The 62,694-nt window shown below is 47.8% G+C and overlaps 4 protein-coding genes across 8 annotated transcripts in view; 2 read left to right on the top strand and 2 right to left on the bottom strand.

The window, feature by feature from the left end:
- Guk1 (guanylate kinase 1) overlaps positions 1 to 9,590 on the bottom strand; it is a 9,760-nt gene extending 170 nt beyond the window's left edge. Inside the window, exons 1-8 of one of the 3 annotated variants that reach the window (XM_026379935.2) lie at positions 9,499 to 9,590; positions 2,539 to 2,652; positions 2,162 to 2,203; positions 1,569 to 1,665; positions 960 to 1,098; positions 807 to 891; positions 348 to 433; positions 1 to 177 (exon numbers count right to left, since the gene is read on the bottom strand). The exon at positions 1 to 177 is cut by the window's left edge and continues 170 nt beyond it. In XM_026379935.2, coding sequence (XP_026235720.1) covers positions 142 to 177; positions 348 to 433; positions 807 to 891; positions 960 to 1,098; positions 1,569 to 1,665; positions 2,162 to 2,203; positions 2,539 to 2,652; positions 9,499 to 9,559 — 660 coding nt within the window. In that variant the 5' untranslated portion in view covers positions 9,560 to 9,590 and the 3' untranslated portion in view covers positions 1 to 141. The remainder of the gene's footprint in view (positions 178 to 347; positions 434 to 806; positions 892 to 959; positions 1,099 to 1,568; positions 1,666 to 2,161; positions 2,204 to 2,538; positions 2,653 to 9,498) is intronic. The other 2 variants (XM_026379936.1, XM_026379937.1) reach the window with 2 other exon arrangements.
- Positions 9,591 to 37,042: 27,452 nt separating this feature from the next.
- On the top strand, positions 37,043 to 40,623 carry Mrpl55 (mitochondrial ribosomal protein L55). 2 transcript variants are annotated; one of them, XM_026379951.2, is made up of 5 exons: positions 37,043 to 37,183; positions 37,417 to 37,579; positions 38,885 to 38,953; positions 39,294 to 39,495; positions 40,395 to 40,623. In XM_026379951.2, the coding sequence occupies exons 3-5, from the start codon at positions 38,928 to 38,930 to the stop codon at positions 40,548 to 40,550; spliced, it is 384 nt and encodes a 127-aa protein (XP_026235736.1). In that variant the 5' UTR covers positions 37,043 to 37,183; positions 37,417 to 37,579; positions 38,885 to 38,927; the 3' UTR covers positions 40,551 to 40,623. The 2 variants fall into 2 exon arrangements, with proteins under 2 accessions (XP_026235736.1, XP_026235737.1); XM_026379952.2 differs by having other exon boundaries at positions 38,882 to 38,953.
- Positions 40,624 to 42,709: 2,086 nt separating this feature from the next.
- C1H1orf35 (chromosome 1 C1orf35 homolog) lies at positions 42,710 to 45,401 on the top strand. The gene is made up of 7 exons (XM_026379939.2): positions 42,710 to 43,195; positions 43,311 to 43,356; positions 43,439 to 43,521; positions 43,592 to 43,664; positions 43,800 to 43,882; positions 44,500 to 44,634; positions 44,802 to 45,401. Exons 1-7 carry the CDS (start codon positions 42,951 to 42,953, stop codon positions 44,926 to 44,928), a joined length of 792 nt encoding a protein of 263 aa, XP_026235724.2. The 5' UTR covers positions 42,710 to 42,950; the 3' UTR covers positions 44,929 to 45,401.
- A 985-nt stretch (positions 45,402 to 46,386) lies between these two features.
- Arf1 (ARF GTPase 1) lies at positions 46,387 to 61,061 on the bottom strand. Of its 2 annotated transcripts, XM_077802190.1 has the most exons (6): positions 60,957 to 61,029; positions 56,166 to 56,336; positions 48,056 to 48,239; positions 47,842 to 47,952; positions 47,505 to 47,629; positions 46,387 to 47,430 (listed from the first exon to the last, which is right to left on the bottom strand). In XM_077802190.1, exons 2-6 carry the CDS (start codon positions 56,313 to 56,315, stop codon positions 47,269 to 47,271), a joined length of 732 nt encoding a protein of 243 aa, XP_077658316.1. In that variant the 5' UTR covers positions 56,316 to 56,336; positions 60,957 to 61,029; the 3' UTR covers positions 46,387 to 47,268. The 2 variants fall into 2 exon arrangements, with proteins under 2 accessions (XP_077658316.1, XP_077658319.1); XM_077802193.1 differs by lacking the exon at positions 56,166 to 56,336 and having other exon boundaries at positions 60,957 to 61,061.
- Between the last annotated feature and the right edge of the window lie 1,633 nt (positions 61,062 to 62,694).

The following is a 62,694-nucleotide window of genomic DNA, read 5'->3' as shown; positions in this document are numbered from 1 at the left end:
AGGTGCAGAGCTGCCATGTGGCCAGCAAGGAGCAATTGTGCCCACCCCACGTTGGGAAGCCATCCTGGGTGCTGTGTGGATCCTCAGCAGCCCAGACAGATGCAGGGCATGGGAAGCGCCTGTGGGTTGGACAGCTGGTCCTCAGGAATGGCTTGTCCCCTGAGCTTTCTTGATTTCCTGCCCAGGAGGAAGAGAAAAAGGTCAGGGAAGGCTGGGATTGGGGAGGACTGGGCCTCCCATCTGCTGACACCCGGTCTTGTGCCAGTGTGGGTACACCAGGCCTCTCCAGAGTCCACACAGGACGCAGCCTGAGCAGGGGCTGCCCAGGACCAAGAAGGGAGGCCCACCTCAGACAGTGCCTGCTTCAGTGCTGCGTAGGCTTCATCCAGGTTATCATTGATGATCACCAGGTCGAACAGGCCTGGCTCCTTGCCTGGGGACGAGATGGGGTCAGGGACAGGCAGCACCAAACTCATCACCTAGCTGTGTTCCCTTGCTGCTATTCTGTGAGGCAGCCCCTGCATGTCCAGGCTATGGGAGGGACAGACCCTGAGGGCCAGGTGCCAAGCCACACTCTCCTCTCTGCAGAACCCCAGCAGGGGCTCAGTCCTGTCAAGCTCTTGAATCCAAGCTCAAGACACTGGTCAGGGCTAGCAGTGCAGGTGATGTGGTTGTCCCACGCCCTTGCAGAGACAGCAGAAGGGCCAAGCAACCCCCGCCTGCAGCAAACTGAGCACAAACCAGAGGGAAGAGGATCCAAGTGCAGATGGGGGTGTGAACCTTTAGGGGACCCCAGCTGCACTCACTGCTGTCCATGTCTGCCCGAGCGGCAGCCAGCCGCTTCGCCAGGCTCTCCTCTGTCTCTGTGTTACGCTGGCGCAGCCGCTGCTCCTAGAAAGCAGGCCCACGTGGGGTCAGAGCCTCCTGGGTACCCGCCCAGCCCTGCCCCAGGCACCCACCAGCACATCCAGTGAAGGAGGCTGCACAGAGATGTAGATGGGGTGAAGGTCTGTCTTCTTGATGTTGCGTACACCCTGCAGATCCACGTCCAGCACGCAGATGCGGTTCATGGCCTGCACGGCCCGCACGGCCGCCTTGCTAGGGTCAGAGATGGACGTAGCCAGAAGCTCAGTGGCACTGCTCTGCTCTACCAGGCCCCAGGCCTCCAAGATTTTCAGAGGAACTTGGCCCCTCCCTCCCAGCCTCCCCTGGGCAGCTGCAGGGCCTCACCTGTCCCCAGCACCCCCTGCACTTTCCAGAGCACCCCAAGCACACCCCTACCAGGCCCCTGCCAGCATAATCACTTGTCCTGCAGCCACATGGGGTTCCTCTTGGTGGGCACTGCCTGACCCCGGGCTTCTAGACAGCCTGTTTCTGTGCCTCCTCATGTGCTCCCTTACCCACTAGATGGCTCAAGGGCTCCATGCGAGCTGGGGAAGGGCACTCTGCAGCAGGCAGACTGGGTGGAAGGTGTCGGAGGGGAATACTGGAGAGCCCACTGCTGCCATGACATGGGGACCCTGACCCACGACCCCAGGGGTTTTGGGCCTACCCCATGCACAGCCCACCTTGTCCCATACAGGTTTCCTGAGAACTCAGCATGTTCAATGAAGTCCCCAGCAGCGATGTCATGCTGCATCACCTCCCTGGTCACAAAGTAGTAATCTGGAGAGGAGGAAGGCTGTCTAGAGGTGCCCACCATGCGGCCCAACCAGCATCCCCATCTCCTCGGAGCACTGACAGCCCTCCTTCCATCCCGCGTCCAGGTTGCTCTGTCCATGTGTCATGTGCCACTGCTTGCACTGTCCCCTCTGTGGGGACAGGAGACTGCCAAGTTCCACAGAGGAGGTGGGGACCCCTGGGCGACACATCAGCATGTAGCGTCTGGGAGATGCTGAAGGAGCACACTCCAGCACACCACACAACAGCAGGGCCAAGCTCAGGGCAGCCTGGGTCAGGTGCCCAGGACACTACTTCTGTAGCTTCCCCCAGGCTGACAAGAGGCACAGGACCTAATCACACCCACCACCCCTGAAGGCAGGGACCCTCTCACAGGTGGGAGACCACTGTGTGCACTGCAGCCAAGAGGCAGGGGATGAGGAGACCTCCCAACACCATGCCAGCTGCAGCCAGGGCCCATGGACTACCCAAGCCAACTCACCTCTGCCGTTCTCCTCACCAGGCCGCGGGTCCCTTGTGGTATCTACAAAAAAGACCCACCACCCACTGAGAGAGACCCTGGGGCCCACCAGCTCCACAAGTCTTCTCTGGCAGGTGTGCTCCGCCCAGGGGCCCGCCACAGGGCTGTGCACCAGACCTGAGGCCTGCACCACATAGGCAGGAGGCTGTGGCAGCCCAGCCCTGCCCTCTGGGGGCCATGGAGACCAGGAGGCTTGCTGCAGACTCAGACCCCAGGAAAGGGGCATAAGCAGAGCACCCCCAGGCTGTGTGTGCCTCTGGGGCCTCCAGAGTGGCTGCATGCTGGGACAACACCCCTAACCTCTGAAGCCCATATCTTCATGTCCCCAAAGTACTCACGGGACACACTGAAGCCAAAGATGCTGCCGTGCTCCTGGAGCAACCTCTTCAGCAGGGTGCTCTTCCCAGCCCCGGATGGCCCACTCAGTACCACGGGCCTGGGTCCCGACATGCCTGTGCAGGGGCAGGTGCAGGTGTGGGCAGCTGTGCCCTCACCCATGCCAGCACTGGACTACACAGGAGGCAGTGGGGTGAAGGCCTCCCTGTGCAATGTGCACCATGCACAGAAGAGTGCTAATCCAGCAAAGATGGCCACAAGAGCAAGGAGGCCAACAGGGCTCCAGCCTCACCCTTGTGTCTCCCCCAGCTAAGCCTGGGCCAGATGACACTGTCCACTCCAGTTCCATCCTTCTCAGGGCTGCCTCCAGGATCCCATCCTGAAACCCCTGCCCCACCCAGGGCTGCCTTACCCACTGCCACCCCTCTGGGACTCTGAGACCTCTACCCCATGTGGGAACCTAGCTTTGGCTCCTACAGGTGGTACTGCCTGCTGGGTGGCCGGGTCTGAGGTGGGAGTGTTCCTGTCCCCATAAGTGTGGTCTCATTAAGGTCTGCTCAAACTCTGTTCTGGGAACCTCCCACTAGTCCTGGTCTCTGATGCCAGAGTTTGGGAAGCACAGGCTGCTGGCAGGTGGGGCAGCCCTAAGCTGGATGTGGCTAAGGGCTCAACACCTGTGGCAGGAAGGCACTGAGCAGCCTGTGCCAAAGGGGAGCTCTGTGGGATCAGCTGAGCCCTACCCCACAGCTCAGCACAATCTTGCACCAGTTTCCTTCCTTATGGATCTGCTGGCACTGCCCTAGGACAGGGATCCTTCCCTAGGATCAACTGAATTCCAGCCCTGACCCCACAGTCTCCCAGCGTTTGACTGTCCCAATTCACCCTCCCACCAACCTGGCCCTGAGCAGGCCTCCTTTCCCTGGGGGATAGCCCCTCCTGTCTCCCTGGGACAGCACCCACCTGCCTGGGGTGCAGCCTCCTCTGTGGTCAGCCTGGGGCAAGACTGCAGTTGCTCTGCACTCAAGGCTGGGGGTTAATCTCTGACTAGCCTGCACCCTGCCCTTCTGACAGCTAAATCCCCTGGACACCCAATCCCACCCTTCTTAGAACTAGATCCCCTGGGTGCCCAACCCCACCCTTCTGAGAGCTAAATCCCCAAGCGCCAACCCTGCCCTTCTGAAAGCTAGATTCCAGGGGCCCTTACCCTAACAGGGAAGCCAGCCCCACCCCCATACCAAGGAGGAAGGAAAAGGAAGTTCCTTGCCCTGCCCTACCCTAGCCCATGTGAGCTGAGGGGTGCAAGACCAAGTCTGCCCAGGGCAGCACATGGGTGAGAGTAGGAGGGAGGAAAATCCAGGCAGGATTTTGGGGACTAAAGCTGCCACTCTGTGCTGGCCTCGGCAGAGGGAGACCCTGGAGGCTGTGTAGGAGCTGGAGGGGTTGCCTGGCAACCCAAGCACCTTAGCCCTGGGCTGTTAGCAGCACAGTGCCTGCAAGGACAAGCACCTGTGTGGGCAGGCCTGCTTCTTAATCTCCAATGTAGGCCACGAGGTTATCTCAGAGCACCATGCCGGCTCTTCACATACAGGGGCACACACCACAGGACACTGCCCACAGGTGCCCCTACAAGGTACACACACTCAAAACATGCACATCCACATGTACACACTGAAATGCATGCATTTGTATGTGTTCTTGAGAAGAAACACTCAGGACCACTTGTGAAATATGCAGGAAGGAAGGATAGGGGAGCCTGGCCCACATATCCAGCAGGTCAGTGACAGACTGCTCTGGCCTGCCTGTCCAAGGTGTCTTCTCACCTGTCACTCTGCTCTGTATGCCACCTTCTCTGGGGCATCCAGACAGAGCTCACGCCCCCCGGCCAGCCCCTGCTCACCCAGGCCTGCTGACAGCTGCACATCCTGGCTCCGCAGGGTGGCCCTCCCTTCTGCCTACACCAGGCACTCAGGTGGCCACAGGTTGGTGGCCTGCTGCTGCCTGTGGGGGCTCTGCATCCTGCTGACTTGGCACTTTCAGTTTCTCGTACCCCAGAGTGTCCCAGGACACAGGAGCCCAGTGACCCAGGCCAGCTTCTAGAGCTCCTGGCTCCCGTGAGCGAACATGGGTTCACGGCAGGGCTCACCTTGGGGCTGTCCAGACTCAGTGCATTCCCCAGCACTGTCCATGCAGTCTGTCTGGTTTGCCCCACTCAGCTGACTTGTCTACAAAGACTGAACGCCTAGAAGGTGACTAACAGGCCACGTATGACCGGGTGCGCCAAGAGCCTCAAGCTTCAGTATCACCCGACTTCTGTGCCAAATGACACAACTACCAGCACTCCAACAGTCTAGTCACCTGGTAGAAACCAGGAAGGACCACATAAAAGAACAGATGGCATGTGGATTCCTAGAAAACAGACACCTTCCCAAAATCCCTGATTTCCACTAACCTAGTCTATGATTCTGGAACCCTCAGGGGTGGAGAGATGGAGCTGTGAGGAAATCCTGCTTTTCCATTCTTTAGCTACTGAATAAAGCTTGTACTGCTGATGCTCAGCTTTGGTTTTGTTACTGGCTGCCCAAACCTGAAAGAGGAAAGGTCTCTACCTTGAAGGTCTCTCCCTCACAGGAAGGGAGCATTTCATCCCTAACAAGTACACGGACTCCTGCAAGCAATCACAGCACAGCTACTTTGGTTGCTGAAAAGAGAAACCCACCTGGAAGAATGATGAATACTACTGTACCAGGAGGAGGAACACTGCTGGAACAGGAGGAGTACTACTGTACCAGGAGGAGGAGTACTGATGGAACAGGAGGAAGAGGAGCACTGCTGTACCAGGAAGAGGAGCACTAGTGTACCAGGAAGAGGAGTACTAGTGTACCAGCCCCACTGTGCTTTCTTTTAAAGAGTAATTTACCTGCAGCCCTGCCTGGCTCAAGTCCATAGGATACATTCTCGGCTAACTACCTGCTATCTGAATGAGAAATGCGGCCCAAAATGTCAAGAAGAACACAAGTTACCCCGAGGGAGACTTCTGTGGCCCCCAGAACTCAGGAGATGAAGGATAATTCTCCCAACCATAAAATTGGTAAGAACAGGTTCCAATCAGAATCAGTCAGTATAGCCAAAGTGAACTAGAGTTGTCATGATAGCCTGATGTCATGACATGCCTGATGTCAACATGCTGTCAAAGGGCTGGGGTTGTGCTCATGGTAGAGTGCTCACCTAGCACGTGCGAGGCCCCCTTGATTCAATCCTTAGCACCTCGTAAAAATAAATAAAATAAAGGTATTGTGTCCAACTACAAAAAAAAAAAAAAAACACCCAAAAACATGCTGTCAAAAGTCAAAAGGTGGACCAGGGTGGGACTGCTGTCCCCTCTCTGAGAGGACCTACTCTCTCCCTTGAGAGTCTCCTTTTCCTTTCCCTTCAATAAGCTCATGCCTGCCACTTTGAGGGACATGTCTGGTATCTTCCTGGCACGACCCCAAGAACCAGGTAAGAAAGGACTGCTGGGACTGCCTCAGCTTAGCAGCAGGCCTTGCTCTAATAGAAGCACACTGTACAGGTGCCTATACCCCTGCATCACAACCAGCTCCATCCCTGCCATGGCCCTGCTGCGCTGCGCACCTCAGGCCCAGCTTGCCAGCCTCTTCAGGAGGATGCACCCCTCCTGTCCTACCTGGAGGAGAGGCAGGAAGATACAGATGGAAGACACCAGCTTGACCTGGCAGACCTGGCACATGTTCTAAGGGCTCCAGAGTCTCGCCAGGGCACAAGCCACACACTGAGTACCAGGAGTTCACAACCAGGAGTACCTGTCCCTCTTCCACAGGACCACATTGCCCTGGCCAGTCCCGCCAGAGGAACCACAGGCTGACAGCAGGTCCAGCTGAGCTGGTGTAGGCCCCTACTGGAACAGTGGGGTGTGTGCACCTGCGCTGGGGAAGCTGGCACAACCAACGTGGGACACAGCTGTAGCCCCAGGCACCTCCCCTAGGAAGGAAACTGCACAGCTGACTCTCACCCTAGCATCCATCAAGAGCATTGAGCCAAACCATAGGCCAGAGGCAACTTGTTTTGGGGAGACTGTGGAAAGTACTCTGAACCCTTTGCTCTTTGGTTCTTTCAGTTCCAAACCCTGGTCACGAGCCAAAACCCCCACATCTGTAAGAAGTGGCTGAGATACAAGAGAATTCCATAGGAGCTGAGGAGGGACTGTCACCCAGGAGCATTTGCTGGGAACTACTTGAATTGGGCTTCCCTTGCACCCTCAGCCCCACTCCTCTCCTCCCTACAGCCTACCTCTAGGACTGGATTCTGCCACAGCTGCCCCCTTCCCTTTGCCTTCCAGAAGACACCAAAAGAACAAAGATGTCAGCTCCCTCTAACCCTCTCCTGAGAAACAAGTGGCTTTGGGCACCCAGGTGACATGTCCCAGCTTGAGACCACCCAGCCCTATGGAGCTTCTTCTAAATAAGGTGACACCTAGACCAGGTGCAGTAATGCCTGCCTGTAATCCCAGCGAATTGGAGGGTTAGGTAGAAGCATCACAAGTTCAAGGACAGCCTCAGCAACTTAGCAAGGCCCTCAGCAACTTAGTGAGATCCTGTCTCAAAATTAAAATAAAATAAAAAATAAAAGGGCTGGGGATGTAGCTCAGTAGTAAAGTGCTCCTGGGTTAAATACCCATTACCTGCTCCCCCAAAAAACAAAATCAAAAACAAAACAACAACAACAACAAAAAAAAAAAAACCTAGCACCTGGAACAGCCTGATCATTTTCTGTCTTATCCTCCTACCCAAGTGGGACAGGATCTACCACTGCCTTCAGAGGAGGCTAAGGCAGGGCGGAGCACCCAGCCCTGTACAACTGCCATACCTTGCTGACACCGCCCTGTTTGAGATTCTCCCCACCAAGAAAAAGGAACAAGGGCAGAACAAGCATAGAGAGTAGAACCAAACAACAGTAGAGTGCAAGGACCCCACAGGGCTGGCCAGCAGCCCTCTTCTGCAGGGGGAGACCCAGCTCAGCACAGGCAGGGTCAGGGAGGAACCTGGAGCTGAGTAGAGAGGCACCTTCCTCCTCCACCTGCTTTCCTAGACTTACCCCCACTCCCTCCCTTTCCTTTCTGATGATGTGGGATCACTCTCCTCACATCCGCTCCTTCTACCTCTTTCTCAAATCATCTGAACATGCTTCCTGACTATTCTGCATGTGCCTGAACAGACAGCGGAAAGTGTGGGGTGGCTGGAGCAAAATGTAATACATTCAAGTTCACAACTTCAGGACGTGCTGGTCTTGTTTTTTCCAGCCAAAATCTAGTGCCAGGCCAAGGTTTCCAGAATCTCAAGGAAAGGCAGTGGCACCACTGGCCAGCATGGCAGGAAATTCTGCTATCAGTGACTGAGACAGGAAAGCCCCAAATAGCAAATCCCATCCTAACCTGTCCTTCCTGGGGACTGAAGAAGAAAGTTTTCCTGAGTTCCTCATAGTAAAACATGGTCTGGGAAATCTAAGAGTGACAGAAAACTCCAGAAAAGCCCACACTGTGGCAGGTAAAGCCCTCTGAAGACCCTGCAAGGGTGAACTTGAAGGAAACTGCGTTCCTTCTCTTCCCTTGACTCTACCCAAGAGTGGACAGCTATCACCTGGCTTCCATCCTCTCCTCAGGACAGGTACTACATGGCACCTTCACCTGCTCCAAGCATCACCTATAGGAACTCCTGCACTCCTCACTTGGAGAGCAGGCTATGTATGTTCTCAGTTCTCAGGCTGAGCCTAAACTTGAGTTTCTCCATTTTATGAAGCAGTAGTTTGCCATAAGCTACTCATTTTGAGTGCAAGTGCCAAGACAGAATGACTCCATGCCTTGTTTATACAAGTAAACCACCATCATCTGCCCAATACAACCTACTGTAAGGCACACATTGATAAATAACTTATATATGCCAATTTATCAAACTAAATTAAGGAGCACTTGGACGCATGGACAAACCAAATCACATCAGGAACATCAGACATGGGAGCTTATCCATCTCACCAGATGCAAACCCCTTCCTTGCTTGAGACTCATAAAAGTAGGAGCCTTGAGACTGAACGGAAACACCTTGACCCCATCCCCTGGGCACTCATCAACAGCCTTGCTCAGGAAATTCACTAGTGAGGAGCTTCCATTTCCTGTCCCCGTTGGGCTGCAGCAGAGAAGTCTGTCCTGCTGGGATGGCCACACATGGCCCCACTCTAAGCTGACACCGAAACTGCCATCCACCTGGACTCTGACAACTCTGCAGAACTGATTCGTTAAAATTCTTATCTGACCACCTACCTGCAGTGACTGAGCCTTGACTCATGTCTCAGCCTGGGCTCATGAGGCAGCACCCTGTAAGCCTGCACTGCCTTGACCCTTCCTCAGTCTTTCTCCTGTATACACCATTGTGTGATGTGATGTGTTAGACAGGAGGAATTAGGGCTGGATAAAAGACCTCGTATTTTCCTGGATTACGACTTTCAGCGAACCCATTCGATGAAGGCGTGTCGTTCAACAGATTCTGACATTGTGGAAAGACATAAACGTGTTTGGTCTGTTAGTGACAGAGCCCCCTCATGACAGCATCCTGTGCCCTGAAGGCTCCATCTCGGCTCAGACCGTGCTTGGGGACAGCTCCACACCGGCGGCTTCTGGAAGCCAGGAGGAGCCCGGCCCCGTCGCCACAGCCGCGCTCGGAACACTTCTAAGCGCCGGCCTACCCAAAACCCCGCAACAGCCCGCCAGCGAGCCTCGCTGGGGACCTCCGGGGCGGGCGCGGAGCGCGCGGACTGCCGGCGGCTGCAGCTCGGCGCCCGATCCCGCCACGCAAGGTTTTAAGGACCGGCGGGGACGCGACTGCCAGGCTCCCGAACACGGACAGTCGCCACCGCGGCCCGGAAAAGCTGCCGCCAGCAGCCCGCACCGCACTCACCGTCCAGAGGGGCCCGGCCCAGGACGGCCGCCGCCAGCCCGGCCAGCGGGCGCCGCAGCATCAGGGCCGCTGCGGCCGCGCCGCCCAGCCCGTGAGGCCTACGTCACAGCGCAGAGCCGGCCCTCGCGCGCTTACACGTGAAGCGTCACAGGGCCGCGCCGGCCCAGCCCACGCGGGCCTCCGGCCGCCCGCGCCAACCTCCTCCGTGACGTCACATCCCCGCGCCGGCTGCTCTCGCGCTTCGGAGGCCCACGGCACTGGTTGGTTTCTACGCAGTGTCCCCCTGCTGCCCGTGGAGGGCATGGGCTGGCTCTTCCAGGACGCAGCGTGGGCTCCGAACGGTTAGGGGTCGCGGGCGGAAGAGAGCAGCCCGCTGTCGAGGGAGGGCCGCGTGGCAGCACGGTCTCGGGTGGGACTGGCCGGTGCTTTCGGCGTGTAAGCCGGGCAGCCTCTGTTCTTACAGGGAAACTAGGTCCTTGTCACCGTTTCCGAACTGATAACGGGGACGAGGGATTGCGAAATAGGGAAGTTTTATTGTAAAGGAGAAACAGAGGACTTTTGTCTCGAGGCTGTGATTCTCCCAGCGAGGGAGGACTGAGGACTTTTAGAATAAAAATAGTACAAGGGCTTGGCCCCAGATATTATCAGTAGCTATGATTAGTGCCCCTTGGTGTCCTTGAGAGAGCTGTTGCTCCAGTTCTCAGGCTTAAGTTCTTTTACTCTTGTGGGCAGTGACACTTCTGGGCTATGAAGGACACAAATAGATTATCCTGGGACAGAAAAAATAAGACACTTGGCGGTGGAGGGGCAAGGTTTACCCTCAGAATGAGGTTGACCCCGGTTACAGTTCTACAGGATGTAAGGAAAGCTCCTCTGCTATTAGCAGGATTGTGGGTTCTGTAAAGTGGGGGCAAGGAGAAAGAAAATAACGAATAGATTAAATTAGGTTACTTTTTGTAAAGATTATTAAAAGGCTCAAGCGGTAGCGCGCTCGCCTGGCATGCGTGTGGCCCGGTTGGATCCTCAGCACCACATACCAACAAAGATGTTGTGTCCACCGAGAATTTAAAAATAAATATTAAAAATTCTCTCTCCTCTCTCACTCTCTCTTAAAAAAAAAAAAAAAAAGAGTCTGGCATGACATGTTTTCTACCACGCGGCCTGCGCAGTGGTTTCATTAATGAGGTTCTAGGCATAAAGTTAGTTAGACGAGATCGAAATAAAAACACAAGACTCAATTACCTTAATTCTATTGCTAGGTCCGAGACGGCTCCCCTCTCTGGTTCGCTCCTCTAGCCGCCCAGCAGGGCAGCAAGGATTACTCAGGGCTAGCAGGAGAGAGAGAGAGCGAGCACGCCGGGGAGTAGCCTTTTATTAGGGAACCAGAGATTCAGGGGAGAATTCCATCCAATGAAGGTTGAGGGGGGGCTGCACTCCAAGGTCAGGGTCAGCGATTGGGTCCCCGGGGTCAGTGGTCAGGCACACCCCCACACGGATGGGCTCTCTCATCAGGAGAGGGACGGGAAAAACTTCGACATGTGCCAAAGTGCCTCAGACCCTCAACGGGAGGCACCCGATCACGTGTGAGAATGGCTCCCAACATATTCCCCCTTTTTTGTCTTAAAAATGAGGCGGCGGTTCATTCTCTGGAGTTCCTGGATTCTTGATTGAAAGACTCGCCATCCTATAGTTACAATACAAAAGAGAATTAACAGCAAAGAGAATAATCCAATAATGTACCAAGCGGAGTGTTTAAGAATATTTCCAGGGTTGAATCCATTTAACTCCTTCAATATTTGATTAGCCAAAGAAGAAGGATCTGAAAAATCAGCTCTATTATTTTGAATGTCTTGGATATGGTGATGAAGTTCCAGAATATCCAAGCTATTATTACTATTTTGCCAAATACCCAATAAATGGTTTTTAACCTTCTCCCAATCCCAGAGAGAAGCATTGTACTTGGCAGCTGTAACACATACATACTTATAATTAGCATGGCATTTAAGCCTCTCCTTAAATTTTAAGGCTGAAAGTTCATTACCTATGTCTATAACAGTCGCCTCTAAGGCATTTAATTTAGTCTCAATCCTTTCATCAATATTTACTTGATTACGCAGAGCCTTGGAAGTATTTTGAGCTAAATTATTAAGAAATTTTGCATGCTGAATATTTTGAGACAACGTCAGAGACGCAGAGACAGTTGAGGCAATAAATGAGACCAGTGCTAAGACACCAACAATTATGACTCCAATAGCACGTTTAGGTCTTGTTAGCTGAGCATGAATTTGCTGCAAGACTTGTAAACCAGCATCAGCATACCATGGCTCTGAAATATTAGCAGGTAATAAAACAAAAGAGGGCTGATGAAGTATCAGCACTCCTTTTCCTCCATTATACCTAGTAATACAGTTGGTTAGGTTGCACTTATTACAAGTAATAACATATCTGTCATCTATCCATTTAACTTTTACATTACCAATAATTAAAACATAAGGAGATTGGACACAAGCTCTTAAGCCATAGCAAGATCCCTCTTTACAGTTCTTGCCGACAAATTTCGGTAAAGGCTTATCTGTAAAATGTAAATACTCTGAGGCAGCAATTAAGCGCCAAATATCTTTTTGAATACCTCCTTCACTATAAGTCAAAATATTACTGACAAATCCTGCAGGTGTCATAGCAGAATTTCTTCGTAATTGTCTTTTATCAATCTTTGGAGACCAATCTAAAATATACCCACTATCTTTAGACACCTTATGTTGTACAGGAAAGGCATTTACACAATCCATCCATTTAGGAAAGGTGCCGATCACAATTATAGAACTATTTGGACAGTGGGATATCTGTGGAGGTTTTGCAGAAATGACTGGCTTGTTATGGGAAAGTCCCATTTTAATTACTGATCTAATATTAGGTTTTAAGTCCCCATAAATAGAATTATTTGTCAGTCTAGGTTTACCAATCGCTGTCTTTTCTTCAAATGATACTTTCAGACAGCCAGCATGTTTATCATGTGACCAACACAAAGGTAATTGGGCACTGTAGCCAGAATAATTAAATCTAGTCACGTGATTGGGAGTAATATGAGTATCTGTAAATCCTCCCATCATGAATGAGTCATTAGTAAATACTGGAATAGATTCTCCAGTCCACACAGCTGGGTGTACCAGGGGTGGATCTGGGAAATATGTCCAATAAGTGTCTACTTGATTCCCTTTTACCTGACAGCCCAGTAGGGCAATTACTGTCGCTACCATCAAGACTGGGGTCCTGTTCTTTCCTAGGCGTCGAAGTATTTGGGAAGCCTGGGTTGTTAGTTTCTTTACGTCTTTCCACGAAATCAGCTTTTCGACTGGTTCAATCTGGTCTTTCTTCATCCTTTTCCAAAATCTCCTCCTTGTCTGATAGCACGTTCAGGCACCCAAATAGGACGGAAAGAGCCTTCTGGGAAGATACAAGCATGGCCTTTTCCCCACATTATTACCGGATCTGGTCCCTTCCATTGACCAGTCTGTAAGTCTTTCCACAGAACTCTGCCTAAAGGGCCTGTTACTGAAGGAGACATTTGTCTCTCAGCAGCAGTGTGACCTTCTGCATCACAGTTTAAAAAATTTAAAACAAACAAGGCATGATTAAGGCTATTTTGGGGAGTGACAACCCTATTCCCCCCTTTTAATTTTTGTAATTGAAGCTTAATAGATAAATGAGCTCGTTCCACAATGGCTTGACCTTGGGGGTTATAAGGAATTCCTGTTTTATGATTAATTTTAAACTCTTGACAGAATTGTTGAAAAGAAGAGCTTACGTAAGCTGGAGCATTATCTGTTTTAATCTGCATAGGGCACCCTAAAACGGAAAAAGCTGCTAAGCAATGAGAAATTACATGTTGAGCATTTTCCTTAGTACGTGCTGTGGCAAAAATAAATCTAGAATAAGTGTCCACTATGACATGCACATAACATTGCTTACCAAATTGAGGAATATGAGTTACATCCATCTGCCATATCTGATTTGGTTTTAATCCACGGGGATTTACCCCTGATGGCAGAGATGGAGTGTGAATAACACACTTTGGGCATTGGCTTACAATCTGACGAGCTTGTTCTCTGGTAATACTAAATTTTTTACGTAAGCTAGAAGCATTTTGATGGTGCAAGGAATGGGAAGCTAGTGCACAGTCATATGAAGACATCTGTTGACAAAAAGCTACTAACTTATCAATTTTGTCATTACCTGAAACTAGAGGTCCAGGAAGATTAGTATGGGCTCGAATGTGTCCTATGAAACATGGGTACTTTTGCATTAGCACTGTCTTTTGTAAATTATGAAATAATTCAAATAACTCCTGTGATGAAGTAAACCCAATCATTGAAGTTTCAATATTTTTGGTAACTCCGACTGCATATAAGCTGTCAGAATAAATATTAATAGGCTCATTTGAAAAGTAATCTAAGGCACAGATCAGAGCTTGAAGCTCTGCTCTTTGGGCAGAAGTATAAGAAGTTTGTATCACCTCTGTGTGAACACGACTGAAAAAACCTGCCTTACCTGCCGCAGTCTGACTGGGCACAATTCAGGAGCCACTTGTCAAAAGAAACAAACTTTATTTTTAAAACTACAAACGCCAAACAAAACAGCTCCTCAGGAAAAACCCTCAGAGCCCAACTGCCACCACTGGCTTCCAGAAGCCTCTCTCTACACAAACCACACCACCTCCCACAATCCTCCTGCTCTTGAGGCCGATTGGCTGGGTCGCGTGGGCGGAGCCAAAGAAGTCCCCCAATGAGCAGTTCCGTAGTCTGAAGGGCAGGGAAACAGCCCAATGAATATCACCGCAGAGGAGCCAATCAGCTAGATGTTGCTGGGGCCGCTGTGAGCCAATCATCAGCTGGCAGTCTGAAGGGCAGGGAAACAGCCCAATGAACATCACCACAGAGGAGCCAATCAGCTAGATGTTGCTGGGGCCACTGTGAGCCAATCATCAGCCGGCAGCTGGGAGTTTGCTGGCAGCTGGAAGTTTTCTGGGGCCCCTTTGGCTGTGGCTCTCAACACTTACCGGAGTTAGAACCATCTGTGAACACCGATAAAGCTCCCTCTATTGGGTGAGCTCTTAAAATTTTTGGAAAAATGAGTGATGTTAATGATGCAAATTGTACAATCTTATCACGAGGATAATGGCTATCTATCTGTCCAGGGAAATCAGCAAAAGCTATTTGCCAATAGTTAGAAGTTTGAAAAAGCCAGTTAGTTTGTTGAGCAGAAAATGGAATAATTATGATATCAGGCTCAGATCCAATTAATTGTAAAATCCTAGTTCTACCTTTAATTACTAATTGAGCTATAGAATCATGAAAAGGAATTAATGTTTTTTGAGGAGAGTGGGATAAATAAATCCACTCAATAACTCCTAATCTTTGCCATATGGCTCCTGTTGGGGTATGCTCAGTTGGAAATATTAATAAATACACTATTTCTTTAGGATCTATTCTAGTAAGCTGTGCATTTTTAATTGCAACTTCAACCTTTTTCAAGGCTGCCTTAGCTTCCAAAGTTAGCTGACGTGGAGAGGTTGGAGAAGGATTCTCTTGCAATATCTGAAATAAAGGACTTAACTCAGAAGTAGTTAGTTTTAAGGATGGCCTTAGCCAATTAATATCTCCCAATAATTTTTGAAAATCATTAAGGGTACGTAACTCCTTAACTCTTATCTGGAGATTTTGAGGACGGATTGTACGTCCTTGAATTATCTGACCTAAATATTGAAAAGGAGACACCTTTTGAATTTTTTGAGGAGCTATACATAAACCCATTGCTGTAAGTGAAGCCTCTAACTGAGTAAAAATTTCTGAAAGTGTCTCTGGATTAGCATGAGCCAATAATATATCATCCATAAAATGAATAATATATGCATCAGGAAAGCTATTCCTTATGGGATCTATTGCCTGATCAACATTTTTTTTTGACACAGTGTAGGACTATTACGCATTCCCTGAGGAAGAACCTTCCAGCAATATCTCTTAACAGGTTCCTTAAAATTAATTGTTGGGACAGTGAAAGCAAACCTTTCACAATCTTCAGGATGCAACCTTATAGAGAAAAAGCAGTCTTTTAAATCTATTACCATCAAGCTATAATCTAAGGGAATGGCTGTGGGGAGGGAAGTCCTGGCTGTAATGATCCCATAGGCTGAATTGCATGATTTATTGCCCTTAAATCCTGTAGTAATCTCCAATTTCCTGACTTTTTCCTAATAACAAAAATAGGTGTGTTCCAAGGACTAAGCGTTGGTTCAATATGACCAGCCTGAAATTGTTCCTCAACTAATCTATGAATTATTTTAAGTTTTTCCCCTGAGATGGGCCACTGAGAAATCCATATAGGCTCCTCTGTGAGCCACGTGATTTTTTCAGCTGTCTTAGGGATCGGGGAAGTGCTCAGGGCCCCTAGTAAAAATTTTGGTTTGGAGCATTTACTAATCTTTGTCGTGGAGACTGGCTTGTAAACAGATACTCTTCCTGAAAGGTCTCCCTATCATCTCTAGGAAAATACCTCTGATTAACTTCCTCAACTGACCTTATAGAATTTGGAGTAACTAATAATAATCCCATTTTGGTTAAAATATCTCTTCCCCATAGGTTAGCTGGTAAAGACTCTAACACATAAGGCTTAAATACTCCACTGTTCCCATCAGAATCTTCCCAACGGAGATAGTTGGCACTTTGAGCAGGCTGTGAAACCTGTCCTATTCCCTCTAGGTTAGCTGGAGCTACATGCAAAGGCCAGTTTCTAGGCCAAAACCGACTAGACAATACCGAAATATCGGCTCCTGTGTCGATTATTCCTAGAAAATTTTTATTATTACTTCTAAGTTTTAATAAAGGGCGTTCTTGTCTTACTGTGACCAATATACTCTGTCCAGCTGCTTAGAAACTGAATCTGCCGGCAGGTGCCTTTCAGAGACACAAGGCAATAATATTAATTGGGCAAAAGTATCCTTTGGGGTGAGTCTTAGGGGATAATTGGCTTTTACAGTAACATATAGCTGTTCTTTAAATCCTGAATCTATCACACCAGGTATTACCTCAATGGCTCCCTTCAAATTATTCCGTCCCAAAATTAAACCTACAGTATTATCAGGAAGCAGCCTGAAAATCCCAGTAGGAATTTGTTCTGGCCCCGTTTCAGGATTTAATTCAACTGTCCTTGAAGGTCCTAAGAAAACTGTCTGTGATTTCTGTCCCTGTCCCGGTAAAAATCGCGGACTGTTCTGGTCGGCGCCAGTGACGTCACACTGTGCGACCTTCCCCGGAATTCCCCATATTGTTGCTCGGCTCCCGCTAGGAGGGAATGATGGCGGCGAGAAGGCGGGCTCATCCGCGCCATCTGAATCCTCCACGTGGGGCTGCAAGTTTAAGTTCACATTTCTAACCTTTGGCTTGGCCCTTAGTGCCTTTGTTTTTAAATGGCTTAAGGGAAAGGGAATTAACTTAGCCTCAGGCTCATTCTCCATTTGAATAGACCTAACAGCTCCTTGAATGCCTTTTAAAAGGTCCTCAGGGGGCCACGAACTCTGGCCCATATATTTAAAAAGACAAACTTCTAGAGCTGTCCATGTTTTCTGTATATTTTGAATGCCTCCAGGTAATTCATTAGAAATACAAACTCTCTGTAACTTCCTTCCTAATTTCTCCCAAGTAAGTAAATTTGGAGATTCCTGTTCACAAAACCAAGGACAATATTCACCTACAATCTTTAAAAATTGTAATAACTGAATTTTCTTTATCTGTTTCCCTTTCTGATTAATTATACTGTCTAAAATAGTCAGGTACATTTCCTTATCAGAAGAAGTTGAATTTCCCATTTTAATTAATTTAACGTCTCTTTCCTTCAATAACTCCAGGTACTTTTGTGACCCAATGTCACTTCTTCCTTTATCTTTATCTTTTTCCTTTATTTCTTTATTTCCTTTTTCCTTGTCCTTATATCTTTTTTCCTTATCTTTATAGCGCGCTCCCACTCAATCTAACTAATCTAGAATGCCCCCCTCGTGGGCGCCAAATCTACCACGCGGCCTGCGCAGTGGTTTCATTAATGAGGTTCTAGGCATAAAGTTAGTTAGACGAGATCGAAATAAAAACACAAGACTCAATTACCTTAATTCTATTGCTAGGTCCGAGACGGCTCCCCTCTCTGGTTCGCTCCTCTAGCCGCCCAGCAGGGCAGCAAGGATTACTCAGGGCTAGCAGGAGAGAGAGAGAGCGAGCACGCCGGGGAGTAGCCTTTTATTAGGGAACCAGAGATTCAGGGGAGAATTCCATCCAATGAAGGTTGAGGGGGGGCTGCACTCCAAGGTCAGGGTCAGCGATTGGGTCCCCGGGGTCAGTGGTCAGGCACACCCCCACACGGATGGGCTCTCTCATCAGGAGAGGGACGGGAAAAACTTCGACATGTGCCAAAGTGCCTCAGACCCTCAACGGGAGGCACCCGATCACGTGTGAGAATGGCTCCCAACAATGTTTAAATGTGAATGTTAGAGAAGCACACCCAGGCAAGCATATAAAGCAGGGTTTATTTAAAAGGGGTACAACAGACTTATCCCAGGAAGGAGAAGGGGGCTATAGCTGGAAGAACCCAGGCGTTTGGCCCTTTTTATATGTCCTAGGCTTCCTTTGTTCTCCTGCCCTCTTCCCCTTACCTTTCTCCTTCCTGCCAAGGTGACTAGGCCCAGGAATGCTGGGTGGGATGACCAAAAGGTGGGAAACAGGTGGGCTGAAGGGGGAAGGGCAGGATAATGCAGCTCAAGACACATTAATTAACAATCTTATAGCTCCCTGTAGGAAGGGGCATTTCCTGGGACAGGTTACCTTAGAACAGGTTGGAGCAGGGGCAGGTTCTTGATAAGGGTGGAGGAAGGGCTCTGAAGGAATTAACATTTCAATCTCTGGGCAGCCTTCAACTTCCCAGGACTCACTCAAAATTGGCCTGACTCTATCTGACCTGACTTTATTTATCTCTCTATACTGACCTGCCTGTCTATTTCTGGCTTCAATATGATTCTTGAAATTCTAATAAGAAAGGCAGGTGGGATCAAGGAAAAATTAAGCTGTAAGTGAAAAATCAGCCTCTACCTCAGCAAAGCCTGTCCAAGGAAAGGGACATGACCTTTGTCCTTGGAAAGACCCACAGAGCACTCAGGCACATTCCCAACCTGCTAAGTTGTTTATCTACAAATGAGATCTGCTGTGCCAGGTGTCCTTGAAAGTCAGGCTAGGTGGGGACCCAGAGCAACCCTTTAGCAGCCACCAATCAGCATGAGACAGGGAAATACCTGGGATGCCAGATGACCCTCCCAGTAGTTTATGGTGTTGGGAAACCATGTAATTCAGCATGAACACCCATCTTGGCTTAAACCAATCAGTTCAAATGAATACCCCTTTTGTAGTAACCAATCACCCCTACCCAACCCGTTCCTGCCAGTGAATGTGCTAATTATGTTTTAGAGTTGTTATTTGATTTTCCCTCGGTGTGTGATGATTTGCTAAGAGTTGCTGTAACTTATGTGGGGGTCCCTGCCTTCTCCAAAGAATGTATAAAACTGCTGCAAACCCTGGGCTCCGGGGCCTCTCAGCGTCACCAGTTGCTGTGTGTGTGCTCGGAGGACTGAGCTAGTTCTCAATAAACACCTCTTTGCTGTTTACATCGATCTTGATCTCTGGTGGTCTTTTGGGGGTCCCGAATTTGAGCATAACATAAGAGCAGCTTGGAAAGAGCAGCCCAGAGTGAGGCTATCAACTTCGCCAGGTGTGCAGTTTGTCTTTTTGATTATGACATTGGGCAGTTGGGTCAACTTGCTATGACCCACACTTCAGACATGAGATTTGTCTCCAGAAATTTACATGCAGTGTTAAACCACCATGCAAAGAAAGACCACTGACTCCAATTTTAAATCAAATTAAAGCAAGCTTGTATTATGTACACAAAGAAAGCTGGCCAGGCTATCTTGCCAATGAGGGCTAGAGAGCAGCCCCCCAGCTTTCCAGGAACAAGGTTTTACAGCACAAAAAGTTGCAAAGGAGGGTGTCTTGAGAACTTACAGCTAACAGGATTTTGAATACAAAGGCAGATAGCAGGTTAGTGATCTACATGGCATGATATTTCAAGGTAGGGAGTAAATTCAGATCCCAACATCAGGATTTATGAGGCACCGATGAGGTTTCAGAGAGGGTTGTTATCTGGTCAGGGGGAGCCAGGATTTGTGAGGCACCACTAAGGTTTTAGAGAGGGTTAAGTAAAACAGAAATTAACTTTTCATGATTTTGTGATGAGATGGCTCCCAATCTTAGGGTTCATCATCATTGTCCAGCTCCAGTTTATAGGGCTTCAGGAAGTACCAGGTTTCTGTTCTCAGAGACTAAAGGTTTACTCAGGGTTTACTCCAGTTGAACTGAGCTGACTGGGCTGCGTAAAATAACCACACAAGAGACACAAATACTTTTTACTTTGGGGTCGCTGTGCTGGCTCCTCTGACCTTAAGGGTCCCCAGGAAGAGAGAAGAAGCTATTTAAATGAGGCAAGGGGTTAGGTTTCAGGGGCTGAGTCTATCTTCATGATGTCCACTGTCAGCAGGTTGACTGACATCTGGGCAGGCCACACCCAAGGACACAGTAAGAGAAGGGGACACACACAAGGCGCTTCCATGGAAGATTCTATCCTAAACAGGGCAAAGGGTTATATTACAAAGGAACAGGTGAGCATAGCTTCACCCATGGGGCTGTAGCAAGACACACCCAAGCATGAGACACCTACCCTCGACCCAAGAAAGGTGGGGAAAGCTCTGCCACATTTCTGCTACTGCATGCCTCAGCACCCAGCAGGGGAGTGTGACTAAGTCACGTGCAAGGTTGGTCTCCCACAAGGAAGGAGCATTCTTGTTCTTGTTTGGAAAGTTCTCAACCAGATCTTGGAGGAAACTAGAACATCCAGTCCAGACTACAGGCAGGCAATAGCAACCTGAAAATATTGTACAGGGTTACAGTCCAATGACAAGCGTACTATCTTGTTTTTCTTCTAAAACAGTTTTTCACATTAGTTACCCCTACTTCTATCACTCATATATGACTAATTTGTTTGGAAAATAAGTTAAGCCTCATCAACTTGTCCTGATTGTTTATAGAACTGCAGCAAGGACTTCTAATAAGAAATCTCAGATTGGTGGCTGGGGATGTGGCTCAAGCAGTAGTGCGCTCACGTGGCATGCATGCGGCCCAGGTTCGATCTCCAGCACTACATACAAACAAAGATGTTGTGTCCGCCAAAAACTAAAAATAAATAATAAATATTTTAAAAATTCTCTCTCTCTCTTCTCTCTCTCTTAAAAATAAAAAAGAAATCTCAGATTGGATATTTAAAAACTTCCCAGCACTAGGAAGCCAAAACAAGGCTATATTTCAGATGTTACCTGTAGTACCTATCAATTCGTTCTGTTCTGTATACATTCTCAAATGTGACATGTGGTGAAAGCTTTGTATATAAACAGTATTTCCAATTGTATTCTATTACAAAGAAAACAATGCTTAATAACTATGCAAATTACTGTGCTGCCATAAAAATAAGGATACTCATGATAGACCCAGCCTAAAACCCTCTTAAGATTGGGAGCCATCTTGTCACAAAGGCATGAAAAGTTAATTTTGGCTTTACTATAAATTATTGTGATTTCTAAACTTGCTTGGAATGCATGCCCATGCCTTGAACTCACCCATGCCTGGCTTTCCCTGACCAGATAACAACCCTCTCTGAAACCTTAGTCTAATAAATTCTGGTTTTCCTTGACCAGATAACAACCCTCTCTAAAACCTTAGTGGCGCCTCATAAATTCTGATGTTGGGATTTAAATTTACTTCCTAAGTGCTGAACCATTTAGACCATTGTATTATGCTTGTCAAAATTCTGTTATTTGTAAGTTCTCAAGACACCCCCCCCTTTTGTAACTTTTTGTGCAATAAAACTGCATTCCTAGAGAGCTGGGGTACTGTCTTCTATTCAGGAGAGACAGCCCTGGCCAGTCAGAATTACAAGCTTGCTTTAGTTTGATTTAAATTGGAGTCTTTTCTTTTCGTCTTGGTTTAACACTCATGAGTACTTTCTGAAATCTGAGGGGATTATATAGGGAGAAAAGCAAAGATTGATTTTTGTTCACAAAGATATACTTTTACCAAATTGTAACATGCTATAGGTAGCTTAAAAAGAAAAATGCTTTTTAATTTAAGAAATTGTCATCAAATTTAAGTTAACTGACATAATTGTTCATCCACTGTCACCCATTCATCCAGTCTGGTGTCATGTTTGTTTTTGTGGTGCTGGGATTGAACTCAGAGCCTTGTCAGTGCTACACAAGTTCTCTACCACTGAGATAATTGCCCTAATATAATTATTGATTCCAGTTTTTCCATTAGAATTTTGGAAATCCTTACACAAGTCCAAGGTATATCCTTAAAAGTTATCATAACCAGCATTTGTCAGTAACTTTTCCATCCTTTCCACAGTCTCTTTGAAGACACTTTATAATGATAATCGCTTGCAAAAAAAACTTCTAGAAAAGCATAAGAATAAAGCATTTAACTCTGAACAACATGAAGTGGCCATGGTTGGAGATTAGATGAGAGTTCATTACAATAATCATGTAACTGACAGGGAAATTTAGTTATTTCTGTGCCTGCACTTTAACATAAATGGCAGTTGACAACATATCAGACTTTTAGGAATTTTCTGTTTGTTTTGGATTCTCATTGTGTTGCCCAGGCTGTTCTCAAACTTGTGGGTTGATGTTGTGAGAAATAGAGGGTTCAGTGATCCATTTTCAGAATATAGTATCCATTTTAACTAGTATCTAGTTAATACAATATTAACTTTAATATTATAGCCATTTTAACTATAGCCCTTCCCTTTGCCCTCCCCAATTTTAAAATTAGCCCATCCTTTGTATTGTAACCCTGAGCTGCTCCTATCAGAGTAAGGAGCAGTGCTATATTAGGGATAAAAATAGGTAGAATCCTGCCCAGGTGTGCTTGCTTGCCAAACTTTGGTAGTGCACCATTCTGCAGAAGCAAAGTTTGCCTTGCCATGCTACTTCGGAGTACCTATTTGATTCCTTGCAGAACCCAACTTATTTCTAACAATTTTGGCACCCCAAAGTGAGATCCATGTATTACCTAAAGGGTCTTGGGGACTCTCTCCCATTGCCTTGACTGGGCAGCCAGCAGCCTTGGAGTGGGGAGAGTACTTGTGATCCCTGAGGCTGACAAAGGACCCAAAATCAGAAGTGGATGGGTAAGTCCTTTGAGTATAGATCGAGGAGAGGGATAGCTGGGTCAAATGGTGATTCCATTCCCAATTTTCCAAGGAATCTCCATACTGCTGTCTGTATTGGCAGCACCAATTTGCAGTCCCACCAGCAGTGTATGAGTGTGCTTTTTTTCCCCACATCCTCGCCAGCAGTTATTGTTGCATATATTCATAACAGGTGCCATTCTGACTGAAGTGAGATGATATCTTAGAGTGGTTTTGATTTGCATTTCTCTAATTGCTAGCAATGATGAACATTTTTTCATATATTTGTTGATTGATTGTATATCATCTTCTGAGAAGTGTCTGTTCAGGTCCTTGGCCCATTTATTGATTGGGTTATTTGGGGTTTTGATATTTAGCTTTTTGAGTTCTTTATATACCCTAGAGATTAGTACTCTATCTGATGTGTGAGGGGTAAAAATTTGCTCCCAAGATGTAGGCTCTCTGTTCACCTCACCGATTGTTTCTTTTCCTGAGAAGAAACTTTAGTTTGAATCTATCCCACTTATTGATTCTTGGTTTTAATTCTTGTGCTATAGGTGTCTTATTAAGGAAGCTGGGGCCTAATCCCACATGATGGAGATTAGGGCCTACCTTTTCTTCTATTAGATGCAGAGTCTCTGGATTAATTCCTAAGTCCTTCATCCACTTGAGTTGAATTTTGTGCATGGTGAGAGAGAGAAGTTTAATTTCATGTAGTTGCATTTGGATTTCCAGTTTTCCCAGCACCATTTGTTGAAGAGGCTATCTTTCTTTTCTCCCATGCATGTTTTTGGCACCTCTGTCTAATATAAGACAATTGTAATTTTCTGGGTTAGTCTCTGTGTCCTCATTCTGTACCATTGGGACACAGCCACATCAATGTTTATAGCAGCACAATTCACAAATAGCTAAACTGTGGAACCAACCTAGATGTCCTTCAGTAAATGAATGGATAAAAAAAATGTGGCATATATACACAAGGGAATATTACTCAGCAATAAAAGAGAATAAAATCATGGCATTTGTATGTAAATGGATGGCATTGGAGAAGATTAAATGAAATTAGCCAATCCCCAGAAAACAAATGCTGAATGTTTTATCTTATAAAAGGAGGCTGATTCATAGTGGGGTAGGGAGGGAGCATGGGAGGAATAGAGGAACTCTAGATAGGGTAGAGGGGTGGGCAGGGAAGGGAGGGGGGCGGGGGTTAGCAAGGATGGTGGAATGTAATGGACATTATTATCCAAAGTACACGTATAAAGCCACGAATTGGTGTGAACATACCTTATATACAATCAAAGATATGAAAAATTGTGCTCTATATGTAGAAAAAACTGTACTTAAATATATATATAAATATATAGATCAAGGGAAAAAAAAAAAAAGAAGTGGATGGGGAATGCAGGGAAAGGGCCCAAGCAGTTACCACAGCAACCTGCTAACTCCACACATGGCCATGGCAGGAAAATCTGTTCTTGAGTTCTAGAGAGAAGTACTTCTTGGTGATTGAGACATCTCAGAGGTTGTGTGAGTGTGACTGAGATGTGAGTGCAAGAAACCACACGGTGGTGGTGGTGGTGCGATTGAGCCTCTAAGCAAAAAACTCTAGAAACTAAAGAGGGTTCCGGAAGGGGAAAAGACAACAAAATTCCCCCAGGTAGCCCTCCAGGCCTTATGTTAAAATATTAGAAAGATAGTCCTGGGATGAAAGGGAAAAAGAAACCAAAGATGATAAAATACCATTGTTTTATTTGGACTCATTGAGCATGCAGGGAGTTTGTGGTGTACAGAAATCTCCAGAAATAAATTCTAGGGGGCTGGGATTGTGGCTCAGCAGTAGACCACTTGCCTAGCATGTGTAAGGCCCTGGGTTCGATCCTCAGCACCACATAAAAATAAAATAAAGATATTGTGTCCGTCTACAAATAAAAAGTAAAATATTAAAAAAGAGAAAAGAAATTCTAGGCCCAGGGACAGGAAAGGAAAATGGAAATCACAGGCCCTTCCCAAATCTGTGATAGGCTCTATTTTAATTTCTAGAGGGTTAATCAGCTCACATGATGTAAATAAAACTTAACAAAAAGGATCAATCTAAATGAAAGATGCCTTTGAAATTACTAACCCATACATTTTTCTAGGGGCCTAGCCAATCAGCATGTTGGTTTCTATAGAATGTTTAAAGTGCAATGTCTATTGCTTCTAAGTATTTTTCTTTGGCAGAAAAAACTGACAGTGTTAACTTTTTTGTTGTTGTTCTTTTTAGATATATATGACAGTAGAGTGACATGCTGTGAATAGAATAAGTTATACTATATTCTAATTAAGATCCTGTTCTTGTGGTTGTGCGTGATATGGAGTTACCATGGTTGTGTATTCATATACAAGAATAGGAAAGTTATGTCCAATTAACTGTCTTTCCTTCATTCCCCTTTGTCTAATCCAATAGACTTCTATTTTTCCCTCCCCACCCTCTCTTGTTGTGAGTTAGCATCCACATATCAGAGAGAACATGTGGCCTTTGGATTTGGGGATTGATTGACTTATTTCACTTAGCATGATACTCTCCAGTTCCATCCATTTATGGCCAAGAATGCCATAATCTCATTCTTCTTTATGGCTAAGTAATATTCCATTGTGTATATACACCATGTTTTCTTTATCCATTCATCTGTTAAAGGGCACATGGATTGGCTCCATAGCTTGACTATTGTGAATTGAGCTTCTATAAACATTGATGTGGCTGTATCACTGTAGTATGCTGATTTTAAGTCCTTTGGGTATAAACTGAGGAGTGGGATAACTGGGTTAGATGGTGGTTCCATTCCTAGTTTTCTTTTCTTTTTTTTTTTTAAAGAGAGAGGAGAGAGAGAGAGAGAATTTTCAATATTTATTTTCTAGTTCTCGGCAGACACAACATTCTTGTTGGTATGTGGTGCTGAGGATCGAACCCGGGCCGCATGCATGCCAGGCGAGCGTGCTACCGCTTGAGCCACATCCCCAGCCCTATTCCTAGTTTTCTGAGGAATCTCCATACTGCTTTCCAGAATGGTTGTATCAATTTGCAGTCCCACCAGCAATGTATGAGTGAACCTTTTCCCCCACATCTTCACCTACATTTATTGTTATTGTATTTTAGATAATTGTCATTCTGACTGGAGTGAGATGGAATCTCAGTGTAGTTTTAATTTGCATTTCTCTAATTTCTAGAGATGTTGAACAATTTTTCATATATATATTGACCATTTGTATTTCTTCTGTGACGTGCTTGTTCAGCCCATTTATTTTGGGGGCTATATGTCATTTTTTTGGTGTTAAGTTTTTTTTGTTGTTGTTGGTTTTTGGTACCAGGGATTGAACTCAGGGGCAGTTGATCACTGAGCCACATCCCTGGCCCTATTTGTATTTTATTTAGAGATAGGATCTCACTGAATTGCTTAGCGCCTCACCATTGCTGAGGCTGGCTTTGAACTCACAATCCTCCTGTCTCCTGAGCCGCTGGGATTACAGGCGTGGGCCACTGTGCCTGGCCAGTGTTAAGTTTCTTTGAGTTTTTTTTTATTAGTTGTTAATGGAACTTTATTTGTATGTGTATGTGGTGCTGAGAATTGAACCCAGTGCCTCATGCATGCTAGGCAAGCACACTACTACTGAACCACAGCTCCAGCCCTCTTTGAGTTCTTTATATATCCTGGAGATTAAATCTCTGAGGTGCAGGTAGTAAAGATTTTCTCCCATTCTGTGTAGGCTCTCTGTTCACATTTGTGATTGTTTCTTTTTCTGTGAAACTTTTTAGTTTGATACCATCCCATTTATTAATTCCTGATTTTACTTCTTGGGCTTTAGGATCTTATTGAGGAAGTTGGTTCCTAAGCCGACATGATAGAGAGTTGGGCCTACTCTTTCATTCTAGTAGTCACAAGGTCTGCAGTCTTATGCTTAGGTCCTTGATCCACTTTGAGTTTTGTGCAGAGAGGGGTTCAATTCCATTCTACCATATATGGATTTCCAGTTTTCCCAGCACCATTTGTTGAAGAGGCTATCTTTTCTCCATTGTAGGTTTATGGCGCTTTTGTAACTAGACTTGTTTAGTTCTTGGTTTTCACAGGTAACCCAAGTTAGAAATGGGTAGTTTAACACAGTTGGAATTAATCTTCATAAATGGGTTTGTTAGAAGAGACATCTGATTAATTTGAGAAGTCACAAAAAATCAATTAAGTTCAAGTACTCTTGGCTTCTTGGATTCCATGAAGTAACATATTCGGGTCTATTAAATATGGGTTTTTTTGTTTGTTTTGGTTTTGGTTTTGGTACCAGGGATTGAACCCAGGGGCATTTAACCACTGAGCCACACCCCCAGCCCTTTTTTGTATTTTCTTTAGAGACAGGGTCTCTATAAGTTGCTGAGGCTGGCTTTGAAATCACAATCCTCCTGCTTCAGCCTCCCAAGCCTCTAAGATTACAGGCATGTGCTACTGTTCCCAGCTTTTTAAATGTGTTTTTATAAATTAATAAATGGGAAAAAAGTTTAAAATTACTTGTTTCTAGGTCTTAACCTAAAAGCAAGTTAATTGAGATTTAAAATTCTAACAGGTATAATTCTATATGCAAAGAGTACAAAAAGTTTCAGCTGTGTTTCAATTAAATTACTGTAAAAAGCTTATTAAAAGCTGGGTGTGGTGGCACATACCTGTAATCCAGTGACTTGGGAGGCTGAGACAGGAAGATTTCGAGTTCAAAGCCAGTCTCAGCAATGGTGAGGCACTAAGAAACTCAGGGAGACCCTGTCTCTAAATAACATACAAAAAAAGGGCTGGAGATGTGGCCCAGAGGTTGAGTGGCCCTGAGTTCAATTCCCAGTACCCCCCAAAAAAATTATTGAAAAGGAGTAATTTGTCTCAATTCTGAAATTTCATGATTGTTTCAGAATTTAAGAATTTAAGAAAGAGTAAACAACTGGGAAGAAAGAAATAAAAGAAAGTTGTAGGTATGGAAATATATTTTAGTATGGAAAATTAGGAAAAAGAAATGTTCAGGACTTGATCAATGAAGTATGAATGTATGGAAATATCACTGAATGCCTTGATTTGTAGAATTATATGTATTAATTTTAATAAAAAAGTGAGAAATAGTTTCTGGATGAGAAAGTATTTTGTGTAGTAAAATAAACAAGTTGTAGAATGTCTAAGTTGCAAAAGTTTGTGGAACATAAATCTCAAAAAGTTCATGTGTGAGATTGAGTTGACTATCATTAAAGTTATTCAAGGTGGGCTGGGGATGTGGCTCAGCGGCAGCGCGCTCGCCTGGCCTGCGTGCGGCCCGGGTTCGATCCTCAGCACCATATACCAACAAAAATGTTGTGTCCGCCGAGAACTAAAAAATAAATATTAAAAATTTCTCCCTCTCTCACTCTCTCTTAAAAAAAAAAAGTTATTCAAGGTTTTTTCTCCCTAAGTCTAACCTTTAATAAGCTATTTTTTAATGTTCAGAAACAACAAGGAATTCTTAAAACTCGGATCTGCTCTTATGTATCAAGGTAATTACTTGTGTCTGTTTGGTTTTATTAGGGAACTACGTCTTAAAGAGATTAGGGTTTGTACCTATTTTAATTTTTTTTAAATGATTACTTCATAGCTGGTTAAATAAACATCTGTTATGTATGCATCTGAGAATTGTTTGAGCTTTAAGTTTTTTTTTTTTAAAGCAGATCTGATTTTTTTTTAAAGAGAGAGAGAGAGAGAGAGAGAGAGAGAGAACTTTTAATATTTATTAATATTTATTTTTTAGTTCTTGGCGGACACAACATCTTTGTTTGTATGTGGTGCTGAGGATCGAACCCGGGCTGCACGCATGCCAGGCGAGCGCACTACCGCTTGAGCCACATCCCCAGCCCCTGAGCTTTAAGTTTTAATGTAAAAGTAAAACTTAGTTATAAAGAACATCTATAATTGTGACTCCCCCAACCATTACTGGCTTCTCTGTATATTAGGTGTATTCATGTTCTTCAAGTATACAAGCCTTTTAAAATGTAAACCTTAGAAGAGCATTTTACCAAGTTGTTTAGATGTTCTCTAAACTAAAATTGTCTATATCAATAGTGTCCTTCAGATTTATATAAAAATAACCAATTTGGCTGGTATTTATGTCGTTTAATGTTTTGTAGCTGGATAAAGGTAACCTATTATCAATAAGTTTTATATATATATAAATTTGTGTTACTCTTTATGCTGGGATAGGAATTTAAGTCATTTTTGGAAGGTAATAAGGAGAATCTGATTTGTTTAAGAGGTCCCTTAGCCTTTCTGTGTGATTCATGTTTCAGATGTAATGTTGCATTATGTCAACTGATATTCAGATAGATTGAGAAAAATCATGTGAGAGCTTTGTAAATGATATTTAAGAAAAGGCAAAGATGAGCTTCAGAAATAAAGCACTTTGCTGGGTGCAGCGGCTCATGCCTGTAATCCTAACAGCTTGGGAGGCTGAGGCAGGAGGACAGTGAGTGCAAAGGCAGCCTCAGCAAAAACGAGGTGCTAAGTAACTCAGTGAGACTCTGACCCATCCTGGTAGATGGGATAACTGATAGAGGAAAGCTAAAGAGGCTTCTCACAAAATAGGGCGGGATATGGCTCAGGAATTGAGTGCCCCTGAGTTCAATCCCCAGTACGAAAAAAAGAAAAAAAGAGAGAGAGAGAGAGAGAGAGAGAGAGAGAGAGAGAGAGAGAGAGAATGAATTAATTAATTTTGGCTAAGATTTGTCAAGCCCTGCCTCATTTGAGATAAGGCTCTGCCTCTCACCCTAGTGCATATGAGAAAGGCTCCAAAGTAGGCCAGAATTAAACACACTTAAATTATGTTCAAGAGGTTGATTTGTTGTTGTTGAGATCTCTAAATAGGGGATATAATACATAACTAAGTAAAGGTTTAGGGTTATAAAAATTATGTTTCTTGGTTCATAGCTATTATATAAACTATGTTTTTGCTCTTTTTAATTTCATTTTATATTTTCCTTGTAAAACTTTAAAACTGTTGCCTATGTTTTGCAGAAGCATACTTGTATTAGAACAAACTGAGTTAATCTGAGACAATGAGCCTTCACCTATATCACAAACAGGATATACTACAGACTCCCAACACTAATACTGAAAGCTAAAACCTAGTCCTCCTGCTTTAAGACTGAAGAAACCAGCCCACTAGATGGTAAAAACTGAAACTTAGAGACCAAAGCCAAGAAGTAAAAGGGCCAAGGAAAAAGTAGCCAATTTTTCACCCTTATCCTCTAAGGTAGCCAGGGCCCAGGGAATGACAGGATGCCTTTAGGGGGCCTGCCACTCTGACTCGCTGATTAGGGGACTCAAAAGGGCCCTAGAGAATGGGAAGCTAGATAGGCAGTTTACATTCTGCAAAGAGGGGGGTTATTGGAGAAGGAAATGCCTCTGATGCTCCCAGGGGAAGCCACATGTGGTCGAAAGACTGACCCATCCTGGTAGATGGGATAACTGGTAGAGGAAAGCTAAAGGAGCCAAGAGGCCTCTCACAAGTTATCAAGAGTAATCCCTGACAAGTCAGCTGGCACTAACAGTAGATAGGAAAGAGGTCACTTCTGACCAACTTGGTCTTAGACACCTGGCAGGAGAATGTGACCAAAACACAGCCTGACACTTAAAGGATAAAGACAATGGCTCTTTTACTTGAGATGAAAATTTGTGTCAGTCGTCCTGAAAGTGAATATAACTGGGAGGTTGCAAAGGGAGGGTTTTTACAGAGTGCCTGATAAATATCACAAAAAGCTCTGTCAAAGTCATAAGTTTGTTCTGAGTGAATTTGAGACTTACAAATCTTCCTAACCTCTTGCATAGGTGGACTTGATCTGTGTCTGTTTTGCTTTTGTCTTTTGCTGGTATGCTTATTATGACCTGCTGCTCATACTCCTAGAGTTCACAAGTCATCACTTTCAGCCTCACGACTTGATTTTATTTATTTTTATTTTATTATTATTATTATTTTAAATTTATTTATTTTGCATTACAATTCTTAATACACATTATACAATAATTTATCATCTCTCTGATTATATAAAAGGTATGTTGATACCAAATTCACATTTTCTTTTTTTTTTAAATTTTTTTTTAAAGAGAGAGAGAGAGAGTTTTTAATATTTATTTTTTGGCAGACACAACATCTTTATTTTATATGTGGTGCTGAGGATCGAACCTGGGTCGTACGCATGCCAGGCGAGTGCGCTACCACTTGAGCCGCATCCCCAGCCCCCAAATTCACATTTTCATACATGTATTTGTATAATGATGAGAGTCTCCTTTCACCACCCATGTTATTCCCCTTCTCCCTCCCTTTCCCTCCCACCCCTATTCCCTTTCTAGAGGTAATCTTCCTCCCTTGCTCTCTCTCCCAACCTCATTTTGAGTCACCCCCCTTATATCAGAGAAGACATTCAGCATTTGTTTTTTTGGGATTGGCTAACTTCACTTAGCATAATCTTCTCTAATGCCATCCATTTTCTTGCAAATGCCATGACCTTATTCTTTTTTATTGCTGAGTAATATATGACTTGATTTTAATCAAGACCTGGAAAAAAGACAAGCTTCAACTGAGCTGGAAAGGACCTTACCACCTATGGGCTCCTGATAACTGGGACAGCTATAACTGATAAAAAGGGGAGAACTCATCACCATGGGCGTTTCCACCGTAAGTAGTTCATAGGTCTAGGACTGGGTTTGTGGCTCAGTGGTAGAGTGCTCACCTTGCACATGTGAAGCACTGGGTTCAATCCTCAGCCCCACATAAGAATAAATAAAGGTATTGTGATATTGTGTCCATCTATAAATATGAAAAAAATTATATATATATATATATTTAGGATAGATGGCAACACCAAAGGGTAGAAGAATAAAAATGAAAACGAGACCAAAAGGAATAAAAAGAAAAAAGGGGAAGTTGTGAGAAGTAGAAAGTCTGGTGGTCCATTTTCAGAATATAGTGTTTAGCCTTAATTGGGATATAAGATCCAATTGTAGCCATTTTAACTCTAGACCTTCCTTTTGCCCTCCCTAGTTTTAAAATTAGACAATTGTGTAGACTGTGACCTGAGCTCCTCCTGTCAGAGCCAGGGGCTGTGCTGCATTAGGAATAAAAACAGTGACTGCCCATCCAGGTGTGCTTGCTTGATGGACTTGTTCAGTAGCACACCCTAATGCAGAAGTAAAGTTTGCCTTCCCAGCCACTTCTGAGCATGTGTCTGATTTCTTGAGGCCTCCCAGTATTTGAAACAGTGATCCTCCTACCTCAGCCTCCTTGGTATCAGAGATGAGGAATATGTACCACCTCCCCCAGCTAGGAATTTCAGTTTTTTTTTTTTTTTTAACAAATTAACATGTCCATACCAACTCAAAGAAGATTTAACACCATTTATTATTTAACAGTGCATTATAAATAATGTAATATTTCACATATGCCTAATTGGTTTTGTATCTCTTATGGGTATTTCAGGAGCTCTCTGGAATATCCCAAAGTTAGTTCCCAGTCAAAAAAGATAACTTATAATTTGATTTTGAGGGTTTGTTAACAATGTCCAAAAGCATAAAAACACTTGATCAAAACAGGGTCACAAGTCATTGTGAAATAACAGTAATCCATTTAACCAGCAGGATGATCAAAAAACTTCAACAGGTTACATGATTGTCAACAAACACTCAGCTCTTCTTTGGACTGAAGGTATAGCTTAGTGGTAGAACACGTGCCTTGAATACTCATCTTCAGAAGAGCAAAACATAATAACCCCCACCCAAAGTTTAGCTGTTTTAAAGTTGAGAAGACTTACTATAGTAATGGAAGATAACAAAAGATCACACATAGCACAAAAAATTACCTTGATAAAACACAAAAGCAGTGTTTCCTCAGCCATTACTTAACAGGAAAACAAAAACCTGTCACTTTCTTGGCCCAATACTCCAAGAAAACTTTGTCATTTTTAACAGAAAAGACAAAATTCCAGTTTTGCATCAATTAATACTAAAGCTAATTTTCATAAAACCTAATAAATCCACCTTATCCAAGCTTTGATCACACAACATAAAATTTTAACTTTGTATAGCTCTCTTTTTTAAAGACAAAAACATGTCTTTCATAACTTACCTTATCAAACATTTTATTTTCCTTGAACATAGTTGTTTCTTTCCAGTGGCTTAATTACATATAATTTTTAACTCTTGTTAACCTTAATTTCTAGTGAATACTCACAAAAGCTGGTCTTAGATCAATATTCACTATTTCATAATCTACTTGAAACAAATTTTCATGTTTAACAGACCTAAATATATTTAACTTCCCTTTACCATATGAAAATAAGACACCACAGTGTGTCAACTTATGCTTAATAATTTATGTTTTGGTACTTTACTTAGAAATGATCCAGATATTTAATTTCATTTTAAGGTTTCAAGTAATGAAAAGTACTTTTTTTTGGGGGGGAGGGTGGTACTGGGGATAGAACATAGGAGTCCTCTACCATTGAGCCACATTCCTGGCCCTTTTTATTTTGAGACAGAGTCTCATTAAGTTGCCCCTGCTGGCCTTGAATTTGTGATCCTCCTGTCTTGGACTCCCAGTTAGCTGGGATTACAGACATGCAGCAAGGCATCCAGCACTAGAGATCAATTTCACAGAGGCTCCATGTTCTGTGTTCTGTGTGTGTGAGTGGTGCTGGGGCCTGGACCCAGACTTTGGGCATGCCAGGGAGGTGCTCTGCCATTGCACTGCATCCTAGCCCTGTAACTTGGTCTTGAGGCAGTCAGGTTGCACTGTAGGAGAGCCCTGACTGAGAGGGTAACCAGGCTGTAGCATGCCCCATGAGCCCCAGAGGTTTCACACTGGCAATGACAGCAGACAAGACTCACCACAGGACTGTATGAACAAGTACACTTAGGAGCCTGAGAGGACACTAGCTTGCACAAAACAACTGGCTGGGTGCCAGAAAGGTGAAATTTGGAATCCATTTAAGTTACATTGGTGGCCTTCTCTTACAATGGAATTCCCAATTCTGGGAATTGTGGTGTGTCCCCAAGGTTCATGTGGCCCTCAGGGTGAAAGTGCTAAGGTGGAGGGGCCTCTAAGAGGTGAGGCCTAGTGGGAGGAAGTCAGGTCTTTAATGGGGTTAATGCCCTACCCCCACCTGAGCACATTGTTGCTCTTTTGGGAAGTGCTATGAGGGTGGGTGGTTGTGAACCTAAGTCCCTACTCTGCACACTCCTGCCACTGTGACATGTCCACCACAGACTCCTCTCCAGGGCCAGGCAGATGCTGATGTGCCCTGGCCTTGAGACTGTGAGCTAAAAAATTTCTTTATAGAAAGTTAACCCAGGGCTGGGGGTGTGGCTCCAGTGGTAGCACGCTCGCCTGGCATATGTGTGGCCCGGGTTGGATCCTCAGCACCACATGCAAACAAAGATGTTGTGTCCGCTGGGAAAAATAAATAAATAAATAAATACTAAAAAAAAAAAAAAAAAAAAAAAAGTTAACCCAGCCTTGAGTGTTTTGTTATACACCTGCAATTCCAGCTACCTCAGAGGCAGAGGCAGGAGGACCACGAGTTCAAGGCCAGCCTACACAACATAGTGAGATCCTGCCTCAAATAAACAAACAAATAAATAAAGGATGGGTATGTGGCAGTGTTAAGAGCACTTGCTTAGCATTTGCAAGGCCCTGGGTTCACACACACACACACACACACTATCTGAAGGTCTTCCCTGACCTTATGAAACACTTCGAACAAACCCAGGCCAGCAGTAAAACAGGTGTCCAGTACAGGACCTGACACTATAGTTCCCATAGTGCTTGCTAGCAGATCTCTGTCCCATCACTGGGAGCAGCCCTGTGTGGGCAGCTAGCAGTTGCTTTTATAGGCAATGGTGGGAGTGACCCTTGCCTGGGATCTATACAGCGTTCAGCTTATGAGGGCACAGAAGGGTCTGGAGGGCATCTCCCTCCTCACAGCTCTTTCAGTGTTCAGAACCTCCAAGTCCCGCTCAACGTCCTTCAGAGATGTGGAGACAGATCTTCGAAGGCCCTCTGCCTGCTGCATGGTATGGACAGAGCCTCCCAGAGATGCTAAGACAGGTCATATATAATCCCACCAATAAAGAGAGCTTCTGCTGGACTCTCCAGGTGGGCTCTCTGAGAGGGGTAGTGTTGGTTTCTGGGCTGTACCTTCATGGCCACCCTGGGGAGCTAGGGCAAGAGGTTAGTACTACGGAGACACTGGGTGCTATTTGTGGGGCTCCCAAATATTTCCAGTGGTTACCAGTCTGTTTTGGTACCAGGGATTGAACTCAGGGGTGCTTAACCGAGTCATGCCCCAGCCCTTTTTGAGACAACCTCTCACTAAGTTGCTGAGGCTGGCTTTGAACTTAAAATCCTACTGCCTCAGCCTCCCCAATCACTAGGATTACAAGCATGCACCATCATGCCCAGCAATCAGTCTGTTCTTGAGCATAAAAGTGTGTGCAGAAAAAATAAACCACTGAGGCCTGGGAACTGCCTGGGCAGCTACCAACATGGGGACTTTGTACAAAGTCCCTTCTTAGTGCTCAAATGTCCCACCTGAAGCCGAGAAGCCACCTGGGTGCATACACACACAGCCAAGGCGGCTTATGCTCTGGTGGTGTCTTTTCATCATCACTGGAGGAATAATTTGTGATGTTACTGTTGAACCTCCAAGTGTTGGCTCTATGATTGGGAATGTGGGCATCAGAAAAAGAGTCTTCTTGGTCTACACAGTAAATGGGCAATACATTATGGTGGGACTTGCATCCCGCTTCCTGTTTACAATGGGAAGTTTAGGTTTCATAATCCTTGACTGATGCAATGCACCAACTATTCCAAAACTCAAGATATTTCTTCTGTTCATTGAATTCGCTTGTGTCCTACTAAACTTCCATGGCTGGAGTATTCATGAGAATTAAACTGCTGGGGTATCTGATGTGTTCTTTTGAAAGAAATCAGTAGATTCTGGATTTGCTCCTGTAAAGAAGTTTTAAAGGCTGTACCAGTCCTCTGCTATGAAACGTGGCAAAGAATAACAAGAAGCAGTGAAAAAATAGGAAGCATATTAAGGCTTGGGCTAAAATTTCTTGGTATTAGAGACAAGTTTATCAATATCTTTTTCCCTGACCTATTCTGATGTACCAAAGATGTCTTGATTCAGGTGCCAGTCACAAGCCCAAGCTCCTCACCTCGGCTGACTCACTGGCTGTAAATCAGGGTCCCTGAGCCTCATTAGGCTGGATTAACTTGCTTATGTGGCTCAGGGAGACATGTTTATCACCTTTATATGGAGGCTATTTTAAAGACTACAGATAAACCTCCAGATGAAAAAAAGATACATGGGATTTTGTGTCCCATTGCCACAGCACTTTTGTCCCCCATACACTCCTGCTGCACCAGAAGCTGATGCTGGGACCATGCTCTTGGGTCTCATAACTAGAGACAAGATGTGATACCGCCAGAAACAAGAACTCATACCCGACCAGACAGAACAGACCAGGGCAGAGTTGAAGCACCCAGGCTTGAGCCTCTGAATTTCTAGAAGCTCTGCTGCCTGACTACAAACAGATAAAAGCGCATCCTGACACCGCCCATGAAAAGGGGGGGGGGGGGAGTGAGAGAGACACACATGGGCTGGAGTCTCCAGCGTCCAGCCAAGAGTTACGTTTCGTGGAGTGGACGAGTGGGCGGGCGTCATTTCCACCTTCCAGTGAGCCCTGGAAGGTGTTTCTGTGGAGGCGTCGCTGCGTGGCTCCACACCGCGGACGACCATCCAAGCCCATCTACCAACACGGGCTCCGGCCTGCAGACCAGCCTCCCGTCCCCGAAGGGCCTTGCACACCACCCGGGCCTCCAGTCTACGGCCAGGCGGGCGGCGGCCCTTCCCAGAGGCCGCCTTTCTCTCCTGGCCTGTGTCCATTCGCTCGCCCGGGCCCGCGGGCGGAGTCCCAAACCGCAGGACAGCCCAGCAAGTGCTCACTGGCCGGGTCGATTCAGGGCATTGCAGGCTACGCCCCCCAACTGCACGTTCTGTCAAGCGCACGTCACGACGCAGCGTCCACCAGCCCGGGTCACGTCGCGGCGGCGCACAGGCCCCGCCCACTCGGCCCTCGTCCCGCCTGTGGAACCCGTCACCGCCGCGCCGGCCCCGCCCCCGCTCGTCAGTGCGGCGCGACGCACGGTCCGCGGCCGGCCGCTGCGACGGCTTCCGGGTCTCGCTGTGCTCAATCCCTTTCCCGCCTGTGCAGCGGAGTCCGGACGCTGGCCTTTCGGGCCGTCGCCGAGATAGTTGCGACCGCAGGTTGTAGACAGAGCGGCGTGCAAGCCGGGGCGGACCCGGGAGCGGGCGGCGCTGCCCTGTCCTGAGCGCGTTGCTTTATGTCGGGGGCGGGGGGAGGGAGACCCGGAGTGGGTAGGGGGCTTGCCCGCTGACTCCCGGGCCGGGGGAGGGAGGTCGTGGGCGTAGCAGGTGAGGAGCGCGGTTTTCATTTTGGAGGCAGCAGGACCCCTTCCCTCCTTCCCTTCTTTGAGTAGAAAGGAAGCGCGGAAAGAAATCTGGCGCCCAGAGTGCAGTCTCGAGTCCTCGACTCCGAGTATTGGAAATTCTTGTCCTCTACCTCGGACGCCCGTGCAGACTTCTCTGTGAATTGGGGCAGAGGAAAAGCGGCCTTGTGCTTCCTTTCTCTTCTTTAAGCAGGTATGCTAATCCTCACCTCGCTTTTTGTGAAAATTAGCAGGTGCCTTATCAAGGCCTGAGCCAAACTCGGCTCTGGCTCTAACCTACAGGAATGGGTGAGCCTGGGCCCTGGCACAGAGTCTGACTCAAGAGCTTCCGGAGTAAAGCTCTGGTAGCTGCTTTTAGGAAAGTTAATCACAGGTCATTCTTTTTTTTTTTAAACTATTCTATTTTTTCTAATTAGTTATACATGACAGTATAATGCATTTTGACATGTTGTCCACAAATGGAGCACAACTTCTAATTCCTCTAGCTGTACATGGTGCAGAGAGAGTCACTCCAGTAGCATAATCATACATGTATATAGGGTAATAACATCTGTCTCATTCTCCCATCTTTCCCATCCCCACAACCCCACCTCTCCCCTCACTCACCTCTCCTCACAGGACATTCCAATTCAAGAAGACCAATAAATTAGTGGGATAGATTGGCAAGTGACTTGGTGATCACTCTTCCCTCTATCCAAGGAATGAACCAACCATAGATTTAAAATATTAAAAACAACATTTGAGTCTACAGTGAACGTTTACCAGTTGGTGTGTTTAGGATCACCGACTTCAAGGAGGATAGTGGGCCTCCTGAGAAGTCAGTTCCCCAAATTTCATTGAAATCCATTCATCAGACTTTTTTCAGAAAACTCACTTGAAATGCAGGTGCCCACCTGCAACTGACGGCAGTTTACCAATGGCACAGATGATTCAAAGTGAAATTGTGCCTACCAGCTCTAAGAAGTGGTCTGCTTCATGCTTCAACAGGGAGAACCCCAGTGTGCTCAATTAGAATAAAGTTAGTTCCTGCAAGTTGAAACTGATTGCACAAACTGCTTCAGTTCTGCACTTGCAAGCTGTTCTCAGCAACTGCATTGAAGGCACAGTTCAGGCCCAAAATATAAAGTTTGCTAGCAAGAGAGTCCTTAAGATCAACAGTTTTGAGAAGTTTTCACTCCCTTAGTATACACTAAATAAAATAGTATATAGCTTATGAGGCATTTTCATTCTATTAGGCTTTATAATGGTCTAAAGTATTTAGGAACATATGTACAAGTCATATACAAGTACTACCATATGTATGAGGGACCTAAGACCTATGGATATTGGTATCTGTTGAGTGCTCCTAGAATAAATTCCCCACATATACTAAGGAACAACCTGGTATGCATGTCAGACACCTACATGGGTCAGTGACTCATTCCTGGTCAGGATTTTATGAAGAGCAATGAAATAGAAAAACCTTTTTGTAGAACTCTCTCCTTTCCTTGGCTAGCAGATTACACACCAGAGCCAGTGACTGACCAAGTCCCTGAAGAAGAATGGCGGCTGTGGGCAACCTGCTTGGGTAAGCATGCATTTTCAGGCCCCTTAGGATTTCTGCCATGGCACCTCTCACCAGGACAGGACAATGTTAAGTTGCTTGTCCTTGTCAGCTCATCAGTGCTGGGAGACATGTTCCCTCAATCATCCACTGTTGCCTTTTCCTGGTTGTGGGGCCAGAGCTGTTTCCATCATGGCCTGTAGCTCCTCAAGGACCCCTAGGTGTGGATCACCAAGTGTTGCTGGCGTCTCTGGCAGCTGGGGAATTCTCTGTCATGACAACATGATGTCTGGCTTGCCTGACCATGTTGGTACTCTCTGCCCCAGCATTATCCACTGACCAGCTCTTTCATGTTTGTCTGTAGCCTGCTCCAACAGAGTGCTGTGAAGGCAGCTGCCCCTAGGCTCTGCTGCCTGCACACATCTTCCTGGCTGGCTGACAGCAGCAGGGCTGTGCTCACTCGCCTACATCGCCAGGCCTATGCACGCCTCTACCCAGTGCTGCTGGTCAAGCAGGACGGCTCCACCATCCACATCCGCTACAGAGAGCCACGGCGCATGCTGACAGTAAGCATCTATCACCAGGTGTTGCTAGGGGCCCTGATGGAGGCTGAACCATGGTGGTGGGACCTCTGGCCACTGAATGATGACAGGTGTAGCATGGTCATTGTAATGCACTACCAGAGGAGGGGGACAGGTTGCTGGAGGAGAGGAGGATGGTTTAGACCAGAATTTTCTCCATTTACCAGATAGGGTAAGTACGTCACTGTCTTTTAAAAACACCAAATCTGGGGAAGTGGAGCAGAAAAAAAAGTCTCCTAATAAAATGAAAGGTTAGTTGGATGCGGTGGTACAGGCTTGTAATCTCAGCATCTCAGGTGGCTGAGGCAGGATCACAAGTTTGAGGTCAGCCTGGGCAACTTTAGCAAGAGTGTCTCAAAAAGGGCAGGGGGTGTAGCTCGGTGGTATAGCGCGCGCGCGCGTGCGCGCACACGTACACACACAAAGAAAAACAAGATTTTAAGGGAGAAAAAAACAATGTATAAAAATTGGACTGAGGCCAGGTAATGCACACCTGTATTTCCAGTGGCTTGGGAGGCTGAGATAGGAGGACAGTGAGTTCAAAGTCAGTCTCAGCAAAAGTGAGGTGCTAAGCAACTCAGTGAGACCCTGATTCTAAATAAAATACACAATAGGACCAGGGATGTGGTTCAGTGGTCGAGTGTCCCTGAGTTCAATCCTTGGTACAAAAAAAAAAAAAAAATTGGCCTCAGGATGTAGCTCATTGGAAGTGCAATGGTCTAGCATGCACAAGGACCTAGGTTTGATTCTCAGCACTGAAAAAAATAATTAAGTTAGCTTAGTGCGGAAGACACAGGCAACTGTAAGTCTCAGTGGCATCAACTCAGTAGTTCTATTTCTCAGAACAAGGTATGGGGGCACACCTTGGCTTCTCTCCCACTCAGATGCCCTTAGACCTGGACACCCTGTCTCCTGAGGAGCGCCGGTCCAGGATCCGGAAACGAGAGGCTCAGGTCAGACACAAGGAGGAAGAACCAGAGTTTGCTGATGACTTTGACACAGAGCGTTACAGACAGTTTTGGATCAAGACTAAGAAGTGACAGTGGCTTGAAACTGCCTGAGGACAGTCTGAGGATGGAAGGACATCTTTCTGTAAATTGCATGTACCTGAAATCACCACCTCTTGTCAGTGTCTTCCTTTAGGTGTGTGCCCAGCATAATAGCTCATCACCTCTCACAGACTCAAGATGGGTGTGGTGGCACAGGCCTGTAATCCAAGCAACTCAGGAGGCTAAGGATGGCAAGTTTGATAGGCTGGGCAATTTAGCAAGACCTTGTCTCAAAGTTGGGAGTGTAGCTCAGTGGCAGAGTGCCTTTGAGTTCAGTCCCCAGTACACACAACAGGGACATACACATAAAAGCTCAGAGCCGGATGGGGCTGTGGGGCTCAGAGCAGATTGGAGGGTTTGGGATGGGTTTAGGTGAAATCTGTGAGTTTTAGATAGAGCTACAAAGCCACGGAGCATGTGGGCAGCCAGGGAAGGAAGCAACCAGAAACCGCCAGCTGGGTGTTCTGAGAAACTCTCAGATCCCTTCTAATCTCAGGAGCACTCAGGGCTGTTGCTCCAGCTGGGTGCTCTGGGAGGCAGAAACTTCTAGGTTGCAGCCTACAGCTGCCTCCCTTCACAGGTGCTCCCTAACACTAGGAGCAGGCACATCCCCAACCTAGGGGCCTCTGTCCCCTGATAGGGGAACCATGCAATGTCCAACCTGGGTTTGGTTACATACAGCCAAGGCCTGTGAACACATACCTTGTGTTCTGTACTCCTGATGTAGGTAAAATCTAACTCCCTCCAGATGCCAACGTGCATCAAGGAAAGGAGGATACAAAAAAGGCTTGTGCCTGTCCTGGGTCATCCCAGGTCCTGGTTCTGCTCATCCTGTCCGTCTTGGGTGCTCTGAGATCCTGATCCTGCTCAAGTCTGTACCTGGCTGTCTCAGGTTTCGGTTCTCATTGTGACTGGTGTCCACTCCTCAAGGTTGCTTAGGCTAATGGCTTTGGACTATAGCTGCCCAGCCACATACCCCCTGTCCCCTCTTGGCCACACTCAGCACACATACTGTGTTCAAACACTATAACTGAGCTTCCACATACACCTAGCCTGGCCCCAGAAGTGGGGCCCTCAGGAGTTGCCTACCTTCTTGAGAGTTCTTTCCTGGGAGCCTGCCAGATGACTTCTCTACACATTACTATGGCCCACACTGCTGCCCAGTGCCCACTGCTTCCTGCTTGTCTCCCCTAGACTGCCCATGCCACAAGCTTCTGCTCCCATGGGATCCGTGTATTCTTCAGAACCAGGACACAAGCTCAGGGTTTATCCCAGTGCCTCACTTGTTGCCCCTGTAGATGCTCAGTGCATATGTAGAGTAAATCCATTGCGGGTGGCGGGGTGGGGTGAGGCTGTCTATTTGCGTTCCTATCTGAAAGTACCAGAGACTGGGTAAGAAAAACCACAGGACCCTGGGTGTCTGTTTTTCCCTCACTGAACCTGTAGCTGGAGTGGCCCCCCAAACGGTGGAAGAGTAAGTCCCAAAAAGAAGTGGTCCTAAATTTCCCAAGATAGGGTTGGTTGGGATCTGTAAGAAAGAAGTACTAACTGCCAGAGTGATGGGTCCACAGCATTTATTAGGAAACTGGTTATAGAGGGCTGCAGTTTATCTTCACAAGGGGCAGCAAGAGGTGGGGATAGGACTGGGGCTATAGCTCAGTGGCAGAGTGCTTGCCTAGCACTTGAGAGACTGGGTTCCATCAGCACCGCATAAAAAAAGTAAAGGCATGCTGTCCTTCAACTACAAAAAATCGAGGCAGGATGTCTGCAACAGAGGGCTGTGGTGTGCAGTTACACAGGCACGCAGTGTTAGGGGAACTGCTTCAACCAGAGCCGCTTCCTTCAGGGTTTGGGCAACACCTTCAACACTGACGGAACATTGCGCCTGGGGTCCGTTCGGTCAGGGGCGCCCCCACGCGCCGTGGGCGGGCTTGGGCGCAGTCACTGCCGCCACCGGAGCTCATGGGACGCTCTGGGTCCTAGTGTAGTGTACACAGTGGCTTTCTTGATGACGGCTGTCGCACAGGCACTGTTCGGTCCGACAAGCCTCTACACAGGGCACTCCGGGCCCGGCGGCCATGAAGGCAGTGCGCATGCGCGTGAAGCGACTGGGCAAGAAAATTCGCAAGCGAGCGGGATTGAGGCTGCGCGGAATTCAGGCTCAGTGAACGACGCAGTGGGCAGGCGCGCGTGGCCGAGTGGGCGTGGCGATTCCGCAAACTGGGACGAGATTGGTGGTAGGGCGAAGTGGAGGCGGCCCGGTGATGCATTGCGCAGGCGCATGCGGCGGCCGGGGCGTGACGTCACGGCGCGCGTCGGGATCGGCAGAGTAGTCCGGTCTTGTGTTCCTCGCTCGCTGGTGGCCCTGTGGTTGCCCCGCCGCCAGGCACCATGTTCGGCTCCAGCCGTGGCGGCGTACGCGGCGGACAGGATCAGTTCAACTGGGAGGACGTGAAGACCGACAAGCAGAGGGAGAACTACTTGGGCAACTCGCTGATGGCGCCCGTGGGCCGCTGGCAGAAGGGCCGCGACCTCACCTGGTACGCCAAGGATCGTGCACCGCGCGAAGGACCGAGCCGTGAGGAGGAGCTGGCGGCCGTGCGGGAGGCGGAGCGCGAGGCGTTGCTCGCCGCCCTGTGAGTGAGCGGGTCTGGAGGGCGGGGCTTAGCTGACCGGGGCGGAGCCGCGGGGAGCTGGGGCCTGGTTTGGCGGGGCGGGTCGCACCCCTGATTCCACCCATGGCCTTCGTAGTGGCTACAAGAACGTGAGGAAACAGCCCACAGGCCTGAGCAAGGAGGTAAGCCGGGCGTAGGGCCCCGGGTGCCGGCTGGGGTCCGTCAGAGTCGGCCGAGCGCCTACCGTCCTCTCCGTACCTGCAGGACTTTGTGGAGATCTGCAAGCGGGAGGGAGGCGACCCCGAGGAGAAGGGTGTGGACCGGCTGCTGGGGCTGGGCAGCGCCAGGTGAGGTGGGTTGGGCGGGGAGGGGGCGAGGTGGGAGTCCAGGGCCGTCCTTACCGCGCTGTCCCCACAGTGGTTCCGCCGGCCGCGTGGCACTGTCCCGGGAGGACAAGGAGGCTGCCAAACTGGGGCTGTCGGTGTTCACGGTAACCCTCCCCCCCCACGCACACAGCTTAGTGCTCTGGGAGCCAGGGGGGTGCCACTGGGGAGAGCGTGGGGATAGGGGGGCCAGGCCCCAACATCCTCGCCTGCCCCTCCCCACGGCACTGCTTCCCCCGCAGCATCACCGCGTGGACAGCAGCAGCCCGGGCACCTGTCCAGCTTCCAGGAGGAGGCCACGCACGGAGGAGGAGGCTGAGCCGAGGTAAGGCAAGGGGCCTGAGTCTCAGCAACTGGAGCTGCCTGTCTCTCATGTGTCCCCTGGGGAGTGTTTGTGGGGCTGCAGTGGTCGCAGTTGGAGACAGAGCCCACTTCACAGCTGGTGGGGGCTTTTCCTGCATAGGCCAGGCGCCAGCAGCCCTTGAAGCTTCCCTGGGTTGGTCCCAGGCTGACCTCACAGGCCTGCCTGCCAGGAGGCCAGAGGAGCTTGGCAACACAGAGATTGGGGAGCCAAGTGGGTTGATGGGGAGGGCACAACTGTCACTTCAGAAAAGTGGATATCCCACTTAGTTTAGTGGGAGGTGCAGTGGTAGGACCTGAGATACCCCCAGCAGGCACTGTCCTGCAGTGCTTTCTTTCCTAACAGGATGCTCCAGTCTATTGGCAGAATGTTACTGTCTAGTTCTTGAAATGTGGCCCAGTGAATGAGGAGCCTCTTAGGCTCCTTTACTACTGTCACAGAGCCACAAGCCATGAGTAGGTGCTGGTTACTGCAGTGCAGGAGCATGTGGATTGCTGGTGGGATTGCCCTGGTCCCTCAGCTGGCTGTCTCCTGTACCCCAATGCTAGGCCTCTGACTTTTTTTAAATATTTACTTTTAAGCACTGAGAGCCACAAGAAAAGCAAGAAGGAGAAGAAGAAAAAGAAAAAGAAAAAACATAAGAAACAGAAGATGAAGAAAGACAAGGAGTCCAAGAAAGAGGCTGATGCCTCTTCCTCATCCCCTTCTCCTGTTCGGTAAGCCCACAGTCAGCTTGCTCTGCTTTGGGGATCCAGTGCTGGCTGGGGCCTGATGGAGTAGTCAGGAATTCCTGAGCAAGGCCCTGGGGCTCCTGGAATCTAACAGCTGGGTGCCCACCCAGGGTCCTTCCCCTGAATGTGTCTGGCTATCTTTGTTTCCTCAGATTTGGGCACCAGAGGCATGATTCTGACTCCTCTTCCCCTTGCTGCAAGAGGAGGAAGCGGGGACATAGCAGGGACAGTGAAAGGAGCCCATCCTACAGACGTCAGGACCGAGGCTCTGATGCTTGAGACTGCAGCTGGGTCAATGGAGGCCAGAGCCTTGGACCCTGCCCACCACTGTACCTTGTGGGGCATGAGAGGACGACTGGACCCTATGTGTTCTGGGTGCCAGCTCGCTCCTCCCACCCTGTTGGCCCTTTGGACCACCCAGGGAAAGGCCTCCTGTCTGGGTTGAGGCAAAGGCTGTGTACTGTGCCTGCCAGGCCATATGAGCTGGCTGGCCAACTCGAGAGGAACCTGCTTTGTGGAGACCCTCCAGATTCCTGTGAAGGGAGTCCATAGAACCCAACGGGTTCTGGGACAACCATCCCTGGTCTTGCCTGCTGCCAGACAAGATCTGCACCTGCCTAAGAGCCTCTTGCAGAGACTAGACTCCTGTGTAGCCATCCAGGCCCATCAGAGGCTTAGTTAAAACCAAGTGTGGTTATCTATTCCTTTTTGTATGGACTCACTCTTTGTATTTTAATAAATACCTTAAAACACGAGTGTGTCATCAAGAATGAAAGGATAGTGTGGAGTTTCCTGAAACCCCACTAAAAGGAGACAGTGGCAATGGCCTTGCATTCACAGTATGGTCTTGGCCTAGCAGTAGTGTGGAGCTGCCTGACAGCTGGGTAGCTGATGACAAGGTCAGGTGGTGGGGATACCTAGAGCCTCTAGGTACCTCTTCAACCTGCCCAGGGGCTTAGCCTGCCTTGCCAGTGGGGCTAGACTAGTACACTGACCTGGGGCAGAGCCCAGGCTGGATTTTTTTAATGATGCTTAGTTCTGCTGATTCTAAAAGAAACTTGAAAATGCTGGGTGTGGCCCAGGACAGATCCTGAAGCTGTCCTCTAGAGGTCTGGACTCTGACTTGTACACTGCCCTCAGCCCTGCACATGGATAGCCTGAGTGGACGCTGCTATCTCTTATTCCAGGAAATGAAGGTGAGTTCCATCTTCCAGGGCAGCCTCTTCTTGGGGACACTGTCCAGAGGGAGAGTAGACTTGGACCTGCTTGCCAGCTGCTGGGTGCTGAGGTGGCCACGGCATTTGCTGACTCCTATTCTGGCTACCTCCTGTGGCACTGATAAGCTGGAGGATGCTTTCATGGTCGAAATGAGACTTCCAGAAGGCTTTCCCTCTTACGCATGGTCAGGCCTGACTTGGGGAGCAAAGTACCACCTGTACTTCCTGGCATGAAAGCGACTCTTTCCTACCTTGCAGGAGACAGAAACATTGGAGCCCGTGAAATAGTTAAGAGACTTTATTCTAATAGCTATAATTACAGTGCTTGTCGAAATGAAAACTGAAAACAAGTATACAAAACAGTTGATTACTAATTGTGTATTGAAAGCATTAAGAGGTTCCACGACACCAAATAAACCAGTTCTGAGGTTTCCCCAAGATAAATTTAACAGCTCCAGCTTCTTCAGTGTTTATCAAAATACAAAAGAAAAAAGTAGAGGTCGTCTTTTTCGATGGCAAATCGGACCCTTGCAGGCTGAGGGAGGAAGCTACTTCACACATGGAGATGGGGGTGCTCCGGGACCTGTGGGTCTGGAGTGGACCAACCCTCCCAGCTTGTACGCACTCATGCTGGTGAGACCCAGACCTCCTGCCAGCGGGCTGAGCAGGTGCAAGAGTGAGTGGGTGCTGGGAACATGGGTTACTGCTCTGGCCACACGCCAACAAAGGGCGCATCTGGGCCGTGTCCCCTGCAATGGCTCTCCCAGCCCGCCCCCAGGTGACTGTGTGAGCACAAGTACAAGCACAACGCTATGGAATGCAAGTGACCCAAAGACAGGCGAGTCACGGGGTCTCTACTGGGACCATGCAGTGGATGGCGGTTTGTGTCACCGTCTTTGTGTTCCCACAGGGGAACAGCTGATCCGATGGACTAGCATTCAGGCTGTACACTAGGCATAGTCTCCCTTCTGTGTGTTCAAGTGTTCTCCTTATCTTGTATTTTTAACTATTTTAAAAAATGCACTGAGTTTGGGTTAAAAACCAACCACCAAATGGATCCCAACACCAATCTACAGCCCAGGAGCTCCTGGAGGCCAGGTGCCCACAAGCCTAAATCCCTCCTCAGTACTGACAGTGAATTGATTCTCTTTTTTACAATAAAAAAGCTGAGTAATATTGCATAGGAGTACCAGAAACTGCCTCAGTGGAAACAGAAACTATTTACATTAAATAAAAACCTGGCTGCAGGCTGCGTCTGCACATGTACAGCACGGTGCGATGCACACTGACCAACCCATGGAGACAGCTTCTGGCACTCAGGACCACAGAGTCGCACGTTTGCCACATGAGAGGAAAGCGAGGGCGGAGAGGAGAAAGTGAGGGGGTGGGGGGGAGTTCTGGTTCACTTCTGGTTCCGGAGCTGATTGGACAGCCAGTCTAGTCCTTCATAGAGCCCGTCCCCGCTGGTGGCACAGGTGGCCTGAATGTACCAGTTCCTGTGACGTAGCGAGTGCAGCCCCAGCTTGTCTGTGATTTCGGCTGCGTTCATGGCATTTGGGAGGTCCTGGGGGGAAGAAGGGGTCAGTGCAGAGCCTGAGCTTGGCACCAGACCCACCCCGGCTCCTGGGTGGTACCCACCTGCTTGTTGGCAAACACCAGGAGGACAGCGTCCCGCAGCTCATCCTCAGCCAGCATCCTCATGAGCTCCTCGCGGGCCTCATTCACACGCTCTCTGTCATTGCTGTCCACCACAAAGATCAAGCCTGCAATGCAGCAGCATTACTGCAAATGTGGACAACAGCCCACCCAAGCGTACCCACAGGCAACAGATACAATCACAGGCAGCCCTCACGGCCCTGGGCATGGCTTTCCTGGCCACGATTCTATAGCGTGCCTTCTGCCCTGTCCAACAAGGCTACAGAGCTTCTGTTAGGAGGCAGATGACAGGAACCTGGGGTGAAGGTCAGCTGCTCACCTTGGGTGTTCTGGAAGTAGTGGCGCCATAGTGGCCGGATCTTGTCTTGGCCACCCACATCCCACACAGTGAAGCTGATATTCTTGTACTCAACGGTTTCCACATTAAAACCTGAGGGTGAGATTATAGCTTAGGGTCCCCTGGACCCATCAACCCGTCCCTGGCCTCCCGAGCCTCCCCAGCCCCTGCCACACAGCCCATTCAGAAATCTCACCTATGGTGGGAATAGTGGTCACAATTTCACCCAGCTTCAGTTTGTAGAGAATCGTCGTCTTCCCTGCAGCATCCAGGCCCACCATGAGGATGCGCATTTCTTTTTTGCCAAAAAGGCCCTTGAAGAGGTTTGCAAAGATATTCCCCATCCTTGTGGGTGGTTGGAAGCGACACTGGCCAGAGACCTGGGGAGGCAAGGTGTCCGGGCCTGTTTCCATGTTGCAGTGGACAGAAACCCCCGGCCCAGGCACATGTTCCTCCTGAAATCCCATGGGGGTATGACAAGAGCCCAACAAGGCCTAACCTAGCTGGTGGCCCAGGAAGGCAGAGATACCAGAGTGACCTCTTGCCTCCCAGCACATTTATTTGGCCTGATACCATCAGGCTGCGGGGACATTTGACACAGCCACACTTGCTCCTATTTGTGGAGTAGGCAAACATCTGAAAACTGGGTTTTCAGAAGCATGAAATATTGCTACAAAGACAGCTCTTAGGGGCTAGAACCACTCAACATCTCTCCCCACACAACTAGAGAGGAGGGGCTAGGAGGCCCCCCAGAGGATTAGAGAGCAGGTGTCACTAGTCTCAGGACCACAGGCCAAACCTCCCCAACACACCCAGGAGCTCAATGTGCTGCCTCAGCACAACACAGGACAAGCCAGGGAGCACTGTGGTGTCACCTGAGCCAGTCAAGCAGGCTCTCTGCCAGCTCAGGTCTCAGCATCACCTTTCATTTCAGATGACCCAGGTAGCCAGGGCCCTGAGGAGCACATGGTTCCGTGATGCCATGCTGCCACAAGGGCTTGCATGTCAACCCACACTACAACTACAGGATCCATTAGAAAAGAAACGCAGGAGACACCAAGCAAATCATTTGTTACCAAATCACCAGAGCCTGGTCCAAGACTTGAAGTGCCTCTGGGAAGGTGATGAAAACTGCCCAGGCTCTGGCCTTACCATCCAGGGCACTTTCATTTTTCAGTTGTTTTTAGTCAAAACAGAAATTTATCACTTTTTAAAAATGTTGATTGCTGAAGGCCTTCAACTGGGGGCTGTGCAGCCCTCACCAACCAACAGGAGGGCAAAGCAGCTCAGTGAGATAGGGTAATGAGATGGCTACAAAAGAACACCCCCACACAGGGCAGCTCATCAACGTGTGTTTACTGCTTACAGCTCCAGGGCTGGAAGTCCAGAGTCAAGGCCTGGCAGGTTCCATATCTGGTTCTAAGATGGAGCCTTGTCCTACATCCTCCAGAGGGTAGAGGCACAGGAGAGAATCCACCCCTGAAAGCCCCTTTCAAGGCATCACTGATTCATTCACCAGGTCAGAGCCTTGTGACTTGAATACTTGCCTGCTACTGTTGCACTGGGGTTCAACCTCCCACACACAAATCTTGGGGGACACATTCAGTCCACAGCACTGTGTCAATCAGGAACAACAGAAGTGGGAGAGATCACCTGCAATTAACTGCACCACCAAGTCACCTCAGATGGCTGTCTTCCTAGCACCCACCTGTGGATCTCCACTGCCCATCCATCTCCAGTGACCCTGTGTACCCAGAAGCATTCTGGGAGATTCCACCCCTCACTATACCTTCTCCTCCTCCAGGTTCAGAGCCCCCGATGACGCCCAGCTGCAAGGGTATGTATGCCTTACAGTTGGGATGACAGTCAAACGTTACTTTCTAACTTCCTCACCTGTGGTATAGTACTCACTTCAGGGACACCTTCCCTTCTCCATTTCTTGGTACTGCTCAGTGGGCACCTGTCTTGCTCAGGGGATTAGACCCAGCAGCCCTGCTGATTTGATATCACCATTGTTCCATATATAACCTCTGGAGCCCTTTCATGCTGGATCCTATGCCCTGGGACAGTTTCCCTTTTTGGATTTGCACATTTCGTATTAAAAACTTACTCAATGTCTACAATGTAAGCAGACTCTGCTAGTACAGTCCCTTTTCTGGGTTAGCTAAGCTCCCTGGGTAAAGAGCCTTTGGGAGACAGAGCAGACAAGCACCACCCTACCCCTCAGAGCACTCCTGAAATCACTGCCCATAGGGCAGTAAAATCTCAAGAGAGAAGAGAGAGAGAGAGAGAGAGAGAGAGAGAGAGAGAGAGAGAGAGAGAGAGGAGCGAGATATTTAGGACTACATGTGTGGCTCTCACCTTTAGTTCTCATAAGTCAGGGGTAAGAGAAGAGTAACAGTAACCTCAGACCCACAAGCCTCCCATGGGGATCCAGGGTCAGGGCGAGAGGAATGGAGTCCAGGAGACCAACACCCATCCATGCAAAAAGCTGCACCTCCTGAGACACAGGCTGTGGACAGAGTCCAGCCCTGAGCACCCTAGGAGCAGATGCACCAGGCAGACACCATAGGGAGGGAGAACAGGAATGTGAGCACACGGAGAGCCCTGGAGCACCCAAGCATATAAAGACATGGTCAGTCTAGGCCTCAACGCAAGGACCCACTGACTCAGCATCTGGAGGCCCCATATACTCTCAGAAAGCCTCCAATGAGCAACAAGCAAAAAGGAATTTGGAAGGAAGCAGGAAAAGACAAGAGATGGAATTTATCTTCAAGGAAAAACAGGGCTGGGGATGTAGCTCAGTGGTAAAAGCACTTGACTTTTGGCACCAGGTTAGATATCCAACACCTGAAGGAAAACAAAATAGGAAATAGGAAATAAAAACCAAAAAGGAAAAACAATTAAGCAAACAAAACAACAAAAAATCCCAGACCCACTCTCAACACCAATAGGTTAAAAGATACTATGTCTACAAAATAAGAATAGGATTCTGAAACAAAAACAAGAGACTTTTATATACAATACCAACAGCCAAAATGAAAAGTTTACAATGAAGGCTCTCAGAAAGCAGGACAAAATGAAAATATGGGAAATAAGGAGCAAAATGAAGATCAACATCAAAGGAAGAAATAAAAAAAGAAAAAATATCAAGGAAGAACCCAAGGAACTACAGGGAGATTCTTAAAGGCTGAGGCCTTGCCTGTAGCACTCTGGACACAGCAGCACCAGCAGATCAAAGGCTGGCTCAGGTGAAATTCTTGCCCCTCTCTCAACACTGAAAACAAGACTCTCAACCAGGTATTGGGAAGAAAAAAAAAAAAATCTCCCACAGAGACCCAGGTACAGGGTGAGAATGAGAAGAAGGGAGCCCAAAGTGATGGGAAGCAGCTGGGAGACAATCCCATTCAGATTCAGCACTGCCCACTGTTGCCGCCACCTTCTTCTTTTTTTTTTTTTAAATGGTGCTGGGGATTTAATCCAGGGCCTTGTGCATGCAAGGCAAGCACTCTACCAACTGAGCTATATCCCCAGCCCACTGCTGCCTTCTTGTGCCAAGGATGCCTCAGAATTACATGTGCTAGGCCTGGCCTGCCTTGCAGCACCCTCAACAGAGGAGCTGTGGGGACCACAGTGGTCACAAACCCCTCCCCATAGGTGGTTTTCTTTTTAAATTTTAAACCAAGTACTAGAGTCACCCCTCCCCAAGGGGAAAAGCAGTCACACAATTTAGTGGGGGAATCAGGAAGAGGTGAGCCTGAAGTCTCAGGTTCAAGACACACCCCACAAGCACTCAGGCCTATTCTACTGTCTTCACAGGCAGAGGAGGTCAGAGCTTCCTGCCTCGACACGCCCCAGTGTCCCTGTGGGGCCTGGGTATCATCCACTGCTGCTTTCATAGGCCCAGGTCCAAGAGAACCTCTGCATTGGAGGAAAAAAAGTCACTGCCAAGGTACAGGCCCCAAATAACTGTGCAATGCCCAGCCTAGGTACTGTCACCTTTCCTCCACCAGAACACTGTACAGAAGCCAAACCTGCCTTTCAGGTTCCTCTGAATTACCCTGTTATTAGTAAGCAGTGAAAACCAACTTCCCTGAGAGTCTCCTGCCCCTTCCTTCTGTGACTCCACACTATCAGAGGTCATGCAGTCCCATCATGGTTCTTTCCTGCCAGGCTTTGGGCTCCACCTTAGGCCAAGAAAGATCCTTCACAAACAATGTGTTCTAAGACACCAGTGCAGGTGGTCTCTGCTCTGGAGTCTCTCTGGCAGGAGGGAACCTGCTGGCCTCCTGAGCTGGGGTGAGGAGATAGAGCAGCTTCAAGGAGTGAAGACTACCTGACTGGTCCAGGTGCTAAAGAAGACACTGACTAGCAGCCAGCAACCCAACTGTCCCTCCATAGCTCTCAGGGATACCTCATGACAAGCCAGACAGCCCTTGTCTAAATTCGGCTCTGGAGAACAATAGGTTCAGGTAGAGAGTTCAGTTTTCCTCCAACTATTAGTGCTGTTCACAGAACCTAACTAGGAAGGCAAGGGCCTGCCACTGGAGCACACAGGGATGGATTCCATGTGCCCAGACTTCTCCCAGTTGCTGATCCAGCTGGGGGCTATGCTCATGAATGCTGTGCTCGTACAATGTGTTTTACTACCATGGAACACTGGTGACATTAAGAGTTCTTCTTCTGGGCTAGGGATGTGGCTCAAGCGGCAACATGCTCGCCTGGCATGCGTGGGGCGCTGGGTTCGATCCTCAGCACAACATAAAAATAAAAAATAAAGATGTTGTGTCCACCGAAAACTAAAAAAAAATTCTCTCTCTTAAAAAAAAAGTTATTCTTTTTTTAAAGCTTTATTAAAGTCAAATTATTATAGCATTAATTACATACAGTAAAATGCACTGATAAGTGATTCATAATCTCAGCTTTCATATCTAATTTGAGGAAAATTTAAAAATTTGAAGATTTTTCTGGAGGAACTTATATCATAAAACATTTTCTTTAAGACTTAGCAAAGAGCAACCGTGTTCCAACAGTGATGCAAGCACAATCATTTGTGTGAAAGCCTGATTCATTTCCAATATAGGAGATTCTTAATTTAAAGCGGCTCTTCTACCTTCTACTTTCATGCGAGACTTGGCGAGATGTACTCTGCACACACTGCTTTCTGTGTAACAATACGGGGTCTTAGCACATCTATTCCTAAAGTTTCAGGTCACTGCATGCCCCTCAGCCATGTCCAGGTTTCTAGGTCTGCTGTGTACCTGCACTGCACATCTTGACACCATTTTATAAAACGTGTGTAAGAAAACCATATGTGCTGATACTGTGGACAGGCAGACACACATTGGAGGCCTCAGAACTGTGACAAAGGTATGACCCAACCAGAACACTTGAAAAGGCCCAACCCCAGGCACTCCCCACATTCAACCAGGTTGACTGTGCCTTAACTGCCAAGGAAAGAGCACACCCAGTGCCAAAGGCTGGCTATGCAGCAGTCCACAGGGTAGGCCCAATCTTGCACCTCAGCTGAGCACAGGCTATATAGGTGTCTCATAGCTGCAGGTCTTCTCAGTTAAGGGAGGGGTATTATCCACCAGGTGTGAGGCTTAGGTGGGGCGATGACTAAACTTCAAGTTAGATCACTCTTTTCAGGCTTGAAATTCAAGATGAAATCAGTTTGAATCTGGATAGCTAGAACGAATGTCACTCATGAATCTATCCTAGATTCACAGTAGCTCAAATGCCAAAGAGACTTGTCCACAGACTGCTGCACGTTTACATTCTGTGCTCCCTGTTATTCAAATGTTTGTTACTAATTTTACCACAACTGCCTCAAAGCACTTTATCAAACACATTTAAGGCCTAATGAACTTCATACCTGGGTAGCTCCGAGCAAATATCCAGATGGGCTCTCACATGGCCTCCAACAGGAGCTTCAATAAGGAATAATGCAGCTCTTCAATAAGGAAACATGCAGCTCTGGGAGTCACGGAGGCCTTCTCTAGAGCTTGTACCAGGAATACCTTGCAGACTCCACCCTTATACTCGACAGTATTCATCCCTCAGTGTTTTGTCCTGCCCTCCTCTCTCAGTAACAGAAACCTGACTTGTCAATGGACACAAGACCTTCCAGAATAAAAACCATAAACCCCACACTTCCTGGTCATCCCTGGTATCATTGCATGCCCATAGCCAGAGACATCAGCAGAACCCAAATACTGGAGCATTTCTACTTTGGCAGGAAGGATACAGACTGCCTCTACCCAACTTGAAATGTAGTTAAGTCTGAAAGACCAGTCACTGAAAAGCAAAACCCAGCATCCCAAATCTGCATCAACCTAAAATGAAAATGGAGTAAACCATGATAACTTATGGCAAAGATGCAAGTGAGAAACCACCTTGTAGTTAATAGGTGGGGTCACCCCACAGGCTGCCCCAGCCATGCTACAGTCATTAGTCAGCAGTCCTCACACTCAGCCCACCCCAGGGGTCACAGGATTGTCATGTGGGGGTTATTCTGTTGTTCATGTAGAAGACCCTCCCCATGCTCTCTGTGCACAGTCTTGACTCCTGGTAAGGCCCCAGGTCTTGGGTTGCCTGCATTCCCCAGAGCCTACCCCTTCACACTGATGGAGAGTATACTTGTGCACCAAGGGCAGTGCTGGCCACAGACAGGTGCAATACATCCTTGTGGAACAGAATCGAGGGAGGACCCTTGTGGTGACCATGCCTCAACCTCCATCTTGAGATCCACAGAAGAGGTCTCTGGTTGCAGCAATGACCTTCCAGCATAGCTGTTGTCTTTTCATTGAAGTCCCCCACCCCAACTCCTCATGGAGGGTAGGCAGGCACACACCTAGACTATGTAACAGATGCTCATAATAAACACCACTAACCAGGATTCAGTGGGATATGACCTGGGAAGAGAAGTTGACCAGCACTCTAGTTCTGCGGCAAGGCAATTCGTAGCAATTTAGCTTTGCCAGTTCACCTCCTTAACTACGAGTTCTCTATAGAATACAAAGGGCTTCCCTCCCTGCACAAGGGTAGGGGTAGGGCTAGGGGGCTGGTGTCCTGGAGGCCCCTTTCCACACCCTAATAAAAAGGGAACTGGAACAGCTAATGGCTGTGGCGCTTTCATAAAATAAGCTCCCAGAGAGCCCAATGGTGCTTCCTCAAACCACTCAGAAGGAGCAGGGCCTTCCAAGGGTGATTAAGCCAATCTCTAAAATTTGATTTCTGTCTTAAGGGATCTTTCATTTTTGCAGGAAGGCAGGCAGGAAGCAGCCTACTTCTTTTGAAGACTTGCTCTTCCAAAGGAAACAGAAGAGTAAAGTGGAGTTGGAAGGAGCAGTCACTAGGTTCCCTTTGCTCTCAGGGTCCACCCTACTCCATCAGGGTCTGCCAGACATACAAAGGGACAGGGACCTCCACCACACATATACACACACAAGCCCTGAAGAACATTGTCTTAGCTGAGCCTATGGTCTCTGGCCACACCCTTGGCAGCCCCAGTGTCTGGAAAGCCTAGCACCTGTCTCTGCTCTCCAGGTGAACATGGCTCCTGCAGATGACCCCATGTATACATTTCCAGCAAAAAGCACCCCCCCTTCCAAATGTGTAATATCAAAAAACTCCAGTTTTTCTGACTCAACCCCTGGTGACATGCCACCTCCCCTCACCTTCCCCAACACTGTATCAAAACATGCTTTAAAACACCCCTGCCACTCCAAAAGGCAGCCAACAGACAACCTAACTGACACACACACACCAACTGTAGACTACAGACAATCGGCGAGGCTGCCCCAGCAATGACGGCACCCGGAGATAGAGGGGGGTGGCCAGAGAGCCCCCCTACCCAGGCCACTGGAGCACTGAGTGCCAATCTCAAGAGCATTTCAGTTCTATGAATGACTCCCCCCCCCAAAAAAAAGAACAACTCTTGGTAAAGTTCTGAATGGAACAAAACACAATTACCCCTGACTTACAAGGTAACTGCATTCCTGGAAAATTAAGAACATATTAAAACCATGCCAAAAACAAGCAAAAAAAAAAGCAGCTTTGTCTGTAAAACAGATCAGACTGAGGATATTACAGATAGATTTCCCACCTACATGAAAGCCACACAAGTGCATTCCTGATGCTGCCAACAAGCACCAGGGCTGCTTCCCAACCTGGGAAAGCAAACATGCTCCCACAAACTTCAAAATGCCCTTTCTGGGGACTGTATTGCACTCAAGAACCAGGACCACCCAGCAGGCAATCTACCCTCCCCAACTGCTTCTGGCAAGCCCAAACCCACCCACCTCACAGGACCCTTGTGCCAACTGTCCTGGGCTATGGAGAAGCTGCAGATCCCTCGTTCCTTCATATTTCTGCTCAAATGTCACCTGCCAAATGGCATCCCCACTAGCACAGGCAGCTTTGTGTCTCCTGCTGAGCACAGCCTCCCCCATCTTCTTCTGCTAGGCCCCTTGCTGAGAAAGGGGAGAAATCAGAGGGATAGAAAGAAAGCAATGGTTAAAGAAAGTTATCAGGGCCCTTGGGACCAAGAATATCAACCACACATGTCCGAAGGTATGCTTTTTCCTAAGAACGAAGTCAGGTAAAAAACTGCAGTATTAACAATGAACACTGTGCTGTTTTCAGTGTTAACAATGAACACTGTGCTGTTTTAACCTATACACAAATATGGTTCAGTCTGAAAATTCCTGTGACTCTAACAATGTGGAGACTCAGGCCTGCAGAGACACTGGGAACTGCTGAAGGCAAAAGTACTGCATCTCCACTGCTCTATTCAATGTCCAAATCATGAGAGGGAGTGGAGTGTGCATAAAAACCTGCCCTCAGGTACCTCCAACAATAAAAACAATGTTATGGTTAATTTCCCTGGTAATTTTCAGGATCAGGTATCATTGACAAAATAGAAATACTAAATGCTGTAAGTATTTTGAGCAAAATTTCACCAAAGTTGCCAAAAGATATAGTATTTTTTAAATAGATTAATGGATTTAACAAGTGTGGAACGACAGTCTCACCTAGAGAAGACAGGTAGCTTCACAGGAAATCAAACTTATCACCTGGCAGGCACATCTAACTCTGCCTTCATTTCTTTTACTCTTCAGAAACAAGTCTAGATAAAAAATCTAGAAATCCGCTTCTTGGCCACTTGTGCCTGAAACATACTGATAGAATACTTAAAGACCTTCTGTTAAAAACCCCCAAAGGATAAGTACAAAGCTTCCTACTTAGGCATATGGTGCAGCAAAAGTTTTGAAGTGAGGCACAGACAAAAAGGTGTTAAATCTTACATATAGGCATCTACCACCAGAAATTATTCCTAACCTGTTATCATCATTTAAGGAGTAAAACTCTTTTTGCCATACTAAGGATTGAACATAGGGGTGCTCTACCACTGAGCTACATCCCTAGCCTTTTTTATGTTGTATTGTGAGACAGTATCTCTTTAAGTTGCCAAGGCTGGCCCTGAACTTGCCATCCTCCTGCCTCAGCCTCTCAAGCAGCTGAGATTAAGGCAAGCACCACCACAACCAGCAAGGAGAAAAACTTAGGTTTTTGAAAATGTATCATACACTTCTTCGTGGCACGTGCATGGATCATACCAAGTCTCCTAAACATTAGTGACCCCTGGGTCTCAAGAGGTATGTGGAAATATGTGCCTCCTAAAGTGAATCACTCCTAAATGCTATCTGCAAATACCTGTCTGCTTTTTATACTTTCTTCTGTCTTTTCCCTTTGACACTTTAACCTTCCCTTTATATGGGCTTACAAGAAATGCCACTCTGCCTTGTTTGTTGGCTAACCACTATTAATAAAATTCAGGAAATGAAGACCAGTTAGAGACAATATGGAGGTGGGGCCCTGATCAGACATCCTTACCACACCTCCCAACCTTGGTGGCAGGCTGGGTTGACAGGACTCTGGGTGAGGCCCAACAGATCCTCCTAAGAACAAAGAACTTGGACATGCTTAACCGTGCAACATTTTTCCCACCTAGTCAGGCCATTTGACCAATCTGAAAATGCTGAACAGTGATATTGTTGCACAGCTGTCACCCATGAGCTGCAACTGCACTTCAAAGGGTTTATGACAATCAAAAAAAGATATAGTATTTTTAAATACAAACCTAAGTGGGGTGCATGTGCTAGGAATCCCAACGTCTCTCTATCCCCTACGTGCACCTGCAAGAGCACTTCCAATGAGGAGTGGATATGGCACAAAAAAAGACATTCTTTTTTTTTTTTTTAGAGAGAGAGAGAGAGAGAGAGAGAGAGAATTTTTTAATATTTATTTTTTAGTTCTTGGCGGACACAACATCTTTGTTGGTATGTGGTGCTGAGGATCGAACCCGGGCCGCACGCATGCCAGGCGAGTGCGCTACCGCTTGAGCCACATCCCCAGCCCCAAAAAAGACATTCTTAATTAAGATTCCAACTGAAAGAAATTTTCCTGTTTCTCCCCCAGCCACCTCGGACAGATGTGCATTTATTTCCTTTCACTATCCTCATTTTTTTTAATATTTATTTTTTAATTTTCAGCGGACACAACATCTTTGTCTGTATGTGGTGCTGAGGATCGAACCCGGGCTGCTCGCATGCTAGGCGAGCGCACTACCGCTTGAGCCACATCCCCAGCCCTCACTATCCTCATTTTATGAAAGTGAAAGGTCAAAGGGGAGATGGCCCAGAAGAGTCAAGGAAGAGGCAATGAATGGTACAGCAAGCCTGTGCTAGCTGGGGTCTGAGATCTGCTCAGTGAGTACAGCCATAGCTCTCGGAGGAGTGTCTGGAAAAGCCTGGTAAGCAGGGCTTGTGATTAAAAGCAGATTTAAATCCTCACATAAGTGTAACATTTAACTTGAAGAAAAAAATAAATAAATGGATCCAACTCTCTCAAACCACAGGAAACAGGAACATAGTATACCATGAACCTGCATAACAGGTTTCTTCTCTTGTTTAGTTCTACTCTATTGCTGCCTGACTGGGGTCACCTCAGCAGCTGGCAGGCCACATTACCTTTTGCTGCAGGAAAATAAAAAAGCCAAACATCCCTTCCTCTAATTTCAAGCCTGCCTGGTCCTAGACAGAGTCACCTGACAGGTGAAGATGTCTGAACACCCTCTACTCTCTCCATACTGAATTGTGCAAGAGACATAGCAAATAACTAACATGATTTAAGAGTGCAGAAAAAGGTTTTGCTTTCTACTAACTTTCTTTCCACGATAGGCAGACTATATGAGTCAGCTGTTGTCCACATCAACTGTAATGTGTGTGTGTGTGTCTGTGTTTTGATGGTGGTGCTGGGGATCAAACCCAGGGCCTGAGCATGCTAGGAAAATACTCTCACTAAACTACACCTCAGCCCATAAACCTTTTTCAAGTAGTGACTCTGTGTATCTGCTTCATGGACAAAAGCAAATTGCTAGAGTTCCAACAATTCAGGTTAGTTCTCACCAAAATAACTGAGGACAATAACAAATGCTTCCCTAACCAACATGACCAAACCTTTATGCCAAGAGACAGTGCAGCCAACTGAACTGTGCCTAGCACTCACACACTCATCTCTGGATTTCAAGTCCTCAGTTTTGGCAACTTGTGCTACTGAAAACTCAGATGAAGTAAGGACACCATCCACCAAGTGATGCATGTTAGAGGCTAGTCAAGGCCATTGATGGCCAGCAGACCACTCACTGTGGCATCTCACTAGCCTTCAGACAGACACTGCAGAAAACGCCAGAACCAACTGGCAGGAAAAACTGCTGACCACTAGTTCTGAAACAAAAACTACAATTGACCGTTCCAACATCATTAGTGACACCAACCACACAGCTCTCCACAGAGACTTCTGAGACCACCCAAAACAGCCATAGATCTTCTTTTCCTGCCAGCAGTTTCATGTACAATCCTACCCTATTTCTGCAAAGCAGCCACTTGCTGTTTGGATGGAATGGGAAAATGCCCCCTTCTCCCAGCCAATTATCCAGCACTTCAGGTGTTCTACAATGGTCCAGTTACAATCTGACACGCCATGACCACCCTGATTGTTCAACCACAACTGTGCAATGGGTCTCGCCTCCGCAGTGAAGGCTGTGAGCACACCATTCCACACGCAGGTTAAAGATTCACCAGCCTGAAAGAGCCCTTATCTACCCAGGACAGCACCAAGGAAACCAGCCTGGAGTTGAAGCAAGGATCAGCCAGCCCTCCCTCCGCAGGCCACGGGGCCTTGAATGCACACCACAAATCTTGTTTCACGTGAACAGCAGAGTTAAAGGGGACGCTCTGGATTCCCCTGCAGGCCCCAGGCCCTTGAGTGCACACTGCAAGAAGGGAAAAGAGGGAAATTCTGGGAGATCTGACCCCAAATCATGTCTCACAGAATCAGGGGGGGCATTCTGGGCTCCTCCTGAAGTCTGCAGATGCTCCCTCCTTCCATTCCAAGCAGTCAGTCCCGCAACCGGGGTCCCTGCCTACCGAATGCCCTCCCGGCTCCTACCGCAGCCCCCGTCCCCGTGAACAGGAACTGGACTCCGGAGGCTAAGATACAAGCCCTTGCCACCCGCGTGACCTTGACGACGTCTCGCGGTCGCCCAAGCCTCAGTTTCCCCATCCCCACGGCTAGGACTGCGACTGAAGGCAGCCGGATCGCCCTTCTTGCGGGGGCAGACCCCGCGGCTTCGCCCGCCCCCGGAAGCCCGCTCCCCTCCACCCCGCACCCGGGGTGCCGGGCTCCCGAGGAGTGTAGAGCGGAGCGGAGGAGGCAGGAAGCCCAGGCTTCCTCAAGAGCCCGGCATCCCGGGCGGACTTCCGGACTGCGGTGGCCGCGGGAGGGTCGGGGCAGGAGGAAGCTAGGGACGCCGCGGGGCAAAGCCAGGGCCTGAGAGGAGCGCCCGGCCCTCTCCGCCCGGCCCGGCCGCCCAGGCCCTCTCGGCCCCGATCCCGGCCCCGCCCGGCCCTTGCCTCGTCCGGCCCCGCCGTCGCCGCAGCGGCCGAGTGTCCCCGCGAGCCCTACGCTGCCCTGTCCCCGGGCCCGACCCCAGTCCCGACCCTGGCAGCTGGCTCGTCCCGCGCCCTCACCTCAGCGGCGGCTGCTCCGAGCCAGGCGTTGGTTTCGCTCCCACAAGATGGCGGCGCTGACGGCGGCCACGTCAGCGCCTGCGGCCGCGAGGCACACTGGGAAGAGGCAGGCACGGCTGAGGTCACGCCCACAACTCAGCGCACGCGTACTGACTATAATTGGGCTGTGAGGGGCGGAGCCAGGGACGCCCCGCTCCCGGATCGCAGCCCTTGCTCGCACCCGCGCTCCCGGTCTCGGAGCGCGTCCCTCGGCCGGCCGTCGGGCGTGGCTTCTGAGTCGGTGGGCGCGTGCGCATGCGCTCCACAGTGCCCAGACTCCAGCCCATTTCGCGGATGCGGAGACTAAGATTGCTCTGCGTCTTTCTTGCCCCAAAGCGGCAGGCCCGGGGTGTCACCCTTACCGTCCACAGCCAGGCAGTGGTCCCGAGTTCTGGGAAAACCATGTGAGGACCAAAAGGGTGCGATATCCCTCTCAGGATTCTCCAGGGTCCCAGATTCTCCTGCTGGAACCGGACACTGAGGAAACCAATGTCACTGACAGGTGGCCAAAACGGTTAGAGACGCAGGCCAAGTATCAGACACCCACTATGTTCCTGTGCTAGCTTCATTACCCTGGAGACTGCAATAACCAGAGCAGACTTGTGCCCACTCTCCAGAGCCAACGAGGGGGAGTAAGGGTCAGAAGCTAGGTGGGGAGCCGGCTGATCAGATTCAGTAGGTGACAGAGGCCAGGGTGGGGACATCACTGCCCCAGAGTGGTCAGGGTCCGCAGGGGACAGAGGCCAGCGTACAGACCAGGCTGCCCTGAAGGGTGGTCAGAGTGGCCTCTGGTAAGGTGGCCTTCACTGGGATGCAGGTGCAGCAGAGGCACCCTCCCCCCTTGACCCCTACGACAAGAAAGCAGCAGAGGACCATCAGAGCCCTTCTCTATATTTGAAGGAATGAGACCTGGCAACCTTTGTGTTGGAGGGCAGTGGAGGCTCTTTTCAGCCCAGTACCCTGTGTGTTATGGAGAGTTAGGAAGTAGGTGGTCATATGGATCCTGGCCCAGTTACCCACTGTGTCCAGGCTGAGGCAGGAGGCAGGGCTCAGCTCAGGGGTTTCTGGGCCTGGCCAAAGACTTCTGCTTACTACCCTGTCCTTCTCGCCCACTCTCTCCCTTGGTCAGGGCATCTGGTGGCTGACACTTCTGGAAACTCCTCTGCAGCTGATCTTGTGGAGGCTGCAGAGATCCCAGGCAATGGTGACCCCTGTCCCTGAAATGCAGCCCCTTCCTCTGCCTGGGCTCTGGCATGAGTCTCACTGCCATCAAGGAGCAGTGGGTGGCTGTTTGGAGGTTGTTCTCTCCCACCCTAAACACAACAAATGCTCACACAAAGCCTCGGGAGGGTGCAGAGACCCACTGGACTTTCGTGGTGCTGGAGAACCCCCACATCCACAGGGGGACCTGCAATCCCAGCCATCCTTTGAGGCAGCAACGACGGCCACTTTAGAGGCATGCAGACCAAGAAAGGGGGTATTCAAAAGAAAAACTGAAAAAAATGCAGACAGGGTGATGGACTTGCAGATTACTGTGATTTGGTCATTACACACTGTATGTACTTATTGAAATGCCTCAGGTATCCCATAAACATATGCAATTACTATATGTTGGTTAAAAATGTGTTTTTTTAAAGAGAGAGAGAAAGAGAGAGAATTTTTAATATTTATTTTTTAGTTTTCAGTGTACACAACATCT

Source organism: Urocitellus parryii, chromosome 1 (genome assembly GCF_045843805.1).
Source record: "Urocitellus parryii isolate mUroPar1 chromosome 1, mUroPar1.hap1, whole genome shotgun sequence".
NCBI lineage: Eukaryota > Metazoa > Chordata > Mammalia > Rodentia > Sciuridae > Urocitellus > Urocitellus parryii.
Note: the sequence above shows the minus strand (reverse complement) of the source record. Positions and strands in the feature narration are given on the sequence as shown.

Coding starts and splice junctions, on each gene's coding strand:
- Mrpl55 (XM_026379951.2), top strand. CDS start 38,928: ATGGCGGCTGTGGGCAACCTGCTTGG. Junction 38,954..39,293: donor GCTGTGGGCAACCTGCTTGG/GTAAGCATGCAT, acceptor GTTTGTCTGTAG/CCTGCTCCAACAGAGTGCTG. Junction 39,496..40,394: donor AGCCACGGCGCATGCTGACA/GTAAGCATCTAT, acceptor TCTCCCACTCAG/ATGCCCTTAGACCTGGACAC.
- Arf1 (XM_077802190.1), bottom strand. CDS start 56,315: ATGGGGGAGGCTGTGCTCAGCAGGAGACACAAAGCTGCCTGTGCTAGT. Junction 47,630..47,841: donor CTACTTCCAGAACACCCAAG/GTGAGCAGCTGA, acceptor GCTGCATTGCAG/GCTTGATCTTTGTGGTGGAC. Junction 47,431..47,504: donor TGGTGTTTGCCAACAAGCAG/GTGGGTACCACC, acceptor TCTTCCCCCCAG/GACCTCCCAAATGCCATGAA.
- C1H1orf35 (XM_026379939.2), top strand. CDS start 42,951: ATGTTCGGCTCCAGCCGTGGCGGCGTACGCGGCGGACAGGATCAGTTC. Junction 43,196..43,310: donor GAGGCGTTGCTCGCCGCCCT/GTGAGTGAGCGG, acceptor TGGCCTTCGTAG/TGGCTACAAGAACGTGAGGA. Junction 43,357..43,438: donor CCACAGGCCTGAGCAAGGAG/GTAAGCCGGGCG, acceptor CCGTACCTGCAG/GACTTTGTGGAGATCTGCAA.